Source organism: Micromys minutus (genome assembly GCF_963924665.1).
Source record: "Micromys minutus genome assembly, chromosome: 16".
Classification (NCBI taxonomy): domain Eukaryota; kingdom Metazoa; phylum Chordata; class Mammalia; order Rodentia; family Muridae; genus Micromys; species Micromys minutus.
This window is the reverse complement of record NC_137985.1, coordinates 32,467,086-32,528,417: the sequence shown is the minus strand read 5'-3', so window position 1 is coordinate 32,528,417 and position 61,332 is coordinate 32,467,086. Positions and strand designations below refer to the sequence as shown.

Sequence of the window (61,332 nt, the reverse complement as noted above, 5' to 3'; positions counted from 1 at the left end):
AATAAAAACAGTCTCAATCCAACAGTTAAATCCAAACAAACAAACAAACCAAAAAAAGAAAAAAAAAAAACTCCCACATTATTTGCTAGTTGTTCCTTGTTTATTCTCCAACTTAAATTCTATACAATATTGTAATAAAAGCCAACCAACTCAGGAAAAATTTGGTGTTATAAATGCTAACCAATTTAGGAATAATCAGGTTTCAGGCCCCTTTGGAGTTTAAAATTGTTATCCAATAGCCTTAGTCTTCATCCTGTCAAGAGAAATGATCCTCAGTTTGTTTGTAGGAATTTTCCGAAAAACATTGGAGTAAAAGAAAAAACTACTTTGCTAACATTCATGGACTAAACTTGGTCTTCCTTTCTAGAGCCTCCATGACCACTTGCAGCTGTCTTGTCATGGCTGTCTTCATGCTGCGACAAGGAGAGTCAGTTCCCATCTTTCAGTGTAAATATCTCTGCTTCCTGAAGCTTTGCTGATCTGTACTCTGTATGGGATGTTGCTATCATAAGACATTCATAAACTATGAGATAGGATTATTTCCAAAATCTTCCTTAAAATTCTCTGCAATGAGTGGCTTTCAGTGCCTACCTTCTTTTATTCCTGCTTTAAGACCTGTTATTTTATTATTTTTAATATATAACAGAAAAAAAATATGTATTATTTTCTTAAAAAATGGAACTATTACTGCATAGTTGCAATTCCTCAAGTTAAAAAAAAAAAAAAAACCATGAATTAAGAATACATCTATCTAAAAGCAGTTGATTTGAAATCAGGAAAAAGTAAGAAACATTAGTTTATTTTATTAGAAGTAATCATTGTCTGCTCTGGGCATCTGTATTCAGCATACAACATAAGTGAATGTAAGCACCTAAGATAAGCTGATAAAGTTGTTTCCCAATAAAAGCAGAAAACATGAGGTACAGGTTCAAACATTGATGTATCTGACAGTTCTTAAGATTAGTTTAAGAATTTATTTGCACTACAATGGAGAAGACACAGAAAGAAGGAAATGCATTGTTATGACTTACATTCCCAAAGGCACATTATGTACACAAATGAAAAAGAATCTTATAACCAATGACAGATGATCAGACTTGTATTACTCTACTTGATCAATTGTAAAACCATTCTGCTTTCCCGGAATTAAAAAAAAAAACTAGAATGTCATTATGACAATGGAAAAGAAAACTTTTAAATATTATGAATAATTAAAAGGCAAAAACCATTAATAATCTTGAAAAGGGTAAAAAAAAGAAAAATACTTTAAAACTGTGAGAAATGCATTTTAAAATTATTCAAATTTTATTCCTTGAGCATGAATAAAATAAAGGTTGCATCAATCAATATACAACGCACTTATATTCCAGGGCATTATATGCTAAATTTTAAATTCTAAATTTAAAAACAGAATTATGCCTAGGGAGGAAATTAGAATAAAATATATCCTGAAAAGCATTTTAAGTAAATATAAAGTATCAGTAAGCCTTCTAGCCACAGGCAGATACATGGTGTCTCCATTCAGAATTTCCACCTGCTCAGAGTTTTTCTCAGGGCCATTTTTACGTCTTTGTTTCTTAAACTGTAGATTAAGGGATTCATCATAGGAACTACATTGGTATAAAATACAGAAGAAGTTTTTCCTTGATCCATAGAGGAAGAAGAAGATGGCTTGAGGTACATAAATGCACCTGATCCAAAAAACAGACAAACAGCAATTATATGAGAACTGCAGGTGCTGAAGGCCTTGGACCTGCCTTTGTTGGACTTGATGTGAAAGATGCTGAAGAGAATGAAACCATAAGAAATAAATATGGTGATGCTGGGCACAATGATGTTGATGCCAACAACAATAAAAACTACAAGCTCATTGACATAGGTGCTGGTGCATGAGAGCTGCATCACAGGGAGGATGTCACAGAAGTAGTGGTTGACGGTGTTAGTATCACAGAATGTTAATCTTAGCATGCATCCTGTGTGAGCCATGGCACCAGAAAATGCCATTACATATGTGCCAAGCATAAGGTTCAAACACAGTTTAGGGGACATGGCAACAGTGTACAAGAGTGGATTACAGATGGCGACATAGCGATCATAAGCCATTGAAGTCAACATATAACACTCAGAAATGACGAAAAAACAAAAGAAAAATAGCTGGGTCAAACATCCCATGTAAGAAATTACATTCTTGCTCAATATAAAGTTCATCAACATTTTCGGAGTGAATACAGTAGAATAGGAGAGGTCTATGAAGGACAAGTTAAGGAGAAAAAAGTACATAGGGGTGTGGAGATGTGAATTTAGCACAATAAGAATTATCAAACACAAATTTCCCAATGCAGTAACAACATACATTATTAGAAACACAAAGAACAGGGGTATTTGGAGATCAGGGTGGTTTGTTAAACCTACCAGAATAAATTCAGTCACCAAAGAGACATTTGAAGAGGACATTATCTTCTGCGAGAATCTGCAAACACAGGAAAATGTTCTCAATAGAAAATCATCTCTCTTCATATCATGATTATTTCCCCACCAGTGACGTGTGGGCTGAATATGTGTGAGACCAGTCCCACCTGAGTACAGAAATCAAAGTCTACAGTACATCAGCAAATTATCTTATACAGAGGACAGTGATAAGAATGTAAATCTAATTTCTAGAAAGATGTTAAGTGAAAATAGATAACAGAAACATTTTTCTCTCATTCACTTATTTCTTCAATGGAGTACTCTCCATACATATAAAACTGAATGCTGAGGCCTTGGTCACTTACTGGTGGCCATAGATATCAATTCATCTCTGGTAGAGTTAGAAATATGATTAGGAGATTTTGGCATAAGAAGAAATGTCATGTTGAAGTCTGACTCATATTAAGATGAACCCAGATGTCCTTCAGTAGATGAATAAATACAAAAATTGTGTTATGTTTACACAATGGAGTACTACTCAGCTATCAGAAACAATGACTTTATGAATTTTTTAGAAAATGGATGCATCTAGAGAACATCATCCTCAGTGAGGTAACCCAGTCACAAAAGAAAAGACATAATATGCAGTCAATGATAATTGGATACTAACCCCAGAAAGCTCTGAACACCCCAGAAACAACTCAAAGAGTATATGAAGTTCAAGAAAGAAAAAAAAAAGAAAATGAAAAACCATTATGCTTAATCCTTACACACCAAGAAAACTTTGACTAATTCTGGGTTACATCCTGTTTTACATGTACTTTATGCTCATTGTAACTAGTAAGATCATAATTCACACTATCAAACCTTAAAAAAAAAAGCCAAGCACTGACAAAAAAAAGTATTAATATAGTTTTATGCAAAGATGCTTAAAATTTGCACATTTATCTTTGTTTTTTGTTTTTGAAAATAAAAGTTGTTCAATTAAAAAAAAGATGTTCTTACAAGTGGGATTGAAAAAATCAAAATATCAGCAAAAATTCTGAGATTTCTTACCTTTTCTATTCAGTGTATGTAGAAGAAAATTTTGTGGGCTTTTATAATATTAAGAAAATATACTAAAGACTTAATTTCTGATGTATTCTAATAATACTTCTGAACTACAGGTAGTATTTTGTTATTAGAATTTATGTGTTCTCCAAAAGCCTAGGAAACCAACTTTATTGTGATCTGCATACTGTCACTTGATAAGGCAAAGCTTTGTTGTGAATGAAATGGCTTAATCCACTTGGTTATAAATAGAGAAGTAGACTTACTCTCTTCCCAAGAGGATAGCATGTAAATATAAAACGAAATTGAGGTGGTTGAATTTACACCTTGGATCATGGTATGCCTTTAGTTCCCTTGGGACTTAAAAGTTGTTGCAAGTTTCCCTGTAGGGAAAATCTACCTTCTTGTGGATATGGAAAGGTAAACTCCCAACTTCCCCAATTATTTTGATCTCTGTAGTGGGATCTACTTCTTGGTTAATTGTTTCTTAATTCATTTCCAGATGAGTATACTACAAGTATCCTAATTAATATTTCTGAAAAAAATTAATGAATTGATGAATAGCTTTAAGTGCTGCAGGCCATAGAATGACAGATATAGATAAATATAGATAGATATATAGATAGATGTATTGATAGATAGGTGATAGATAGATGCTGGTGCTGATGCCGATGATAATAAGAGAGGAGGAGATGGAAATTATAGAGATTATTTTTTCTGTTACAGCAGTTGATTCTTTTTCTGTGTTGTGCTTATTTTCTCTCTCTTTTAATTGAACAGCTTTATTTTTTTAAAAAATAAATGTACAGATTTTAAAAGCATTTTTGCATAAAACTGAATTCATTTTTGCATAAATACATTCTTGTCAGTACATGATTTTTTAAAGGTTTGATAGTATGCATTAAAATCTTACTAGTTACAATGAGCATAAAGTACATGTAAAATAAGATGTAACCTGGAAATAGTAAAACATTTCTTGGTGTTTAAAGATTAAGCATAAAGGTTTTTCATTGTTATTTTTTGGCCTTTGTTTTTCTTGAACTTCATATAGTCTGTGAGTTGTTTCTGGGGTGTTCAGCGTTTTCTGGGGTTAGTATCCAATTATTGGTGACTGCATATTATGTCTGTTCTTTTGTGACTTGGTTACCTCACTCAGGATGATATTCTCTAGATGCATTCATTTTCTTAAGAATTTCATAAAGTCATTGTTTCTGATAGGTAAACAGTACTCCATTGTGTAAATATACCACAATTTTTATATCCATTCATCTACTGAAGGACATCTGGGTTCTTTCCAGCTTCTGGCTATTATAAATAGAACTGCTATGAACATTTTGGTGCATGTGTCTTTGTTGTATGTTGGAGAGTCTCTGTGGTATATGCAAAGAAATAGAATAACTGGGTCTTCAGGTAGTACTATGTCCAATTTTCTGAGGAACCACCAGACTAATTTCCAGAGTGGCTGTACCAGTTTACAACCCCACCAGCAGAGGAGAAGTGTTCCTCTTTCTCCAAATTCTAGCCAGCATCTGCTGTCATCTGAATTTTTGATGTTAGCTATTCTGATTGGTGTGAGAAGGAATCTCAGGGTTGTTTGGATTTGCATTTACCTAATGACTAAGGATGTCTAGCACTTACTTAGATGATTCTAAGTCATTCGATATTCTTCAAATGAGAACTTTTTGTTTAACTCTGTACCCCAATTTAATAGGGTTGTTTGATTATCTGGTGTCTAAGTTCTTGAGTTCTTTGTATACCTTGGATGTTAGGCCTCTATCAGATGTGAAATTGGTAAAGATCTTTTCCCAACCTTTTGGATTGTGTTTTGTTTTCTTGACAGTGTCCTTAGCCTTACAGAAACTTTGCAATCTCATTAAGTCCCATTTGTCAATATTTGACCTTAGAGATTGAGCCATTGGTGTTCCATCCAGGAAATTTTCCCCTGTGCCTATGTGTTTTCCCTACTTTCTCTTCTAATAGTTTCAGTGTACCTGGTTTAATGTGGAGATCTTCGATCCACTTGCACGTGACCTTGTATAAGGATATAAGAAAGGGTCTCTTTTCATTCTTATGCATGCTGAGTGCCAGTTGGACTAACACCATTTTTTAAAGAGGCTGTCCTTTATCTATTGAATGTTTATAGCTCCTTTGTCAAAAATCAAGTGAACATATATGTTAGTGCTCATTTCTGGATCTTTTGTTCTATTTCATCGATCCGTTTGCCTATATCTGTACCAGTACCATGCAGGTTTTAGCACAATTGCCTTGTAATATACCTTGAAATAAGGGAAGGTGATTCCCACAGATGTTTTCTTGTTGAGGATGGATTTCACTATTCTAGTCTTTGTTATTCCAGATGAAATTGCACATTGCTCTTTCCAACTCTATAAAGAATTGGGTTGTAATTTTGATGGGGATTGCATTGAATCTGTAGATTACTTTTGGTAAGATGGCCATTTTTACAATGTTGATCCTACCAATCCATGAGCATGGAAGTTCTTACCATTTTCTGAGATTTTCCTCGATTTCATTCTTCAGAGATTTGAAGTTCTTGTCACACAGGTCCTTCACTTGTTTAGATAGAATCACACCAAAGTATTTCTTTTTTTTAAACAACTTTATTAACAAAGCAAAGATAAATGTACAGATTTTAAGCATTTTTTGCATAAAATTATACAATAAATTTTTGTCAGTACTTTTATTTCAGATTTTAACATAATTTTTACATAAAACTGTATGAATATATATATTTAGTCAGTACTTGATTTTTTTAAAGGTTTGATAGTATGCATTGAAAACTTAATAGTTACAATGAGCATAAAGTACATGTAAAACATAATGTAACATGGAAATAGTCAAAGTTTTCTTGTTGTGTAAAGATTTTTTTGTTTTGTTTTGTTTTTTTTTCTTTATTTCTTGGACTTCATACAGTCTGTGAGTTGTTTCTGGGGCAGTGCGAGCCTCTGGCGTTAGCATCCCATTATCAGTAACTGCATATTATGTCTGTTCTTTTGTGACTGGGTTATCTAACTCAGAATGATATTCTCTAGATGCAGCCATTTTCTTAAGAATTTGGTCAAGTCATTGTTTCTGGTGGCTGAGTAGTATTCCATTGTGTAAATGTACCACAATTTTTGTATTCATTCATCTCCTGAAGGACATCTGGGTTCTTTTCAGCTTCTGTCTATTATAAATAGAGTTTCTATGAATATTGTGGTGCATATATCTTTGTTGTGTACTAAGGTGTCTCTGGGGTATATGCCCAGAAGTGGAATAGCTGGGTCTTCAGGTTGCATTATGTCCAATTTTCTGAGGTATTGCCAGACTGATTTCCAGATTGGTTGTATTAGTTTGCAACCCCACCAACAGTGGAGAAGGGTTCCTCTTTCTCCGCAACATCGCCAGCATCTGTTGTCATCTGAGTTTTGGATCTTGGCCAATCTGACTGGTGTGAGGTGAAATCTCAGGGTTGTTTTGATTTGCATTTCCCTAATGGCTAAGGATGTGGAGCACTTCCTCAGGTATTTCTCAGCCATTCGATATTCCTCAACTGAGAACGTTTTGTTTAGTTCTGTACCCCACTGTTTAATAGGGTTATTTGATTCTTTGGTGTCTAGCTTTTTGAGTTCTTTGTATACCTTAGATATTAGGCCTCTATTTGATGTGGAGTTGGTAAAAATCTTTTCCCATTCTGTTGGCTGCCGTTTTGTTTTCTTGACAATGTCCTTAGCCTTACAGAACCTTTGCAATCTCATTAAGTCCCATTTGTTAATCTTTGACCTTAGAGCTTGAGCCATTGGTGTTTTGTTCAGAAAATTTTCTCCTGTGCCTATATGTTCTAAAGTTTTCCCTACTTTCTCATCTAATAGTTTCAGTGTATCTGGTTTAATGTGGAGATCTTTCATCCACTTACACTTGAGCTTTGTAGAAGGAGATAAGAACGGGTCTATTTTTATTCTTTTGCATGTTGAGTGCCAGTTGGACCAGCACCATTTTTTGAATAGGCTGTCCTTTTTCCATTGAATGTTTCCGGCTCCTTTGTCATAAATCAGGTGACCATATATGTGAGGACTCATTTCTGGATCTTCTATTCTATTCCATTGATCTACATGCCTATTTCTGTACCAGTACCATGCAGTTTTCAGCACAATTGCCTTGTAGTATAGCTTGAGGTCAGGGATAGGGATTCCGGCAGATGTTTTCTTGTGGTTGAGGATGGATTTCGCTATTCTAGTTCTTTTGTTGTTCCATATGAAATTGCTTAATGATCTTTCCATTTCCATGAAGGTTTGGGTTGGAATTTTGATGGGGATTGCTTGGATCTGTAGATTGATTTTGGTGGGATGGCCATTTTTTAAATTTTGATCTTTCTAATCCATGAGCATGAGAGATTTTTCCATTTTCTGAGATGCTCCTCAATTTCCTTCTTTAGAGGTTTGAAGTTCTTGTCGTGCAGGTCCTTCACTTGCTTAGTTAGAGTCACACAAAGGTATTTCATAGTTTTTGTGACAATTGTGAAGGGTACCATTTTTCTAATTTTTTTCTCCACATGTTTGTCTTTGAGTATAGGAAGGCTTCTGATTTGTTTGAATTAATTTTGTATCCAGCCACTTTGCTGAACTTGTTTATCAGCTGTAGGAGTTCTCTGGTGGAATTTTTGGGGTCACTTAAGTACACTATCATGTCATCGGCAAAGAGTGGTGTTTTTATCTCTTCCTTTCCAATTTTTATCCCATTGATCTTCTTTTGCTGTCTAATTGCTCCAGCCAGGACTTCCAGTACTATGTTGAATAGGTAGGGGGAGAGTGGGCAGCCTTGTCGAGTCCCTGATTTTAGTTGGATAGCTTCAAGTTTCCCACTGTTAAGTTTGGTGTTGGCTGTTGGTTTTCTGCATATTGCTTTTATTATGTTTAAGTATGGACCTTGGATTCCTGTTCTTTCCAGGACTTTTAACATGAAGGGGTGTTGAATTCTGTTAAATGCTTTCTCAGCATCTAGTGAGATGACCATGTGATTTTGTTCTTTGAGTTTGTTTATATGGTGGATTACGTTGATGGATTTCCCTATATTATACCATCCCTGCATCTCAGGGATGATGCCTACTTGGTCATGATGAAGGATCAATTTGATATATTCTTGGATTCGGTTTGCAAGGATTTTGTTGAGTATTTTTGCATCAATGTTCATAAGTGAGATTGGTTGAAGTTCTCTTTCCTTGTGTGGTCTTTGTGTGGTTTAGGTATGAGGGTTATTGTAGCCTCAAAAAATGAGTTGGGTAGTATTCCATCTGATTCTATCTTTTGGAATAGTTTAGATAGTATTGGAGTTATATCCGAAATAAAAGTCTGATAAAATTCTGCACTGTACCAGTCTGGACCTGGGCTTTTTTTGGTTGGGAGGCTTTTGATGAGTTCTTCTATTTCTTTAGGTGTTATAGGGTTATTTAGATGGTTTACTTGGTCCTGGTTTAACTTTAGGTTCTTGTATCTGTCTAGGAATTCATCCATTTCCTCCAGATTTTCCAATTTTGTGGAGTATAAGTTTTTGTAGTAGGATCTGATGATTTCTTCAATTTCCTCAGTTTCAGTTGTTATGTCTCCACTTTCCTTTCTGATTTTGTTAATTTTTATAGTCTCTCTTTGCCCTCTAGTTAGTCTGGCTAGGGGTTTATCAATCTTGTTGATTTTCTCAAAGAACCAACTCTTGGTTTTGTTGATTTTTTCAATGGTTCCTTTTGTTTCTATTTGGTCTATTTCTGACCTAATTTTGATGATTTCTTTCTGTCTACTGTTCTTGGGCATATCTGCTTCCATTTGTTCTAGGGCTTTTAGCTGTGCTTTCAGGTTGCTGATGTAAGCTCTCTCTAGATTCTTTTGGGAGCAATTATGGCTATGAGTTTTCCTCTCAGTACTGCTTTCATTGTGTCCCATAGTTTTGGGTATGTTGTGTTTTCATTTTTGTTGAATTATAGAAACTCCTTAATTTTTGTTTTTATTTCTTCTTTGAGCCTGCTATCGTTTAACAGAGCATTGTTTAGTTTCTATGTGTATGTAGGCTTTTTGTTGTCTAGTTGTTGTTAAAGACCAGCGGTAGACCATGGTGTTCTGAGAGGATGCATGGGAGTATTTCAATCTTATATCGATTGAGGCTCATTCTTTATTAAAATTGAAAACCATGAGTACCTCTTCACATTCATATTTATATAAAATAAAATAAATGAATATTGGTTTGGAGTTTAGGTAGAATTTCAAACAATTTTTGAACATGACTTAAGAAACTTTGGAAATTTTGTATACTTTAAATATAAAAGGTGATTAATTAACAAAAAATATTTATAAACCTTAAAGTGTTGTTGATGATCCTTTGTTTTGGAATAGAAACCATTATCCATTTACTCAAGGATCAATTCATTATGTGAATATAAATATGCAAGCCTTTGTCATATGTGAGTATATGAATTTGCCAATTTAAAACTAAAAAGAATATTCTTTTTTTTCTGAAAACTCTTTCAGAGGCCAAGAAATTGGTTCAGTGAGTAAAGCCCTTGCTGCTCAAGTTGAAGGACCTGAGTTCTGATCACTTGAATTTACAAAAATCTGGGTATGCTAGCTCAAATCTGTCATCTCAGTGTTCCTAAGGGAGGGGGAGGGGAGAGGAGAGAAGAGAAGTGAGTGGGCCACTGACCTAGGAAACCCATCAGTGAACAATAAACTCTAAACCCAAAACAAGATGGCAAAGGAAGACTGTTTCACAAAATATTCATAAATTTCCATGTGTACTTTGTGGTACAATTGCAACACACACACACACACACACACACACACACACACACACACACACACACACACACTCATGCATACACACTCTTTTCCTATTTCTTTCTCAACCCCCATACTAGTAACACATACATAAAGAAAGCCAAATTATATTAATATAAATTTCTTTAATAACTTCCATTGATATTGTTGTTATTATCAGCTTATATGTCTTATATACCTATATGTCTAGAGTTGTGTAAAAAAAAAACTAAGACAAAGTTTAAGAATCCCTTATTTAGTGCATAGTTTCATGATTAGCATTTATAATTATGTAACTGACATATACTGGCTAGTGTTTGCCAACTTGACACCAACTAATGTCACCTATGAAGATAGAACCTCAACTGAAGGGTTATTTCCATCAGATGAACTTGCAAGCTTGTCTTTGGAGAAAGTTCCTTGGTGCATTATTATGTGGGAGAATCCAATCCACTGTTGGGAGATTGTCCTGTGCAGAAAGGAGCAGACAAAGTCCTTAAATCCAAGCCAGTGAGAAACATCCCTCTATTTTCTCTGCTTCAGTGTTTTTGTGTCTTCACTTCCCTCACTGAAAGACTGAAATATGTAAGCAAAGAAACCATTGACTGTTCCAATTTGTTCTCGGACATTGTTTTATCACAGAAATGAAGCTTTTTTAATTGTTTAAGACCAGGAAACAGTTTCCTTCTGTGATTCTTATTAAGTAATTTCAGCCTCATAATATGATGAAAAAAACAGGCTTCTTTTGTTCTTATATCATGCATACACACTTCAAAATATCAGGCTATATCTCAACATCTGTATGGCAATATTTTCTGCAATTTCTATAAATTGTAAAGATTAAATTAAAAAATAAAAAAAATATTGAATATAGAGTTACCAATTAAATATGTTGACTCAATAAAAGATATATGTAAAACAAAAGGTACAGGAATAAAGACACGTGTATTCAATTAAATCTTCCACCTTGCCAATGTTTTTCTTACAGCAATTTTAACATCTTTATTTTTCAAGCTGTAGATTAATGGATTCATCATAGGAACCACATTGGTATAAAAAACAGAAGAGATTTTTGCCCCATCCATAGACCCACCTGAGGAGGGTTTGAAATACACAAGTGCACCTGAACCAAAGAACAGAGAAACAGCAATGATGTGGGAGCTGCAGGTGCTGAAAGCTTTGGACCTGCCTTTAGAGGAGTTGATGCGGAAGATGCTGAAGAGGATCAAACAATAGGAGATAAAGATGATTGGAGTGGGAACAATGATGTTGATGATCACTATGACATAAGCTACTAGCTTATTAACATAGGTGCTTGTGCAGGAGAGCTGGAGCAAAGGGAGGATGTCACAGAAATAATGGTTTATGTTTGCATTACAGAAGGTCAATCTCAGCATACACACGGTATGAGCTACAGCATCAAAAAATGCCATCAAATATGAACCAATCATTAAGATTAAACACACTTGAGATGACATCACAACGTTATATAAAAGTGGATTACAGATGGCCACATACCGATCATAGGCCATTGAAGTCAGCATATAGCATTCAGAAACAACAAAAAAAACAAAAGAAGTAGAGCTGAGTCATACACTGCATATAGGAAATGACATTCTGTCTTAATATGAAGTTCATCAACATTTTGGGAGTGAACACAGAAGAATAACAAAAATCTATAAAGGACAAGTTAAAGAGGAAAAAGTACATGGGTGTGTGAAGATGTGAATTCAGCAAAACTAGAATCATCAAACCCAAATTTCCCAGTGCAGTGACTAGATACATTGCTAGAAAGAGAAGGAACAGGGGTATTTGGAGATCAGGCTGGTGTATTAATCCTACTAGAATAAATTCAGTCACCAAGGAAACATTCACTAAGGCCATTGTTTTCCTGGGGAAATCTGTAGACTCAGGAAAAGGAGTTGCAGTAAAGGGTGACCCCAGTCAGGGGTCGATCCCACCTGTGATGTGCATCTGGGAATGTTTCTTTTAGCTTCCACGATGTCTACAAAATCAGCTGGTATAGTCACAGCCAAGTTATCTTACATACAACCAGTGGAACCAAATTTCAATATTTCTGAAAAACAAAATACATGCAAAGGGTCAAAAAGAAACAAACAAAAATGATTTAACTTTTTCCACCTATTTTTTTTTTTACTAGAGCCCTGCTACATTAATGAAGTCTGAAGCAAATGTCTTGGCAATGCAAAGTTACCTTCTGCAGCTACAGGTTTTCCTCTGCTATGTTACAAATACAAAACATGTTTAATCTAAAACTATAAGAACAAGAGTGATGTATCTACAGTCCAGTGTCACAGTCATTAATCCTGAAGTCTAGAGATCTGGCCATGCATAAGAACCATAATGAAGACGTTGTGAATCCAGTGGCCACTTATGCCTATTCCCACTCTCTAATTACCTTGATGGCCTTTCTTCTGCCACTGTCTTTTACTCTCCAGTTCTATAAGATGAAAAAGAAACAGCTTTGTTAAAAACCTTCCTTCACTAAATACTACGTTACTATTCCTGATATTCAGAACCTCTGTTCTTCCCTCATCTCTCTCTTTCTCTCTCTCTCTCTCTCTCTCTCTCTCTCTCTCTCTCTCTCTCTCTCTCTCTCTCTCTCTCTCTCTCTCTGTGTGTGTGTGTGTGTGTGTGTGTGTGTGAGTATGTATGTGTGTGTTTATTTCTTTGAAAATAAATCCACTCATCCAACACGTTTTCAGGACTGTTTCCTTCTCTACACTCCTCCTTATTCTTCTGCACCTACCCTCATGTACTATTTTCTCCTCAGAAAAAGAGGACCCCAAGAGACAAGAGCCATTCATGACAAAACAAAATAAATAGGAAAAGTCAGTATCCTCATATAGATGCTAAATGAGGCAACCTAATATGAGGAAAGAAGTCCCAGAAACAGGCAAAAGAATCAGAGAAACACCCACACTCATTGTTAGATGCCCCAGTCCAAACCTCGAAGATGTCTTGAGTTCTTTTTTTCCATGTGTATCTGGTAGACATATTTTAGATTCCAGGGACTCATTTCATACCTTGTCAAGCTAAGATGTAATCAAAACTTAGTGCCTGAATGTTCCTGAAATGATGGCTGAATTTTAGAACGCACTCTGTGATTAATACTTTGAGTCTTTACTTGAAGCAGAAAAAATATGAACTGTAGTGATATCATCTCACTGCCAATAATAAGGTATGGAGGATTTCATGTGGGCTTAACTGCAAAATACATTTGCTTATAAACAGTTTGGAGGTGTGCCTGCTTATTCCCCAGGGAATAGCATTTAAATAGAAGAGTGAACTTGGGGAATTGTGTTACACCCTGGATGATGCTTTGTCTTTAGATCATGAGGGACTTGTGTATTCTCTGTTCATTCTGTGGTAAACAGGTCCTGCAGTGGATGTAGAAAGAGAGAATCCCATTTTCCCAATCATTTTGGGATCTGTAGAAAAGTATGTGTTTTAGATTTTTTCTTTTTTACCTATTCCTTTCTGCACTTAAATGAAAACTCTATAGAGACTATAGTCTGGGTTCACTAACTTACTTGTAAACACTAAAAGATTCCAATTATCCTGTTCATCAAGTGAGATTTATTGTTTCATTTTTCTATAATTCTAAAGTGGGTAATTTTATAGTACTAATTTATCTACTTTCTTTTCATGGATATTTATTTTAATGCCGTCCCATAATCATTGCTTAATAATAGGTCCTAAACATTCCCCTCTAGTTGCCTTATAAAGGTCTTAATGTTTATTGTTCACATTAAATTTATACCACATTTTGTTTCAGTACAATTGGAGATGATTTTCTCACTCTCCCTCTCTCTCTCTCTTTGTCTCTCTCTCTGTGTATGTGTGTGTATATATATATATATATATATATATATATATATATATATATATATATATATATATATATATGTATATATATATGTATATATATATATGTGTGTGTGTATATATATATGTATATATATATATGTGTGTGTGTATATATATATATATATACAGAGAGAGAGAATATGAATTCAATTTATATAGAGAGGAGGGGGTATAAACATATTTATTCACAGAGATACTATTCTCCATAGAAGGCATAAATAAATGAAAATTGCTTTATTGCTTTTAAAGATGGGAGAAATAAATAATGGCTATGTAAAATGCCAATGCTATCATAAGCAACATGACTCTTTCAATGTGGGTTCCACTGGAATACTGGGACTTCTTTATGTAACACATGACACAGATGTTGCCCTAAAAGTAGACTTACATAGTAAATAGTAGGGAATTCAAAGAAACTAAATACAGAAAAGAATACTAATTCAATTTATATAAAGAGAAATGGTAAATAAGTATATATATCAACAGAGATATTGATTTCTATAAAAGGAAAAATGAAATAAAAATTGTTTTAATTGATTTTAAGTATAAAAGGGAGAAATAAATGGCAATTGATATACATGTTTTAAGGATACAGGGATGACTAAATATGCTCAGGTCTTTGATCTCAATGCTTAGGAGAAAATGGTATAGAAAACGTTAGGTTTCTTGTCATTCTGAAGCTGACATCATCTATAAACAAATCTGGGTCAGTTCACCTGACCATCTGGTTGGTTGATATTGTTGTTCTTCCCATGGTGTTGCAAGCTCTTCAGCTCCTTCTGTCTTTTTCCTAACTTCTCCATTTGGGGCCCCATTCTCAAGCCAACGGTTGTCTAGGAGCATCTACCTCTGAATTTGTCCAGCTCTGGAATATCCTCAGGAGACAACTATATCAGGCTCCTGTCAGCATGCACTCCTTGATATCTGCAGTATTGTCTAGGTTTGGTATATGGGATGGATTTCCCAGGTGGGACAGTGTCTGGATGTCCCTTACTAATGAATGGATTTAGCCCCAAAGCTTGTAATACCCAAGATACAATCCACAGACCACATGAAGCTCAATAAGAAGGATGACCAAAGAGTGAATACTTCAGGCTTTCCTAGAAGGGGGAACAAAATACTCACAGGAAAAATTCATCCTTAACCGATCTGTGCACCTTGCACAATCCCTAAAAATATGTTTATAGGACTAAAAATTGATTGTAAGGTTATATATTACAGAATGAAACACCAAAATTTCATTGCAGCACTGAGAAGACTCACCATTGGGATGCTAAAATGACTGGGTATCCAATCTTCCTCTCTGGTTCTGCCTCAACTGATGCTGTTTCATAAGACTTCCTTTAAAAACAACTTCAAAAATGGCTTCATGTCTACTTTTCAGATGATTCCAGTCAGGACATCAATTAAGTCATTTACTTTCTCAACCCGTAAAGATTGGACAACAAATAATGCTAGCAAGCTTTTATTTATGTAATCATTTTTTAATTTCATTTTGGTTTAGGGTATCAGGGATTTTGTTTTTCCAATTCGCCAAGAAGTGACGACTGTCATCCCAATACTTTAAATTAGGATAGATGGTTTTGGTCATTTTATGAATTAAAGATGTGTTGTCATTTTAAGGGATTATTTATAGTTTTGAACATAGAGGAAACTAAATAGAGAACTTACACTCAGGGATTTCTATCTTTTCTTGCCTCTTCTCTCTCCTTTCTTCCTTGGGTAAAGAGATGGGGATTTTAAACAAAACATGGGGTATATAATAATATTATAACAAATTGGGTAAATACAGATGGATTATTAAATCTAGTCTTAAACAAAGGCTTTTTTAGGTATAATCTTACATCTATAGAGATCTTTATATTTTGATAAAAATTTCATTGATATCAAATTTTTGATATTGATAGAAATTTAAGGGTTTCATTGACATAAATCTTTGTATATTAATATAAATTCAAACTTAATTTTCTTACTCTCATATAGACATTGTACCTATCCACTTAATTTAAAATATAAGATTTAATCCCAGTCCTTTTAATAGGGACTATTACAAATTGTTTAAAATAATTAAATAAAGCAGACTAATGGTCAAATAGTGATAATCATGGTCATGTTATATTCCAATTTAGTTAACTGCAATAAGATATTTTCATGTTAACTCAAATAGTAAATAACTAAATATAATTTATGTTTAATAATTCAGTTATGCTATATGTAGATAAATAGTCTTTAACAGTGTCAGAGATTCACAGATTATGGCATTTAAGGTTATTTCATTATTAAAAAATTGTATGACTATGAGACCTGTCTGCTCCTGACAGTACTCCCATTCTACTACAAAGAAGGTGATGAGAATCTAATGCAGTGTAGAAACCACAGGTCAGAATTTATATAATTTTTACAAATAGTTCTATTGATTTGTTGTGACTTTCACAGGATACACTCTGATGCTATTCATCTCTCTGACCTACCTCATTTTTTCTCTGCCCTTGCAACACCCCCAAAATAAAACAACAATGAAATATAAATAAATAAATAAATAAATAAATAAATAAATAAGAAAATAAAGCTATCTTGCAGTGAAAGCTGTATTATAATGTATGACTGGCAAATATTCTTCCAGTCTGTGCATCATTTAAATTTTTCACTAATACAAAGTTCTCACTTTAGTTAATTTTATTTGCTTTCTTTTTTTTCTCAGCATCATGTTTCCTAGAAGAACCCTCTTATCTTATCCAAATATATTTTCTAAAAGTTTTATAATTTAAATATTTTATGTGATTTTGGTTCATGTTTGAGAAGTCAATTGTAGTGAACAGTTTTCTTTGTGAATATTTATGAATCAAAGGAATTGTTTAAAATATTTTTCTCAGTAAAATTAGTATGTTGATTTGTTATAGAGCAATAAGATACCTACACGAAAATCTATTTTTGAAACTTACATTCCATTTTATGAATTTGTGATTTGTGTATTTTTGACAAAAGAAATCTGTTATAATTATACAAATTTTAAAAACTTTTTCTACAAATGCCACTACTCAGTTCTGCTTAGAAATAGAATCCAGGAAATTGTCACAGTTGTACAACATTTTTTTTGCAGTAATTGTCTGTGAAGGATGAAACTCAGGAAGGCAGGGTTAGTAGGGAAAACCTGACATCAAAGAGAAAAATTTATATCTAAAGGAGACATGGAAAAATTATGTAGCAAAAGTTCAGACTGGGGCAATTCTAAAAGTCACTGGAAAGATAACACCAAGTTTCCTATCAAAACTGGCTGACATTGTAAGGAAATTGCCTAGACTGAAATTATCAGTACCAATTTCAACACACAACAATGCATATTGTGCCGCATTGCAATGAACAAAATATTTTCTTGAAGACAGCGGAAAAACTGAAGATCCTTTAAATTTAAAGTTCAGTCTTTTATATTATTTTATTTTTAGTTAAGATATGAATCTACTACAGGTATTAATAAAAACTTTTTCAGTGCTACGTTCATGTCCTTGTTTCTCAAACTGTAGGTCAGAGGGTTGAGTGTGGGAAACACATTGGTGCAGAAAACAGGAGAAGCTCTTCCCAGTCCATAGATTCTGAGTGATTAATGTACATGAATATTCCTAACCTGAAAAGCAGAGAAAATGCTATGATCTGAAAGCAACAGGTCTTGAAGACTTTTGATTCTCTTTGCATGGATTTCATGTTTAAAATGATGGCAAGGATGAAAACAAAGGAAATGAGAAAGATACTGAAAGACCCCCAGACTGGGGAAGCCCCTCACTCAAGTACCAGGATACAGGAACCCAAGAACTCATGGAGAGCCTATCCTGGTGCAATTAGGCAAGAGGTTTATTGAAGGGAAGGGGATAGACCAGAGTTCTGGGGACAACACTTATCTCACGCAGGAGATAGAGGAGTCAACTCTGAACTCAACTGGGGGGTCATATTTATAGGGAAAATTACATAAGCAGTTAGCAATGGGCTCATAGCAATTTCATTGGTTGATTTAAATTGACACACTCTGTCTATTTTGGACATTATTCAACTCTAAGCCACTCTATTTTGGGCACACTGACCTTTATACTTTGTTTCTCTCAGGACTGCAAGGCCAGCCCAGACCATATGGAGTCTAGTTGGTCTGGGTTTGGACATTTCTTTAAACAAGTTATTTTGTTCTTAGCCTTGAAACATACTTGTTCTCAAGGCAGGGTCAGTGGACACAACTTGAAATTTTTAACTCTTTCAATACAGCTACAGGAACTACAACTTCATTAACATAGGTGCTGATACAAGGGGAAGAATTTTATACAAGTAATAGTAACAACTGAGTCTTGCACCCCACATAAGAGATGGCAATCTTCTCAGAGAAAGTTTATCAGTATTTTAGGATGGAAGAAAGAAGAGTAGCAGAGATCAATGAAGGAGAGTTTGAGGAGAAAATAGTACATGGGTTTGATCATGTGGATATTGAGGCCTCCGGGATTATCAAGCCAAAGTTTTCCACAACTGTGACCATGGAGATGTTGGAAAGTGGTAAAACACAGGTCTCAGGAGTCCTGGATGATGTGTCAATTCACCAAGAACAAATGCAGTTAAGAAGGAGTCATTTCTGGCTGGTGTGCTTATTGAAAATCCAAAGAAACAGAATAACCTTTCCTCTTCAGGCATCTTTGTGATCTGTTTTCAAGCTTTCATTACTGATAAAGGAACTGGGATAATTTAAGTTCTCTTTTATTTAGTGGTAGTCATATGTATAGCCACAGCCTATCAATTTTTAAATCAATAAGACTTATCTCCATGTGATTTGTCTTCTCTTACTGGAAGATAGAGAAACTAGTAAAAATAAAAATCTGTTGGTAAACGTGGTGTGGCTACACATTTCAAACTTTCCAGGTCATCTAACCTTTCAGTTCTTGGGTCCTATTTCTCGTTTAATTGTTTACTAAGCAGTTTTATTTTCCAGAGATGAACAGGGAGAACATATTTATCTAGAAGAGCTGAGCTTTTATTCTAATTTCCAAAAAGGAATTTGTACAGGTGTACTGGGCTTCTAGATGATCTGTTCCAAATATTTAAAAAGTCAATCATTGATAATAGGTACAGTGAATGTCTATGTTACCTCAAGTCAAATGTAACCACATACTTTTCTGTTTAGTTTTGAACAAAGTGGGTGCTGAAAAGCAAATGTAATTGTTCAAGACATTATTGAATTAAATTAACCACAGGGATGTGCATGATGATTAACAGTGACTATTGCCTGAACAGAATTTAGAATAATGTAGGCATAGCATGTCCCAGTCTCCTGAGGGAGTTTATAGATTTGTTTGTGTGCTATAGCCAGACTCATCCTGAGGATGGGCAGCAACTTTCAATGTGCCAGACCTGGAAAAAATGAAAATGTCAGAGACCTGAGCCTCAGCATTCATCTCTCTGTTTTTAAGCAGTGACAAACAGAAACAATCAGAGGCAGTTTGAATCTGAGTGCATATTGAAGCTCTCAAGCAAGGGTTTTTATGCATAGAGAAACATATATTCCAACTCTAAAAGATGTGTTCAGTGAAGCAGTCAAATAGAACTATTATCATAATCATTTGGCACAAGAAAATACAAAATCATTCATGTATTACAACTTCAAAAAAGTGTGACCAATGAAGCAATCACAGATGGAACAGGTAACATCATTTTCGTTAGACACAATAAAGCATAAAAATCATTTAAGGCCAATGGCATGCTTCCAAGAGCAGGTTCATAAAATCTTTATGGGCACTTGTTAGTAACATCTAATTTCTAAAAGAGTTAATATCTAACATCTAGCTTCTGTCTTATAAAAATAGATCCTCAAAGTTCAATTTAAAACTGTACTTAAAAAGAATGCTTTCTAGATCAAAATGTCAGAGCCCACCTCAATTACACAGGCATAGCCATACAAGTTCATATATTGTTGGGAGGGTTTTCATCAAAGTACTATTATGTAATTATGTAAATAATTATGAAGTAAATTGCTGGATCTCTAGGAGAAAGGATCATGGCCAATGACCCCATCTCAAGGGGTGGCTTCTTTACAATTTTCTCACTTAAAATTTTGGTCCAGGCTAACAAGAATATCGCGTAAATATAGATAAGGGATAGAAAAAAATAAAGAAAACAAACGATCATGAGAACTACAATTTAATATTCAAAATCAGCTGTAAATAGAATTTTTTAAACTCTTTGAGATTATGAGTTAGATCCTTTCTCCAGTCCCTCCCTAAAACCTCTCCCATATACCTTGTTTTGCCCTCTTTCAAATTCATGATCTCTTTTTAAAAATGGATGTTACATGTTAATTATAATGATAATGTCTGTGCTTAAGTGTGAATTTTCGCATGAGAATAGTATCAGTAGAGCCCAGAAGAGTGCATTAGACTTCTTGGAGTTAGAATTATAGACAGTTTTGAACTGAAGGACAAGGGTTTCCTATACGAACAGTGCACACTCTTAATGGCTGAGCTAGCTTTTTAGGCCAGGGATTCTGCTTGACTAAAGAAGTTTGTTTATATATATATATATTTGGAAATGTGAAAGTAATGCCTTAAAATGTCACAGGACTAACTCACAAAATTAGTCAGTTCACCGACACATGAAAAATGAGAAAATGAGATACTGGTCACCTATATCATTGATGTTTTAAAAGCCTAGTGGTAAGCCTCTGGCTTGTGAGGTGCTTCTTGACAACTGTCACAACTACTTTACTATGAACCCAACCTCTCAGTCCCCACTTTAAGAACCAGTTTTTGAGGAAGCCAATTTTTCATTTTCTCATTGATTGGTTAACTCAAGTACTTTATGCTCATTGTAACTAGTAAGATTTCAATGCATATTATGAAACCTTTAAAAAAATCAAGTACTGACAAAAACATATTTATATAGTTTCATGCAAAATTGTTTTTAAAAATTTATCTCTGTTTTTGAAAATAAAATTGTTTAAAAATTTTTGATTCAAATAAACCTTTTGACCTCACACTAGGTGTGCCTCAACTTGCCTTTTAGAATAAAAACATATATCATATTATCTGTCCATAATAATACTATGTGTTAGTTTATCAAAGGAAAATTTTTCTAAAAAAAGGAAAGAAAATGGAAAAACAATCTACTTACTATGCAGTTCTTACAAAGTTTAATTTTGGGATTCTGTTTTAACTGTCTGGTCTTTCCCAATATTTGTGAATTAAAATATATAAAATTCAGTAGTGATACTAAAAACACCAGGACAGAATACAGCAGACTGAGTGCTCAAAACATCGGTATTGCTTTCCTTACAACTCTGGGACCTAGCAAATCAGGATGTATTTCTGCACAGGATTCTATGATTGAAATCTCTACAGGGATTAGAGATGACTACCCTTTAAATACATCCTCACAATAATCTTATTCCATGCAGGAATGTCCTTGTCTGAATTCATCCTTCCTTTGATTATAAATACACCAATTATATTAGAGTAGAGCTTACCTTATGTATTTCATTTCATTACATTAATGATCCTGTATATAGATGATTCCAGTTCACAACCAAGTGCTATACTAATATTAACCATTATTAATAAAGAAAAACAGAATAACATTTAATTTCTGTGAAACACCGATGACACTATTTGAAGAGATAACAGCCTATTTTGAATCATTAAAAGAAAATAAATATATTTTCTACATTTAATATATGTTTATATATTATATATACAAAGCACATACATATAACACAAACACATATACAGATAGATAGATAGATATAGATATGTTTATATGATATATAGCCCTGACTGTCCTGGATTCACTCAGTGAATAGGCTAGCCTAAAATTCACAGAAATCAGCCTACCTGTCTCCCAAATGCTGGGATTAAAGGCATGTGCCAATATATCTTGATTTATGTTATATGTTTTAATTAAAGCTTTGAAAATTGTAGATCAAGTTCATATCTGTTCAATAATATACATATATTTAAAAGTCTTCAGTGGCATGGAAATTGTTAATTTCAAATATTGCCACCAATTTTTCTGACTCAATTTTGTGACAACTTCAAAAGCTATGCTAATGTTTACAGAATAACAGCTACATCAGAACTTTCAATAAGTCAACAGCAACAAAGATAAATGCTGGATTGTTAGGTTCTTGTTCAAGAATGTTACATGGTAAGAATCTTATCTGAGAAACAGTACAATAAATCTTGCACAAGATGAAACAAGACAGTCCTATTTAACCATATGACATACTATTTAATCTGTCCAGCATCTGTAGTTTAGAAGCTAAGTCCATGATAATACAGAGCATTTATAGTCAAAACTAGTCACGTTTACAATTTTGGTCTTCTTCACATGATGGCCATTTGTACCACATGCGTAAAATGATGAAATCAAAGAAGCTTTCATTTTGATTGCTACTTGATGCAGTTTAGAGCCTATAGCCTGTGTCTGCTCTAGTCTGACATGCAAATATTTGGGAATTGGCCTGCCATGCAGAGAGTGGCAACCTTGTATTGTTAAAGCTAGACTGTAAAATGAATTTTTCTTTCAAATTAGCAACAGGATACTTAACGTATCCTGATAGTGTGTACAAATTAGACAGTGCTTCAAACAGTGAAAAAATGTAGTCCTTTATGTGATTACAGTTATATGAATTTCTATTTTCTTTAAGCAGCACTCTTCCTTTCCTTTTGAATCCTTAGGGTATAAGCATTTTTTCTAAATTATTTTTTATGGATCACACAAATCTCCAAATTTGTGTCAAAGACCTGCACACAGATATACACCGCACATATTTTGGCCAGTAAAATTGCTGTTTTATTTTCTGGGTTAAAAAAAATTGACTTCAGTTTTCCAAAATTTTTTTGATCTTAAAGAAACACTAACAGTGACATTCACTTTTCTCTTCTTTTAGAAAAAGAAATAAATTTCTTCTAACAGAAACTTGTGAAACACTGAGCAGAGGTTTCCTAAGATGGGAAATGAATGGCACTAAGGCCTCCAAATAAATGCATGTCTATCACAGCACTGCAGGATTCTAGATGTACTCTAGTGAAAAACAAGTTCATAATCTTGTCACTCCTGATTTATTAATTCTGAGCTTCTTTTAGTCAAATTCACAAAAGTGGCACATTTCTGCTTATAATATCAGCATTTATGAGAATAGACAAAAGAATAACAAGTTTGAGATAATCCTAAACTTTATAAGAAGACAAAAGAGAAAGTAAAAACTAGAAAATCTAAAATTAAGCTAGAGAATTAACAACTAAGTATTTACAATTCTTAGCTAATTGAATTATTTTAATTTTTGAAGTTTTAATTTTATTTATGTATTTAACATTTTTAAAGCATGAAAGAGCCATCCTCTTCTTCACAGTGCCTTAATCTGTGAACTGTTTTGTACAGTTAATTTTCTATATTATCAAATAGTTGGAATTTTATTGCAACTTCTTAGGATTTTCTATATATCTTGATACATCACATGAAATTAGTATGATCTGCATCTATAACAAAATGGTTTCTATCTAGGTAAGCATGGTTTTTTTCAAAGTCTTCTGCAGTGCAATGTGGACATCCTTGTTTCTCAAACTGTAGATGAAAGGATTCAACATTGGGCCCACAATGGTGTAGAAAACAGTGGATACTTTATCTTCACCCACAGATCCAACAGGAGAAGGCTTAAGATACATGAATGCTGAGGCTCCAAAGAAAATAGAAACAGCTATTATATGGGAGCTACAGGTACTAATAGCCTTGGATCTGCCCTCTGTGGAACGGATATGGGAAATGTTGAAAATGATCAAAGTATAAGAAGTGAAGATGATCAAAGTAGGTCCTATCACATTGACACCCACAACAATGAAAACCACCAGCTCATTGATGGAGGTGTCTGTGCAGGAGAGCTTCAGGAGAGGAGGTATGTCACACATGTAGTGATTGATGATGTTGCCATCACAGAAGGTGAGTTTCAGCATGCAAATTGTGTGTGCTATGGCACCCACAAGCCCCATCGTGTACACACTCACTGTCATCATGAAGCAGACCTGATAGGACATGATAACTTTATAAAGCAATGGCTTACATATGGCCACATATCTGTCATAGGCCATTGCTGTCAAAATACAACATTCATCAATAACAAAGAAGGCAAAGAAAAAGAGCTGAGTCATGCACTCAGCATGAGAGATGATGTTCTGCTTCACAAAACTCACCAGCATTTTGGGGGTTATGACAGAGGAGTAGCAGAAATCAATGAAGGAGAGATTAAAGAGAAAGTAGTACATGGGGGTGTGCAAGTGAGGATTCAAAACAATCAGAACAATCAAGCCCAGGTTCCCCACCGTGGAGACCACATAGATTCCCAAAAAGAGGAAGAAGAGAGGCATCTGGAGCTCTGGCTGTTGTGTCAAGCCCAAAAGGATGAACTCCTTTACTGTGGTGGAGTGATTGCCGGAGGCCATTCCTACTCAGGTCATATCTGGGAGAATAGAAGAAATAAGAACATTAAGATGACATCCAAGCTTTTTCCAGTAACCCTCTATAATATTGAGTCAGAATAGGAAATTAGTCTCAAACCTATGTCTCTTCATTTCATCTTTTCCATTTCCATTTCTATTGGTGTACCCACACAATAATATGGGAATGTATAAAAGTGGATAATAACCCAGAAAGATGGCAGACAGTACTTGTGTCTAAGCCCTGATAGCCTTCGTTTGATCCCCAGGACCCATAACAAGAACGGTGGGCACCAATTCCTGCAAATTTTCCTCTGATCTTCACAATCAAGCTGTGAAATATATACACCCACACACATAAATACATAAATAAATAAGAAGCTATTTTAATGTTTTACATGACTAATATTTAATAAATTAAGATGGGTATATTAAATATAAGTTTGGTGAAGATAAGGAGCAAAGTTCTTCAGCATCTCTCCTTAATTTCTACCTTGATAGCTTAGCTCCTACCTCAGACTTCACTGTGGCCTCAGATGAGGAGATGCAGCGTAGCAAGGCAACCTCCCTTAGCAGTTTCAAAAATCCAAAAGTTCACCTTTTTAGATGGAGTCTTCAGGAAAGAATCTTCTTCACTTTCTTCCCTTCCACTGCAGTAATAGTGAGTTTTCATAGCTCTGATGGATCGATGGGTATTTGATGCAGAAAAGGATATGACAATCTTTTCAATTGGAATAAATTCTGTACTGAGAGATCCAGAACATACCCTTTGCTTCCCAAGGTTCTGAGAAATCATCAGGTACTGGTTATTACTGATGGAGAGATTTTGCCCAGAGCATCCTCACTAGCCTTGGGGAGATAAGTAGCATCTATTTATGCCAAAGAGCCACCTGCCAATATGGCCCAAGAGGATTTTGATATTGCAAATCCTAGGGACCTGATTAAAAAGTATAAGACGTATGCTTCTCCAGGGAAACACTACAGAGAACTGACTGTCCTGTTTTCACATATATGTTCACTACAGTTAAATTGGCTTCATGAAATCACACCATTTTGTATTCATTTTAAATTTCATCAAATGGGAATATCCCAAAGAAGAAATTAAGTAAGACATTGCATATGTCCACAGAGATGTCTTCCTAGCTGCTGTTACTACCTGATATGTATGTGTATACACTACCCATATGTATGTATGTGTATATATATGATATATAAAATATTATATACATATATACCATATACAATATGTAATATATATTTTATATAAACATATATGTATGTATACATGTTTATATATTTTATAAATAATTTTATATACATATATACTCTATACATATATACATTACATATATATACATATATATATATATATATGACTAATGGTACTTTGAATGAAAAATATCTCAAATATACTCATGTATGTCAACACTTGGTTCTACTGGTGGTGCTTTTTAAGAAAGTGGTGAAGTGTTTAATGGTAGGGACTTACTGTAGTAAGTTTGTTATTTAAGGCTGGTTGGAAGATTTATAATCCTTTCACACTTACTCTACTTCCTATCTCTCTCCCTCTCTTCCCTAACTGGGGATGAAAGTGTGATCATTCTGTTTCCTGCTTCTGCCAACATCCTATGTCATGCTTGCTATGATATACTTTATCTCTTTGAAATTGTAAGCTAAATTCAGTTCTTTCTTACATTTCTTTTGATCACAGTCTTTTAATCCAGTAATATACTCACTCCAAACAAATATTGCTACCCATATATGCCTGTGTGTGAGTTATACACCAAGGCACAGGCAATTTATCAATGGCTGCCATCCTAAATTCATCTTTTCACATACTAGCTATTACTACTTTCCTGACTTCCACTGTTTTGCGGTGCTAAACACATAAAACAGGACATTTAGCTGGAAACCTTCATATGACTAATTTTGCTCTACATATAATTTTCCAGTTTCATGCATTTAAAATGAAATTTCACAATTTCATTTTTCCTTAATGGCTGAGTAATATTACATTCATGTTTTCATTACCTTCTTATTGGTGGATGGATGTCTACATTCCATTTGTAGCTCTTGTTATAAGAGTGGATATGAATATGCTTTTAAAAGTACCTCTCTTGTAAGAAATAAAGCCCTTTTCATATGTGTCTCATTTTTTCTTTTGTACATAGCTGCCTCACATGGCAGATCTATTTCTAGTTTTGTAAGTGATGCAGATTTATTTCTACATTGCCTATGCTGGGGTACCCACTATTCATCTTTAATACACAAAATTCAAGATTGGCAGTTGCTCCACCCATCTCCACACTTGGCATTTATATTGCTGATGACTAGCATTGCTAATAGAATGACATGGATCATTAAAGTAGTTTTAATATGCATCCATGTGGTAGCTGAATAATTTTTAAACTATTTGCAGTTTTGCTTGTTGTTGTTGTTCTTGTGGTTTTCAAAGAACTTCCTGTTCAATCCCATAGCCAAAGTATTACTTGGGTTTTTGGTTTACTTGATGTTTAGCTTTCCTTACTTTTGTGTTTTTTAATATTTTTGGTTGATTTTTAGTTCTTCATATATTTTAAGTCTCTTTCCTTTCTTTTATCTAATTGTTTTTTTAAAAAATAATGTAAAATTTTTTCCAGATTTTTCTTTGTGCCACCCCTCTCTTTAACAAAATCCTGAAAAATGAAATAAAAAAAAAAAAACCAATAAGATAAAAAAAATGCCAGGGCAAGGAGGCAGAAGTGGGAGGGTGGGGGAGTACCTTCATAGAAGCAGGAAAGTAGGATAGGATAGGGGGCTTCCACAGGGGAAACTGGGAAAGGCGATAACATATCAAATGTAAATAAATAAAATATCCAATTAAAAAAATAATAAACCAAGGCAACACACATATACACAGCCATAAAGTTTGTGCTGTGCTGGCCAACTACTCCTACTGGAGCCTGATCTGGAATGTTAAGACATTGGAGAAAAGTGGTTTTCAATTTCTCAGCAGATATCAATTGCAAATAACTTCTTAGTTTGGGGTTGGAATTTGTGTTCACTTTCCCTTCTTGGAGCAAAGATTTTTCTCCAATTTGAACATGAACAAGTCTTGTTCCTATGTTTGTCAAGGCAGTCTTTATAACTTCATGTGTGTATCAGTTCTCTTGTATCTGGAAGGCACACTTTCCTTGGAATTGCCTGGTTTTAGATCTTACAATCTTTCTCCACTTCCACATAGCTTCCTGAGCCTCACATGGGTAAGATCTCTGAGCCTTGAAGGGATAATTTGTACTGCCTTGAGGAGACACAAGAAGAAATTTACTTGTTGTCCTCCACAACCTTCAAGTAAGAACCTGTGTATTGCTGAGAATACCATTGGTTTATGCGATTGAATATTAGGAAATTGAACTGATACCCAGATAGATGTGTCACCAACTACTGACTCGTGTTCTGGTGCTTAAAGGTACTTTGGATGTTACTGGGGAAAAATAATCAATTTCCCTCAGCTACACATCCTATGATCTACAATGGATTGGTATCTGTTCATGGGGCTCCAATATCAAGTTTTCAGTACAAGGTAGATTTATTTGCCTCAGACATGGAACAGAAGAGGAATAAAAAACAAAGACAGGAAATAGAGGACAAGGGAGGACAAAAAAGAGAAAGATGGGAGAAAAGAAGAAATATTTGTCCCAGAGGGACAAAAGACTGCCTCTAGATAGAAAAGAGACAGATGTGGCCCATAGGCAAATGCCAGTTCAGAAAAGAAAAGGAAAAACCTTGTGTTAGGATGAGATGGTTAGTTTTGATTGGCATGTTCATTACAGTGGCCAAAAGTGGGAGGGAGGTGCTGGACTTCAGCGTATTCAACAATAAAGGAGAATAAAATTGTGCTATTGACAGGAGATAAATGTACTGTCGAGCACCCGAGCATCACAGCAGACAAAATATGCAAACCTAGAAAGAAAAATAGCACATGTTTTCTCTCATATTTTAGAATGTAGGTCTTATAATACACAGATCTACATAACTTGAAAAAATAAGTAAGCCTATCTCAGAAAAGGTGGAGAAAGGAAAAGGTTAGAGGAAAGCTACATGATGGAATTATGATACATAATACATAAATCTCATCATTATTTCCACTTAATAAATGCCACAAAAATAATAAAACAAAAGATGAGAATCTGAGAAGGAAAATTGATATCAAAATATAGATTTATTGGAGATAAAGAAAAGTAATAGGGGTTCTCAGTTAAAAAGTAAAGCAGTGTGTTTGGGAGATTTATCAATACAGGATAAGGAGCAGTGATTAAAACCAAAGTTGAACTATACTCATTTATCAAAAGGTAGCAAAAAAGCACGTTGTCTTATATGGTAACTTTAAGATATAAAATTACAGAAAGAAAGTAAAACTTGCTCAGATATACATTATAAAAATGTAAAATGTGACAAAAATACACTATGGCATTTTATTCAGTCATAAAACAGAGTTACATTATGTCATGAAAGAAAAAAAATGAAACTGCAAACAGCTGTTTTAAATAATTCAAACCAGAATCAGTAAAACATTATATTTTCACTTATATACAGAATCTTAAATTAAAATATTTAAATAAAAATGATTATATTACATATACTAAAATATGAAATTAAATAAGGAAATAAGGTAGGAGAGATATGTTGCAATACATACTAAAAATGGAAAGGCTTCTCTCTTTTATTCATTTTTATTAGATACTTTGTATTTAAATTTGAGATATTATTCCCTTCCCCCTTGATGCTCCCACCCCCCCCAATCTGCTTTCACAAAGGTACAATCCCTCCAAATCACCCTCTCCATCCCATTACCTTGGCATTCCCCTACATTGGGAGAACATGCTCTCACTGAACCAAAAGCCTCTTCTCACATTGATGCCAGGCACTGGTACCTTCAGCTACCTATGAAACTGGATCAATAGGTCTCTCAATGTGTGCTCAAAGGTTGGAGTTTTAGTCCATGGGAGTTTTGAAGAGTTTGGTTGATTAATAATGTTGTTCTTCCCATGAGGTTTCAACTCCTTTCAACTTCTTCAGTCTTTTCTCTAGCACCTTCAGTGGTATCCCCATGTTTAGTCCGATGCTTAGCTGCAATCATGCTCACCTATACCTATATGACTCTGGCATAGTCCCTGAGGAGGCATCTCAGTCTGGTTCCTGCCAGTAAGTACTTCCTGGCATCAGCTATAGTGCTTGGATTTTGTGGCTGCATATGTGGTGGATACTCCCCGTTAGGCTGCTTTTGAATGATCTTTTCTTCAATCCCTGTTCCTCTATTTGACCTTGCATTTCGTCCATTCTAAGGACTGAGGCATTGCCATTTTGGCCTTTCTTCTTTTTGAGTTTCATAATGTTTGTAAATTGATTCTTGGGTATTCAGAGCTTTCTGGGGCTAGTATCCGCTTATCAGTGCATACCATGTGTGTTCTTTTGTGACTGAGTTACCTTAGGATGATAGCTTCAGAATACATACATTTGCCTATGAATTCCAGGAAATCATTGTTTCTAACAGCTGAGTATTACTCCATTGTGTAGATGTACCACACTTTCTGTATCCATTCCTTTGTTGAAGGATATCTGGGCTATTTTCAGCTTCTGGCTATTATAAATAAGGCTGTTATGAACATGGTGGAGCATGTGTCCTTGTTATATGTTGGAGTATTTTGGGGGTATATGCCCAGGAGTGGAATAGTTGGGTTTTCAGGTACTGTGTCAAATTTTCTGAGGAACCACCAGACTAATTTCCAGAGTAGTTGTACCAGCTTACAACCCCACCAACAGTAGAGAAGTGTTCCTCTTTCTCCGCAACCTCGCCAGCATCTGCTGTTATCTGAGTTTTGGATCTTGGCCAATCTGACTGGTGTGAGGTGGAATCTCAGGGTTGTTTTGATTTGCATTTCCTTGATGACTAGGGATGTTGAACATTTCTTTAGGTGTTTCTCGGCCATTTGATATTCCTCTTTTGAGAATTCTTTGTTTAGCTCTGTACCCCATTTTTCATAGAATTATTTGATTCTCTAGAGTCTAGCTTCTTGAGTTCTTTGTGTATATTGGATACTAGCCCTCCATCAGATATAGGAGTCATAAAGATCCTTTCTCAGTCTGTTGGTTGCTGTTTTGTCTTCTTGACAGTGTCCTTAGCCTTACAGAACCTTTGCAATTTCATGAGGTTCCGTTTGTCGATTCTTGATCTTAGAGCATAAGCCATTGGTGTTCTGTTCTGGAAACTTTTCCTTGTGCATATATGTTCTAAGTTCTTCCCCACTTACTCTTCTAATAGTTTCAGTGTACCTGGTTTTATGTTGAGGTCCTTGATTCACTAGGACTTGTGCTTTGTTTGAGGAGATAAGAAAGGATGGATTTGCATTATTCTGCATGAGGCTTATCTCTTTATTGGCCCCAACGTTTCACACCTTGGATGTTGCTTTTACTATGGAGCATGGGCTATGCTGCTAGGTTCAAGACAACCCCCCCATCTCACTCTGTCCCCAAGAATGCTTCAATTCCAGGTGCAATTACCATCTTGCCCAGCACAAACATAACTCTATGGCCTGATAGCTTTCATACAGGTTTATATATCAAACTCTCCATCCATAATCCACAAACCCTTTACACAATGCGATTACATGACATAGGCAAAGATACAAAATGCCCTTCTTTGTGAGACTTAAGTCCTATAAAATCCTTAAATTTTCATAGCTACCTAACACCAGTTAAGTCCACCTGGATCTAATTCACTCTTCTTGATCTTCATCTTGGTCCTTCCTCTTTTCTTTTCCCTCTCCACTCCCATCACCTCTAATCCCCTCTCTCTTTACCTCCCTTTCCCTGCCCAATTATTGGCTCTTGCCTTTATTTTACTAATTAAAATGGGAAGGTTCTGAGGAAATCAACTGAGTACTAGGCAGCACTTCTTGCAGAAGGGTAATTAACATCAAAATACAAGCTGCAGGACAATCTACAGAGATACGCATTTACAAAGAGAGAGTAGGCAACAACAGAGGGTGATGGGAGAAATAAGGAATAATGACAAAATATTACATAATTTTCCATATGAATAATCAATAATTATAACTATGTACATACCATATATTCACATGTATACCCATATGTGACATTAAAGTTTAAGGGGCTATTTAGTGGATGGGATAAAAGGGACCTGAGAGAGTAAAGAATAGCAGATGAGGAGAGTGGATGAACGTGAATATAAGCAAGTCCCTATGAAGTGAAACTTATTTTGTATGCTTACTAAAATTAATTAAAATAGCTTGTCTGCCACCCCAAAGAATGGCAACCACAGTTGTAACATTCCATTTAACACAGTGTTGAGGGTACTTCTCAAAGTTTTAAGTTCATGTCGCTACAATCTCCGACCAGCAGAAAAGGAGCAACTACACAGCATTCTTCTCAAAGCAGTTTATTCAGGAATCTTACAGCATGCAAGTTAAAATCTTTTGTCTCCCCTTCTCTCTCTCTCTCTCTCTCTCTCTCTCTCTCTCTCTCTCTCTCTCTCTCTCTCTCTCTCTCTCTCTCTCTCTCTTTCTTTCCCCACCCCCAACTGCAGTTCCTTTTATCCTTTCTCAACTCTACCTCCTCAGTCCATGTGGCGTGGCTACAGTTCATAGATCTGCGTCATCTGGCCTGATCTTATGTCATGGGTGCGCCTGCAAAGCTCACACGGTGGGAGTGGCTAATTCCCGGGGCAGAAGGAAGTCAGGTGCTAGTCATAAAACTTGGCCGGAGTCCCAAGCGCCACCTTGGGACTGCTGCCACACCCGCTCTCCACAAGTCCATCCTTAATATGCAATCTTCAGAAACTGACAATGAGGAACATGAGAGCCAGGCACAAGTCTGTAAACCTAGCACTCAGAAAGCTGAGTGCAACACAGTCTGACTACATAGCAAAGATGCCCAAACCGACCAACTACACATACAAAAAACAATAAGCCTAAAGAAAATTCACCAAGTGAATTAAATGTGATGGTCTAGTGGTGAGCCTTAAACACATAAGGAATGTGAAATAAAAACCAAACAAATTCCAAGCCTCGTGGAATAGTATACCTGTATGTATGTTTAAAATCTAGCAGTTGGGAGAAAGATCATGAGTTCAGATAAAAACAGGCAACAGAGAAAGTTTTTGTCAACACTAAGTAAGTAGATAGATTATAGATAAATAGATAGATAGATAGATAGATAGATAGATAGATAGATAGGCAAACATATAAGTAACAAATAAGAATCAAACATAATTCTGAGTAATACATATACTGTAATGATATATTAATATTTTTCATTAATTATCAAAAATCCATATACTAATATACAATGACAGGAGAGAAAATGCATGTTTAACTTATCAGCCTTGCTTCTCCCATCTTGAACATTTTTCTATAACTCTAAATAAATTCTAATACTCAAGCATGATGTGAGAAAATGCACAGTAATCTAAATGAGATTAGTGGTTTAAACACTGAATAAAACCTTAAATAAACTTGAACAATCAACAAAATATTCAAAAGTAAATGCAGAAAAATGATTGGAAAATATTAAAGCTTTGGTGATACAATGGTCATCTTCAGTCAACCTACTGAACACTTATTACTCAGAAAGGATCAAGTAGAAGAGACAAAAAAACTAAAAAGTATAGCTGAAAATACCTGAAGATAAAAGTTAGATGTCTAATTATGAGACCTTGGGCTCTTTATAATGTTTGATAGCAAAGTGACTAGATGAACTTCTTACCCACCACTGTATTTAAAATACTGGTCTTAGATTATTGAGGCATAACCTCCTATAAACACAGCTAAATTTACTAAATAATGTTCTGCAATATTCTTTTATAAGACAAATATAATTATCTTTACATTTTTTATAAATTATTAACTGACCTGATAGCTCATGTTTTATAAGCATTTAAGAATGATATTCTTTGACAAAAAGTCATACAATAGGATATCAATCATATAGTATATTATTAAAATTATTTGTGTTTGGGGTGAATAGATGGTTGTTTGTTAAAGTGCTTTTTACCTGAGCCTGATTACTGATGTTGTATCTTCTAAACCTGTATAAGTTTGTACTGCTAAGATCAAGCATCTGTAATCCTGGTGAACCTGTGAGATGTTTAGACAGGAGAATCCTAGAAGTCACATTCCAGCTAGCTGCACTAAAGGCAACTATGGAAGATTACAGTAATAACTGAAGGTGAACCTTTAGTTTTCAAACAACCTACTAATTGTAAATATTGATAAAATATATCCAAAATTTAATATAACCCAGAACAAAACTTTATTTTATTAAATATTACTTCAAATGAAATATATTTAAAAATAGTAATGAAAAGATGTTATTATTCTGAGGCACAAGTCAACAGGCTTTGGACTTAATCGTTAATGACTGTGTCTACAGTAATTAGAAAGTATGTAGGTACATAATGAGTTTTTCCAATTTTATTTGTAATTGAAAATAAAATCCTGCGTATTTTGTTTATGAATCACAATGCTAGACAATAGATACCCACTGTGTAGTGGGTAAATTGAATAAAGTATAAAAACTCATTAACTGACATAATTGTTACTTCAGATAACACAATATACTTATTCTTTGTAGCATGATCATGTAAATTTTCTTATTTTGTAAATTTAAAATATAAAACTAGCTAACTAGAGTCACTGTGCATTATATTGGACTCAAATGTAATTTTCTTCATTGAAACCACACACGTGATCTGGCTGCTTCTTGCTATCTTCTTCAGAGCTCTGTATACTTTCGATAACTATGATTCTACCACAAAGTAATAAAGCACCAAATCTTTGTCATTTTGGGTTTTAGATTTTTAAGATTTAAATTAACATAAAATTCATTTTTGAAGTGAAAAATAGCCTAGGAAAGAGAGTATGATGTAATAATGAAAATTATCTGTGTATTTATTGCATCATCGATATGGTATCAATCATTTGTATGACCTCTTAGGTATGCTAGATTTACAAAAACAAAATGAAATTATCCATATTTTGTAAATGAAGTTTAGCAAACTACACATTGACATTAAAAAAATATCTTCACTGATATTACCAACAAAAAATCTAGGTCCTCCAATTTCTTACAGGATTATTGATTCTAATTAAAATCTGTCTTTTCTCTGAAAATTAATCAATGATTTTCTTAATGCCACCTTGACATCTTTGTTTCTCAAACTGTAGATCAGAGGGTTGAGCATGGGTCCAACATTAGTGTAGAAAACTGAAGATATTTTTCCTTGTTCCATAGATCCAGAAGAATATTTAAGATACATGAATGCAGCTGATCCAAAGAAAAGAGAAATTGCCATGATGTGAGAGCTACAGGTGCTGAAGGCTTTTGATCTACCTTGAGTGGATTTGATATTGAGAATGTTGGCAAGGATGAAAACATAGGAAATGAGGATGGTACAGCTGGGGACTGTGATGTTAATGCCCACAACAATGAGAACAACAACCTCATTGACATAGGTGCTGGTGCAGGAAAGTTGAAGGAGAGGGAGAATGTCACACAAGTAATGGTTGATGACATTGGCATTGCAGAAGGTCAGTCTGAGCATACAGCCTGTGTGGGCAGAGGCTCCAGCAAACCCCATCCCATAAGCAGCAATAGATATAATAGAACAGACCTGAGGGGACATGGTGACCTTATACAGCAGTGGATTACAAATGGCCACATACCGATCATAGGCCATTGAAGTCAACATGTAGCATTCAGAAATGACAAAAAAGAGAAAAAGAAATAGCTGAGTCATGCACCCCTCATAGGAGATGGAATTCTTCTCAGAGACAAAGTTCATCAGCATTTTGGGACTAAACACGGAAGAGTAGCAGAGATCAATAAAGGAGAGGTTGAAGAGAAAATAGTACATTGGGGTGTGCAGGTGAGGATTGAAGCTGATCAGTGTGATCAAACCAAAATTTCCCACCACTGTGACAATGTAGATTATTAGAAACAAGTAAAAGAGAGGCAACTGGAGCTCTGGACGATCTGTCAAACCAGCAAGAAAAAACTCTGTCACAAAGGAACCATTTCCTGTCAGCATGCTTATTGAAAATCTAGAAGAGAAAAGGTTTAATTAATGCATAGACTAGCTTTGTTCCATGATTTTACCATCAGCTGAATTCAGCACAATGGACAGAAGTTATGCTTTAGCACCTGCATATATTATCACACTCTTCCATTATGGCAAAATGAGTTAACCCATGATTATCTTTATAACCCAAAATGCTACAATAATATTCTTTTATCCTTGCCTCAATTATTGAGATAGTGTGCCTAACTCACACATATCTGTTAATAAATTTAGGTGGTTGGATGTGTGTTACAAAAAACACTCTCTTTGATCTGGTCTTTCCACTCCCATCCCTTAGTTACATTAGACATCCTAGTTCTGGATGTACCTAAACAGTGAATGCTTCTAGCACATCAGCCATAAAGATTCTTGCCTTACAGTGTGTATGGTTTCCATAGCACTTACTACTAGACTCTATGAAGCTAAAATGGATAGCAAGTATAGAAAATATCCACAGCAGTTTAAAATTTATATTTTTAGTAATATAAGATCAAATTATACTCTTCAGAGTTTCTTCACATTTTCGTCCACTCTATCCTAGCTTCACAGGGATGGAGAAAGGTTTTTGCTTTCAAAATTTGACAAAGGCATGGAAGAGAAAATAGCAATTAATGTGGGTGTGAGTTTCATTAATTGTACATATTTTAATGCTCAAATTATATTCTCATTTTATATAGAATCTTTGTGTGCATTGTACTTTAATATTTGTTTAAAATAAGTACCCCTCCCTGCTATGATAGCTCTGCATTTTATGTGTCACCTGGAACTATTATGCTTGTCTGGCTATTTGACCAAAGCAGAAACCAACACAACAAAGAGGAAACATATATATGCAACAGCAAAACCTCAGCTATGTACTACTTACTGATTGTTTGTTTGCTGTTGTTTGTTTTTCAGTGTAAGAAGTACTCTCTTTTTTACACACAAAATTAATTACAGAAATATATAGGAATGGATGAACTCACCCTTTCTTGTTTTTGAATACTCCTTGCAGTATACTTCACTTCCAATATCCAGGACGTTGAATTATCATCAAATATCAATTAAAGGTGGCCAGATGTCATCACAAAAGCCTATGTGGTAAAAGTGTCATAGCACAGGTCTCATGATTTGAGTCTCATTCTGAGATGTGAATAACACTTCTAAATAGTCGTTTTCCCAAAATGGGTGAAGGAAAGTCACATATATCACTCCAGAGCCACAACTTTAATAGTGCACACAGACTGCTTTCAATCTTTTTAACCTGATTAGAAATCCATAAATAGTTCTTCCCTAAGGAACACTTTATGGTGATCAAGTAGGAAGGGAAACAGTAAGGCCTATGTTTAAATCCCACTTGGGCATAGTACACATAATATTTTCACCAGAGATTTTCTAGTCTACTGGATATAGACATAGGAATATTTAACTACAATTAACATCATTAAATATTTCCCTGATTCTGTCTATAATGTAAATTAGTTTTAGCTAAAATCTGTATCTGATTGATGTAAATTTTATTGGTTATGCTCATTTTTGTAAATGTATTATATATTTATTATAGAAGCTAAGAATTGCATCTAGTAAAGTTTAAACTTATTGACCTCATACTGCTCAATGTCACATCTCGCCAATACTTTTTCTTTTCTACAACCCTAATAGTACGCTGTTCACATCCATGTCCTTTTATATTTCTGTATAGATCCCACATACAGCATGAAGATTGTCAGTTCCATCCATTTTTTTCACACAAATATATTACTGTGAATCTACTTATAAATGAATTAATAAACCTACAATGTATATGATATCACATGATCTTTATACATGCATCAATTGATGGGCACCTCAATGTTGAATTACACATATAACAGACACTGAAATTGGTCATTTATCCTTAAGCATTGCTACTTTACAAATATATAAAATTGGAATGGTCCTTTACTTTATGACACTTAAGTTATCTTGCTTTGTTCATTTAAATCTTTATGCATAACAGAATAAAGTTAAATTGGTAAGATACAGTGATATTTATGAACAACCATTTTAAAATTATGACTTCACAATTTCTACATATACAAAGAATATTTAGTAATGAAAAACTATGTACATTATTTTATTTTAACTAAAACTTGATACACTGAATGGATTTAATATAAAAACTTGTGACATAAAATTACATGAAAACACTGTTATCTTTTGTGTTTGAAGGCCATTACTAACATATTCCAGAGGATTCTTTGCTAACTTTAGTACACAGACAAGCACAAATTTAATTTTTCCAAAAACTATATTTTAAGGCAGACCATTAAATATTTACTAAAGTTATTTTTTATTCAATAAGCAATTCATTAATTTTATTTATATTACTAATATTACAATTATATTAATGTATATATTATTACTTAATATGCACAAGTCAGTTTGAGAATATAAAGAAAGTTAAATAAGTAGTTAATACAAAATAATCAGCTCTTATGTGCTATTTGTAATAGGTGAGTTAACTATAGGTAGGTAGAAGCAACAGTGTTCATATACAGAATACTGTAAGCATCCAAAAATCTATTGATGCCCATTTGACCAAGTATGTCTCATAACAGTCCACATAGACATCTGAAGACTGTCAACTTTCAATAAAATGGGAATATTTAAGTAGTTGAAAACATTGTGACTCCCCTAAACACACACACCCATACAACAGGCTAACACATTAAAAAATGAGATGATTTTTTCATTACACTTAATAAAATTTCTAAAAAAAGAAATGAATATTTTTGATGACTGGGTAGACTATGCCCATAGGTATGTGGGATGCCCTGCAACCATGTTTAGAGGGTTCAATGGGAAAGAATAATAGAACCTCTTGGCAAATCTATCCAGGGTGGTTAGGCATTGGAATCCTAATGTCATGGACTGATATGAGATAAGAAAATCAAAACAAGATTCTTAATGTTATTAAATGGTAATTCACAGTTTTTTTTTTCTGATTTTCTTGGATATATTTTATTTACATTTCAAATGTTATCCACCTTTCCCGAATTGCCCTCCATATTCCTGATTCCATCACCACTCCTGCTTCTAGGAGGGTGGTTGCCCACCCACCCGTCCACTCCCTCTTCCCCACCTTGACATTCCCTTACATTGTTCCATCAAGCATTGGCATTTGTTAAGGTGATAGCGCAACAGATAAAGCATGTGCCATGTAAGTATGAGGACTGGAGTTCAAACCTGAGAATCCATATAAATTCAAGATGTGTACCTTGATCTGCCTGTAGTTGCAGTACTCAGAAGGCAGAGACAAGGATATCTTTGGAGCAAGCTGGCTATCTAGACTAGCTGTACTGCTGGATTTAGATGTCAATTGAGAGACTTTAATTCAATGAATACATGGATAATGACGGTGAATGTCTCTTGATATCAATTTTAGGCATCTTAGTGCATTCACAAGTACATGCAGACCTTGTATGTCCACACACGCATATGAACTATACCTATAAATGCATGCAAATGACATAAGTCCATTACTTCACAGAACTGAGCCATGCTGTGTTCTGATTTGTTTTCCAGGAGGACATGTTGTTGACTAGAAAAGAATCCTCAGAAGACATTTCATATCTTGAAGTTAAAATTCAACATTTACATTTTTTAAAAATACATTTTAGGTTTGGTTTTACACTTCTGACCCTGAGTCCTTAAGAAATCTTGCATGTCAACTCAAACCTATTTATGTAAGGAAATTTCAAACTGTTTTTCACAAATATAATTAGCCATGAATCATATTTTTTCTGTCAAAATAAAGCAAAACATTAAAATTTATAGAATAATTTTCAGAAAAAAGCTTTAAGCACATTTGATAATTGTGTAAGTATAATAGATAAAAATGGTTCACTTTAGTACAAATAATTTTATTCAGATTTATTCAAAGACTCAACTGGTATAATGATTTATCAGTATATATTTTCAAGCAAATATCTTTTCAAATATCATGGTCTATATAAATAATAAAATCACATTTTGAAGATTTAACTTTATATAAATACACATACCACTATTTTTTATACTATTGCCTCAGAACTAAAATAGTCTTTCCTAGTAGAATAGGTAAGGCTACTGATATTAAGCCAGCTTACAATATAAGCAGTTAGCTGTCTTAAGAATATGTTACTAGTAAATGGTCTTGTTGTAGTAAATATTTTTAAAAAAATATAAAAAGTTTATCCCTTCATTGGCCCTGAGGTCTCACTCCTCAGGCCAAACCCTGATACCTAGCCATGTGCATCTGGTCCAAGCTGCCACCTGGATCTCATTCCTTGCTCACAACTCTCTTCCCTTGAGGGTTTTCTACTGTCTATACTCTGCCTCTGTCCCAGGGTATTTCCCTACTGCAAAATCCCACATAAATACAATGCTACAGCTTGGCAGCATTTCATACAGGCTTATATATCCAACTATCTATCCACAAACCATCTATAGAACAAAATTACATCAAATAGACAAAGATACAAACTGCCCTTCTGTATGAGATATTGGACCTACAAAATTCTTGATGTTCATAGCTATTTAATGCCAATCAATTCCACCTGGGATCAGCTGGTTCTTAGGAACCTCGATTTTGCCAAGACCTTCCCCTTCCATCCCCTGACCTCTTAGGCTTCCCTTCTTTCCACCACCCTCGCCCTTCCTGCCCAGTCACTGGCTGTCCTTTTTTTTACTAATTAAAATGGGAAGGTTAAGATGAAGTCACCTCTTGAGTACTGTGACTCCACAGCCCTTCTTGGGGAAGTAAAATTAACATTAAAATACAAAGAGCTTCAGGACAATTTTCATGGTTCTTGAAGGAAGAAGGCTTTGTGTAAAGCTAACTGATTGTCAGTGATAGAGATTCAGGGAAACCATTGTCCATCACAGGATGGGATTATCAGTAAAGCAGGAACACTTGAGTCTCCCATATTTCTGTCAGTATCACATCATCTAGAATTCTGTGAGCAACATACCCACCCACCCCCTAAAATTTATTGTTTTCTGCTTCACATGTGTTCACTTGCTTCTTTGATCTGTCATTTGTACCCTATGTAGAATAACTGAAAGTTTATCCTTATATCCTCAGAAAAAGTCTTATGATGTACATGAAGAACTACATGTTCTGACCTGATTCCAGTCCTGAGAAGATACACAAAAAATATGCTAGGCAGTACCGTTAACTAATTTGTTATATGTCAGGCTAAGTTATTTTCCTCTTCATATAAATATGCCACATGAAATAAGTTCTTTGAATATACATTTAAATAAGATAACATGACTCCCTGCAAGAATTTGTTCAATCTCCTTGGTCTCACCATCCTAGAAAAGTGATATGTACTCATAAAAAAGATGAAATCATTACTCTGTCTCTAATGCCTATGCCACTTTAGTATGTACACTGTAAGAACATGTGTGTTTAAAAACCTGAATCCTAAATCTTTGCATTATCTCTATAATAGGCATCATTGCTGGCTCTAATTTTTGACAGAATCCCAACATTTGAAATCATTATGAAACAATTCTATAGAAGGTCTGTCTGTATTTTGACAATCATCTGTCTTTATATTTCTTTACAAAATATACAATTGTTGTGATACTAGTCTCTGTTTCATAAGAATTGTGACCTTAAAAAGTTGCATAGTTATTTCCTTATCCAGATACCAGATACATATTAAAAGAACAATATAGATATAGAGGTTACAGTTGGCCCTGAGAATCAAACTCAAAGAAAAGCATGTATGTACTTTATCTCTAAAACTTCAACATATCTGTAGTTTGGTTTTTAGAGGAAGCAAATAGATTGTTTTCTCAAACTGCGTCCTTCATATATAAACAATACAGGAAATAAATGTCCTTGTGTTCTGAAGACAAAAATATAAGTATGTCATTTTGGAAATGATCTTAGACTAATCCACATATCAGAAAAAGACAATGACAATTTCAGTTCGATTCAACAAGATAATCAGATTGTCTGTGCATTATCAAATTTGTGGTGGTAGACAAGGCTGAAGGCATCCTCAGAGTCTTGTAAGAATCAAATATTACTTAAATAAAGTACAGAGTTTTGTGATACATGTGAAACTAAAAGTCTACTGTATGGAAAACTCTCTAAAGGACCCAAAATAATCTTTAAATAATGACAACTATATAAAATCTACATAGTTGTAACCATTCATATCATCTAAGTAATTTAGTTAATGAAACTCCCAATTTTCTAAGGTAACAAACAAAGAAAATCAAAATTGTCTCAAAATGCAAAAATGAGGAAGGGCAAAAAGAACACAGTTTATGAATTTCCTTGCATAGAAAAGGCACACAGAAAAAACCATAGATATTGTCATTTTAAAATAATAAAAAAAAAAAAAAAAACTAGGACTGGGTCTTAATTTGATATTGGGAGTGATCAACATCTTGGAGTCATATGAAGATGAAAGCAACTGATGAAAAAATTAGAAGGAAGAGTGACATAGCAAGAAAAAAAAAAAGAGACTACAGTAGAAATCTATTCCAGGCCCTAGAGTGACTGAAGAAACTAAGACAGGTGAATGAAAAACACATAGAGGGGACAACGAAATGCAGTGGGGCAGGTCGATGAAACCACAATGGAACATTCAGCCTGTGAGTCTTTTCATTGTTCTTTTCACAGCAAGCTTGACATCCTTGTTCCTGAGACTGTAGATGAGAGGATTCAGCATGGGTACCACAAGAGTGTAAAATATTGATAAAAATTTTCCCTGGCCCACAGTGTCTGCAGATGTTGGTTTGACATATGCAAGCAGTCCAGATCCATAGAAGAGACTAACAGTTATGATGTGAGACCCACAAGTGCCCAAGGCTTTCGACCAACCCTTACTTGATGACATGCGAAGGATATTAGAAAGGATCATGGCATATGAGATTAAGATAATGATGCTAGATAAAATGATAATTGCTCCAACCACAGCAGAACTCACAAGCTCATTGACATAGGTGCTGGTACAAGACAATGGAAGGAGAGGGAAGATGTCACACATGTAGTGGTTGATGATGTTAGCATCACAAAAACTGAGCCTGATCATAAACCCTGTGTGAGTCATGGCCCCAGCAAAACCCATAAAGTAAGATCCAAACACCAGAAAACAACAGATCTTAGGGGACATGACAGTTGTGTACTGGAGGGGGTGACAGATAGCCACATAGCGATCATAGGCCATGGCTGTCAGCACATAACATTCAGAGTTGACAAAAAAGCAAAAGAAAAACTGCTGAGTCATGCATCCATCATAGGAGATAGTGCTCTGCTCTGAAACAAAACTCATCAGCATTGTGGGGTTACAAACGAATGAATAACAAAAATCAATGCAGGAGAGATTGAAGATGAAAAAATACATGGGAGTGTGAAGATGTGAATTTAGGCAAATGAGATTCATTAAGGTCAAGTTTCCCACCACAGCAGCTGTGTAGTTTAACAAGAAGAGGACAAACAGGGGCACCTGGAGCTCTGGTTGAACTGTTAACCCCATAAGAATGAACTCAGTCACTGAAGAGTTACTTTCTGCAACCATTTTCTTCATGACTTGCATCTGTAAAAATAGAAGATAAAATTTTATTAATCAATATCCCATCACTGATCCCAGAGTGAGAACTGGAGTTCCTGCTTACTAAGTTTAGTGCTTAGTGAACATAAGCAGGGCATACAAATAGCACTGTTGCTCATATTTTTTTTATTATTTTTTATTTCCCCTTTCCAGACACCCATTTTTTCTCCATGCATCCAGAAAAAAGTGCAGACAATTCTCCAATATCTCTAAACATTACTAACTTTGGTTTTCCTAGACTTCACTAGGAATTAGTGCAAAAGAGTCATGTGTAACTAACACAAAGAAGTTTGGAGAGAAATTGTTAACATAAGGATTATTAAATGCTCACCTTAGCATTCTGGAGCTTTCTCTGCTGTCAAAACACATGATGTATTTTCCTCCACTGTCCTGAGAGGGTTGATGTTAAAAACAATGATGCAGGTTATAATCATTAGCTAAGATATGCCTGTAGCATGCTAGGGGTAGCATAACAGGGAGCAAGATGAATCTGAATTTGAGAACATGGCTGGAAGCTTATTTACACAAAAACGAAAGAAAAATATTGTCTTCTATGACTCTCTAAAACATCACTTGAGTTAAATGAGAATTTGTATTACAAGACTAGGTTTTGTAAGAAAATTCATTAGTAGTCTTTGAAATTATTCTTTGTTATGGGACTTCTTCCCATGCTGGGTGAGCCCTCAAGGGTAGACATCACTGAGCTTATGTTTGCATCCAGTGTGATAACTAGTGTTGGATGTTTAGAGATGTTATAATTTCCCAGTAGAAGGACCTGAGCCTAAGCGTAGAGCTGTGACTAGTCTCCTTTTCTTATTCTTCTCATTATACTTTTAATTATTCTGCAATAAATGTCCAGGGAATGCCCTCTTGCCATTTATAATTTTCTCATGATTATAGTAATAAACATAGACCAATGAGTAACATTGTACAAAAATTTAATACAAAAATATTTGCAAGTCTATATAAATTTAAATCCACATTTCCAATTTTATGACTACAAAACTGCAGACTTCTTTGATTCTTTTATTGTATTGTTGTAAAACATCCTTACCAAAATGATTTGACTTTAAATCAGTGTAGAATTCTTCCCTAGAGTATATAAATTCATGGTTCAATTTTTGCACTGCAAAAAGTGATTATATTGTTAAATAAAACAGCTATCTTGCTATGGAATTCAATGAAACTAATAGCAAGTATATTAGAACTCTCCTACATGTGTGAAAAATAGATGATATGTTTTAGCCATCCTATATTACACATTCTTATTCAGAATAATTGTTTCTAAGCTTTGGCACTGTTGGCTTTTTGTATATGTTGTGGCTCTTTGCTATGAAGAACAGAAACAATATCCATGAACTACATCCCCTGCATGTTAATATCAACTCCCCTCATCACATACACACATTGACAAGAAAAAATTTATTTCTTTAATTATTTTAAGATATTCTGTGACTACTACTGTGGTTGAGAAAATTAGATGCAAAAGCAAAGTGATCCATTAGGGTGGTGAGTACTTTAAAGTTAAGACCCTCTAAAAGATAATACATTTAAATAAAATTCAAAGAAAAATTACCAAGCTGTTCTTTCCTAGATAAACTTAAAATTGTCATTTTAAAACAGTATGTATTAAAAATCAAAGGATTAACCCTTTGTATATAGATAATTTGCATGGTGACTGGGCTATTCATCTATCAGTGGAAAAACTTATCATGAACCACTTTTGCTGTAGATATGATAAAGTTTCTACTTAACCTTAATTCATAACTAAGAGATGATATTTTATATTATATAAGTGATACTATTAAATAAATTATTTGTCTCATATGAATGTTTTATATTCATATAAAACAATCTTACTACTTTCTTATGAATATTAAATGTACTTTTTATTTGGGTTCTAGGGATGAAACCTGTCAAACTGAACTTTGTCCCTGACTCTGATTTACTTATTAATTTTAATTTTTGTAGATGTTAATGTATTAAATCAATATCATTTTAAATATAATAGATTACTCTCTCACTTCCCTCTACTCCATCCAGTTCCTCCGTACAGCCCCACATATCAAGATCCACTTGCTTTCTCTCTTTTACTAGAGACAAATATGCTTCTAAGAAATAACCAGCAAACATAAAATGATAACAAGACCCGACAAAAACCCATCACATCAAAGCTGGACAAGGAAAACTCTCAGAAAACTAAAAGCCGCAAGAGAAATCAGAGATCCACTCAGTTACATATTCAGGGGCCCCATAAAAATACTGCACTGAATGCTAGAATGTATATGCATGGAGCATGAGGCAGACCAGTGTTGTCTATGTGCTTGTGGCTTCACTCTGTGATTTCTGTGAGCTTTGCTCAAAGTAGTCATTGTACCTTGTTCTCCTGTTGTCCTCCATACTCTCAGTTCTTACACCATTTTTGGCTCTTTGGCCCAGAGGTTTCCTGATACCTAAGACATCAATAGAGATATCCCATTTATAACTATGTATCCTAAGGTATGAGTAACGAATGACAGTGTCTTTAATTTGTTCCCATCTGCTATTGCAGGAAGCCTCTTTGACAATTACTGAATATCATTAATAACATTATGACTCATTTTCTTATCGATTTTAGACTAGTAGTATTTGCTTTTATCTGAGTTTTACGAGATATCTAATTCCTGGTTCTTGGTAACAGAAACAGTATTAGTTATGAATTCTATCCTATGGGATAGACTTTAATCAAACCAGATATTGATTGGCCACTCTCACAATCTTTGTGTATATTGCATAGAATATATTTTAGTTATGACAAATTATAGATCAAAGGGTTTGTAACTCGGTTGGTGATTGCATTTTCTTTTGATAGTCTTCAAAAAATGCATATCCATACCAAAGATATTAGAGAGTAAGGATGAAGGTTCCATGTGGGACAAGCTCTTCCTCTTCATGTTCAATGAGTTGTATGAGTATTTCCTCAAAAAAAGTAGACTTTGCTGTCAGTCTATAGAGAGTAAGCTATTGTCTTGGCAATAGTTGGTTTATTTATGGAATCTATGGAAATACTTTGGCCAACATCTCAGTTGTATGTGACTCAGTCTCATCAATTGACACTTGGTGACTAAAGATGACCAGTTGGGATTCCATCTACCTCAATATTTGGAGACTTCATTATTTGTGGAGAGCTTTTGGGGTTGCTGGCAAGAGTTTGACATTGGGTCAGAACAAAAAAAGTAGAGTTACCACAGGAAGAAAATTGATATTAGGCTAGGACAGGGAAGTAAACTCAGAGAGGAATCTGATTTTAGGCTAGAACAAAGAAGTAGGCTGTAGGCACAAGTGTGACTTTGCCTAGGACAAGGAAGTAGGCTCAGATAATCCTGTCATCTTTACAAGCCCTTAGCAACAGTGATCATGGGATTTTGTTTATGACCTTGCTAGTTTCCTGTTTATTTGTGTTCATTGTAGATGAACCTTAACCTAGAACTGACCTTATTATTATTTACATTTAATTAAAATGGTATAAAAGAAGACTGAAAAAAATTAAACCTGCCTTTCATCCTCAGAACTGGCTGGGGATCATGTTGCAGTTTTGTCTAATTGTCTCTTTCCTTTTTAGTCCTCACTCCTGCCCTGGGGAACCTGTTGTTTTAATGAGCCAGTCTTGGTCAGTTTTTATTACCTTCATATATTTTAGGAAGTTTCTACTGTACCATACCACTTGTCAAATGTCCCTCAATTCTCTCCTTATAGTCTCTATTTCAAAACCACTTTCCCTCATCTTCCCATTCCCAATTATCCACTAATAAATTCTATCTCATTACTCCCTCCCAGGCTCTTCCTCTGTACCTAACTTCTCTGGGTTTATTAATTGTAGCTTTCATATCAGTTTCTTATCTTATCTTTTGTTTAACAGTAGGTATCTACAAATAAGTGAATTAATATCATCATTATCTGTTTGTGACTGGTTTAATCTCAGTCAGTATAATTTTTTCTATTCCTAAAAACTTGCCTTCAAATGTTATTGTGTCATTTTAAACAACTGAGTAATACTTCATTGTGTAAAGCACGTGGTATTTTCTTCATCGAATCTTCTGTTGAGGAACATCTAGTTTCTTTTCAGTTGCTGGCTATTGTGAAGAGAATGGCAATAAATATGGCCAAGCAAGTGTTGCTATGGCAGGATGAAACATCCTTTGGGTATGTCAGGGAGAGTGATACAGATGCATGCAAATATACTGAGATTTGTAATTTTGTGAGGAACAGCCACATTAATTTTTATTGTGGCTTTACAAGTTTGCACTCCTACCAGGAACAGCTTATTCCACAACATCCAGGGCATGTGACATCAGTTGTGTTACTGAACTTATCCATTCTGACTGTTATAAGATGGAATCTCAAAGCAGTTTTGATTTGCATGTGTCTGATATCTAAGAATGTAGAATATTTAGAATTTCATGGCCATTTGAGGTTGCTCTATTGAAAAACCTTCATTTAGATTTGTACCACATTTTTAATTGAAGAAATTATTTTGGTATCTAGTCTATTGAGTTTTTAATACTTTGGAAACCAACATCCTAATGGGGAGTTGGAAATATCTTCTTTCATTCTATAGGCTGCCACTTTATCTAATGACTGTATCCTTAGCCTTATAGAAGCTCTTTTCAGCTTCATTTATTTATTGTTGATCAGAGTGTCTACACTATTAATGTTCTGTTCAGAAAATCTCTTCTGTGCCAAATACTTTCTCTTCTATAAGGTACAATTTATCAGACTTTATGTTGAGTTCTTTAATCTTTTAGAAGCTGAGTTATATAAAGGGTGGTAAGTATTTATCTATTTGCATTGTTCTACATGCAGATAACTAGTTTTAACAACAATCCCAGCACATGATTGGCTAGAGGTCACTTTCCATTGTCAGTCAGTTTGATCCTGTTTTCTGCGATATCAAACATTTGGTATTTCTAGAAATCCTTCAAGGAAGGAGGCTGGTTCTTTCACTTTTTTCCCCTTCCTTCCTACAACCTCCCTACTTGCTCCATGCTTCTTTGTACTTTTTTTTTTACCGCTTTATTTTTTAAAAAAACAGGGACACATATACAGATATTTAAAGGCATTTTGGCATAACATTATATTAATATTTTTGTCAGTACTTAATTCTTTTAAAGGTTTGATAGCGTGCATTGAAATCTCACTAGTTACCATAAGCATGAAGTACATGTAGGACAGAACCTAACATGGAAACAGATTTCTTGTTGGATATAGATTAAGCATAATGATCTGTGAATACCAAAAGTTGCCACAAGGCTATTATCTTAGCTCTTGAATTATTAATGATTTGAGGTCCAGGTGTACCACACTCTGAGAGAGTGCTAGTCATATAATAAGGAAAATGTGTAATACTCTCTTCAATAGAAAGGAACTTTTAAAAAATATCCACATATATAATCAACAGGTGAATCTAACAATAATTCTATTTACATCTAGACAAATAGTCAAAACAGCAATATCAGGAGGTTTGAAAAAGACATGGGCAAAAAGTTAATCTAAATCCATCTTCAAATATCTAGAAAAGATAAACATGATTCCAAAAACATATAGTATGATTGAAGGCATATAGCTTAAAACCCCAAATATGAAATATTTTTACAAAACTCTGAAAAATTCTCAAAGGATTGATGACTCTATACTATAAAACTTTTATGATCTACTTTCACTTTTAATATTATTGTAAGTAATTAATACCCCCAAACGGGAAATGTAGCTGCAGAATAGCTGCAGAAATCTTTCAGAAAATCAAAACAGAGATAGACTTATTTAGAGAACAGTCACTACCTTAAATTTCTTGGATAAATATTATATATTACAAAAAGAAAAATTGGTATTATTTGTTTAAATATGAAATATCATTTCCAGCTCATTTCTTCCAATTTGGAAGACTACAATGTCTGAAGTAATAGGGGTTTGCAATCATATTCTGAGAGGCAGCTAAAGGCAACAGGAATACCATGAATTAATAGGGAGTTTTTTTTTTAAACTCTATTGAACAACAACTAAAACAAGGCTTTCCAAACCTGGACTTGAAGAGGAGACTAGCTCTCAGAGTATCTAAAGGTTTGCTGTATGCCACAAGTGAGAAAACAATCAATACTCTTACATAGATGCAAAGACTATAAATAAGAATGACCATATTGCTATGGGTGCAATGTTGGCACCTACTAACAGCTGTATAGTTGTCTTAAGTCCTATGTAACATGAGGGAATTGATGCCTAATACTTAAAATCTAGCCAAATAACTAACCATGGCCAGTAAAACTATGGATTCTAGAAGACACCCTAGTACTGTCACTTTCCCAAACCAGTATAATTCATTAATATATTCAATAAACATCCTTATACAAACAGATACCATCATTAAAGACTCTTCTTTTTTGCAGTAAAAATTTACACTATAGAAATTCAAAGCTGAGAATATGGAAAGAAAATCTGAATATGGTTTTCCATACCCAGTGAATCACTAGAGCTACTATACCAAAGGCTCACAGGATATCAAAGATGACAGCTGAGAAGATTCCAAGAGACAAGTTCAAATGCTTGAACTTGAGATAGTATCTTCTTTATTTGAAGGGAGTTGTATTCAGGAAATCTCAAAAATATAGCTGCCTAAACAAGACCCACACAACTAAAACAGTTGCAGCATTTGACATGCCAAAGTGGATATTTGAAATTTCACAAGTCTCCACCCCTAGATGCAGAGCTAGAGGCAATGAATAGCTGCTGGTTATAGAAAAACTCTGACTTTTCCTGAGATGAGTTCTCTCAAAGGATACTTGACCCCAAACAGTCAGCTCTAAAAGCTCCTATGTAAATATAAAATGTAAAAGAAAAAAGCTAGTTCTATTTATGTATATATATGCAAATGTATTTTGTTATATTTTTATATATGTTAAATAAAATATAAGTCATGAATTTGAGAGTGATAGGAAAGGGAACACAGGAAGAGCTGGAGGAAAATAATTAGATACAAATTTATACACATATATATTAGTCATGAAATTCTCTATATGAGTAAATAAGTAATTGAAAAGTATGTTGAAAACGATCCCTACAAGGTCTTTATATGATTCTGGTGCAGTAGTAAATTAGAGCCACATTCACACAAAAGCTTTGAAGAGAAGGGGAAAAAATAAAACTGCATTTTATAGAGAAAGAGAAGAAGAAATTAGAGTGGACATATTCTGATCCTACTCTGGACATATTTGGGAAGTAAAAGTAAAGAGAAAGAAGCTGCACCATAGAAGTGGACAGGGAAGAAAAGTGAAGAGAAGCCAAATTAGAGACATGGATTATGGCTACAACTCAATCACTTCTCTTAGATTGTGACTCTCTTTAGTGTTCTCTTCACAGCAAATTTGACATCCTTGTTCCTAAGGCTATAAATGAGGGGATTCAACAAAGGCAACACAAAAGTGTAAACTATTGAAAAATATTTCCCCTGAACTACAGACCCTGCAGATGAGGGTTTGAGATGAGCAAGCAGACCAAATCCATAGAACAGGGCAACAGTTATTATATGAGAGCTACATGTGCTCACAGCTTTGGACCAAACCTTAGATGAGGACAAATGAATAACATTGACAAGAATCAAAGCGTATGAGGAAACAATGATGAGGCTAGATATAACAACAACCACAGCCACAGAGACAGAACTCACCAGCTCATTGACATGGCTGCTACCACAGGAGAGCTCAAGAAGGGGGAATGTGTCACACATGTAGTGGTTGATGACTTTTGAACCACAAAACCTGAGCTGAATTATACACCCTGTGTGGACAATAGCAGAAGAGGCACCCATCAAGTGTGTAGCAAGCATTAGCAGGAAACAAGCCCTGGGAGACATGACCACTGTGTACAGCAAAGGCCTACAGATGGCCACATATCTGTCATAGGCCATGGCTGTCAGCACATAGCACTCAGAGTTAACAAAAAGACAGAAAAAGAACAGCTGAGTCATGCATCCTGTGAAGGAGATGGTGTTGTGTTCTGAGACAAATCCCATCAGCATTTTGGGGGTAAAAACAAATGAATAACAAAAGTCAATGAAGGACAAGTTGAAAATAAAAAAGTACATTGGCGTGTGAAGATGGGAATTCAAACAGATCAGAGTCATTAAGCTCAGGTTTCCCATCACAGTGGCTGTATAATTCACCAAGAACAGGACAAATAAGGGCCACCTGAGCTCAGGCTGGTACATCAGTCCCAAAAGAATGAATTCAGACACTGAAGAGTCATTTTCCATCTTTATCTGTGGCATCTGTAGAAACATAAATCAGAACCAGGTGACTTTAGCAAGGAAATCTGCACCTTAACCCCAAAGAACTGGATTTCAATGGTTCCTGTCTCTCCGTTGTCTAAAGAAAAACAGCAAGTCCTTTAAAGAACATGACTACCACTTATTCTCAAGTCCCCCACCTGCAATGTGTGACTCTGTCTTAAGGTAATGCTTAGGGGAATGTTGCTGGACATTTCCCCACTAGTCATCCTTCATTAATGAATAGGACAAAAAGAATTCACCCAGAGGCTTGCTACAGATCCCATGATTTATACTTCTTTATGTACGAAGTGAAAATTATCAAGCCATGGATCATTCAGGGTTTACCTTTTTTCTGGCTGCTTTACTACTATGGATTCAAAAAAGGCACTTCCTTCCCAGTCTCCTAAAGATTCTGATGTCTGATGATAAATATATTAACATCCATCAAAACCGATCCATCACTGGCCTTCAGTGGGGAAGTGACATGATTTCTATTTGAGAGTTTATCTCTATTTTTCTTCTCACCTATTCAATGTCATAAAAAAAGAACCTGCAAGAAGTTAAAAACATCTCATTCAGATTACTGTCTCTCTGTTGGACCAGCACAGAAAATTATTCTTATTTTTAGAATTTTCTGCCAGAATGCAGGAACCTAATGATGACAGAAACTTCTGAGCCTATTTACCATAGATGCTCTAAACCTAACATTGAATCTTAAGGGATTTCAAGTTCTACTCCATCTTTAATTTCCCTCCAGAAGTAGCTATTTCCCAGGGCAGAGTTGCATGCTCTCCTTTGGGAATTGTTCCACTATGTACGAACAATTTTAATAGAGAAAAATCCAAGGATATAATCACACGGTATTTCTGAGGATTTTCCACAATCTTCTGGGATTTTAGCAAGACATTTGAAGTTCTTTAACTTTCAAAAAACATTTTGTAAAGAATAGATTATATAAAAAGAAAGAAACTCTAAGTTCTTTTGAGTTTAAATCTCTGCTGTAACTATTCTTACTATGAACCTGCCAAAAAGGTATCATAAGATGCCTGAAATTTATTTATAGTTATAGTTCCATATTCCTATGTGCACATATGAAGTAAGGTTTGTCAAAGTAGACTGGCATACATATCAGAGGTCCTCTGTGTTTCAACACAATGGATCAAATTTTATGCTAATGAAAATACATCCTTTTCAATAAATGCTATTGGGAAAACTCCTTATGTACATACAGAAGATGGAACCTTGATTCCCATTGTTTATTCCAATATGCCTCAGTATCAGATATCCCGTTTTGGATAACACTTCAATTGCAGAAAATAATAGAATTAATAAGTGGAATTCAAGGAAACTCAAAAGATTCTTATAAGAAAAATAATGAGTAAAGTGACAGCAATCAGAATGAAAGAAAACTATTGGACAGCTATCCATCTCATGTTGTATAAATACCCAAATGCAAAGACTTAAATGACTAAGAACGATAATTGAGGGAGCAAATGGTCTGGTAAAAGCTGGAAAGGAAGCACACTGAAAGAATGCTTGCGGAGCAGGCACAGAACCCTTATTGTGATATCCGCTGTTGCAAATAATAAACAAACAAAATAATTAAATGAGCAAATTAATTGAAATTAAGCCCTCAAAAACTATAATAGCTAATAAATATGTGAAATAATATTTATCACCCTTTACCATCTGGAAAATTGCAAATCAAAACTACATGAAATAGTACTTGGAGTCTCAAGCCTGTAATTCTTGAGTGTGGAATGTGGGAATGTGGATTTTTAGAAATTTTATGACAGCCCTGATTACAGAATAAGTCTTTGTGGGGACAGCAGGAAGATAAAAGAAAGGCAATACCAACTACAAACACCACCATCAGCACAACAAAATAAGCATTCAAACACACACACACACACATTGGGATTCTAACCTCCTCCATTCTTAATGCCTGTCAGCAAGGGAAAAAAATAATAACTGGCTAGAATGATAACAGAAAGTAACCCTTACAAAAATAATTAAAATGTTAAGTAATTTAGACAGTGTGGCAATGATTGTGGAGGTTTATCCTAAAGAGGTTGAATAAGATCCACCATGTGATTCTGTTTTGTCATTCCTGGCATTCAATAGCTATACCTATATATTTACCTTTCTTGGTAATTCTTCATTGTACCTTAAGTTACAGAACCAGTATAGAAGCATAGAACTAAATTAGTGAATAAAAAAATATATTATGAATTTATGATAAAATAAGTTCTGTAAATTGAAGAAAACAGCATGGAAGTTCAAAGAAATCAGGAAAAGAGGTGTGTTCAGAGAGATACCATGTTTTCTGTCCTGAGCAGAAGCAAGATTGAAGAGAGAGCACAAAGATGATAAAAGTACATTACTTACACCATTTAAATTTTATACCAGAAGCTATTAGTTTATACAGTCAATATATTATAGATTGAATTTATATATAAATGCAATTAGTAAATTAATACATGACATATTTCTTTATTGTAACTAGTTCCTAATAATGATACAAAAAAAAACCAAAATAAAACAAAACAAATAAATTCTATTTTAAAGTTTCACCTCAATATATGGGAAGTCTACTGATTTATATTAAATTTCCTCTATCTCTCTCCTTTCTTTGGTTGGCAAAAGTCCAATGAGAAAAAAAGTTTAAATTAAATAATTAAGAAATAATAATTTACTGTACCATAAACAGGACATATTCAATATTTTTTAGACAGAGCCTCAAAAATGTAGCATTTATTCTTGGAATATGCTCACAATTCTCTGGATGCTTGCAAAAACCATGCAATTGACAGTGTAGTGCTCCAAGAACATAGTAGCACTAAACAGTTTCTGAAAGGAAGCAAGAGCTGGTTACAATTTAGACAGAAAGCCTCAGTGTGGGAGCTTTAGTGAAATCTGCTTCTGTGGCTCCTCAATGGGTACCTGCCTTTGAATCCCACACTTCTCCCATTAACTTCTTGTGCAGTCCTAAGTAAATAACCCCAAACACCTGTTGTTTCACAGACCCATGCATGTATCATATTATAATTTTTTGGTTATTGCTAAATAGAATTTATTACTGTTTTTCTTGGAGAAGCCACAACATTTACCAAGAAGCATTTGCACTTGTTTCATTCACAGTTGAGATGAGCACTAATGATGTATCCCCTGCCCAGCAGACACAAGGAAATAGCATGTTAAAATACAAATATCTATATATGTCTTTTATAAATTAATCATATCTTGTTGAGAGAAAGAAATAACACCTGGCAGATTTCTAAAAGTGCCTGTGTAGTTTCGAATATAGTGATATGTTTCACCAAATTAGGCTTAACTAAATTCTTAAGTCCCACCATTCCAAATAAGTAAATAAATAAATAAAAATAAATACATAAATAGATCACTAGTGGAAAAGAACAACATGAAATGTTACTTTGACATTTATCATAGTTGCAACACTTTAATATGAGGCACTTGTGATAATGTATATATTTTTTAAATTTGTACTTTAAATTTCTATAAATAAGCTCTCTACAGTAATGATCTATATTCTTATACAGCCCCAATCTCTGTAGTAGAACATATTCTTACAAAACACTCCATCTCCATGATAGCTTATATTTTCTTACAATCTCTTGTTTTATAATCATTGGAAAAATTTCTTCTGAAATCCACTCTATTTCTTCAGAAGTTTGTTTCTCTCCTGTGTATCTCTTTATTTATCTTTTAAGTTTTTAAAAGAATAGTTTATAGAGGAAAGAATCACATACACATAAAGCCTATCTCTGACATAAAATTATGTAGATAGAGTTTCAGAAGGGCTAGGATTTTATTCTTGCTAATAGAGCAGGCAATTAATAACAGCTATGCTGAAAAAAAAATACTAGGCATGACACAGAAAATGCACTAAAACCAATTCTGCTGTAAGGTACTACGTAATTTATGATAGTGTTGTTATATAATATATACGCATGAATTTTCAGTTTGTTGGGATTGATGCTGGGAGTAAGAGAGTCATGGTGCAAGAAGGAGAATGAGCAGTAGAGGGACAGATATATTATTTTTATACTTCTACAAAAATGATTCCAGTTCTTTAATAGTTTCATCAGTGCAATCAGGACAATTGCTACCAAGACTGATCATCTCTTCAAAGCCCTAGAAAGTACTTTACACTGGCAATTATATTCCATAGTGGTTTTAAGGGAAAGGATTTAAACTATGGTAAAGCTGATGCTATTTGCTCTTACAATCAAAGAACATTTGAATATTAAAACATTTAAAAGCTGTTATCACGCAATAGAACCAAAAATGAAAACTACAGGAATACATCAGAAAGATATGTGCATCACAGTTGCTTTTTTCTATTCAAAATGTTCATTAAACCAATTTACAGTTTATTTTCTTATACATCTACTTTTCATTTGTATGTGTACAAGTGTGTGTGTGTGTGTGTGTGTGTGTGTGTATGCTAAATTTCAACAACAGGTTTATTTTCTTGGAAACCATACACGTGTAATTTCTGAGACTTTATATCTCTGACCATGAACTTGATGATTAAACTAAGACTGCAAACCTATCTATAACTGTCCAGTGTGGTCATTAAAAATGCCTTCCTGTCATCACATTTTGGCTTTTGGTTGAAGAAGGGTGAGGGTCAGGAATGTTAATCGGGATCACAGTCTTGAGTGTAACCTTTTATTTACTCTGTTACCCTCCCAGTATCATCTTTAACTTGAACTGATTGACCAACTGGACAATGCTTTTTTCAGTGAATGAAGAACATGAGTTTGGAAAATTTAAATATGCAGAAATATTTAGAAGAGCAAAGGTGAAGGAAATTGTTAACATCTTAAAATTCACTGGGAAAGTTCTATTGGCCTTCCATCATGGCTTTATGTGTGTGGAACAATTTAAAGATTTATGTTTAAACGTTCATTGTTATTAGAAAATTGTGAGTCCTGCCCTTTCAGTGATTTTCATTTAAAAGTTTTTTTCCTGTGTCATTAAAGCTTTTGTTTGAAGGGAATAATATTCTTGGCTCACATAGATTACAACATGATAAACCACTAAAGATGATATTCATAGAGCAAATATGTTATGAGTTCTACTTCCAATGACCTTGAGGAGGCATCAAAACCATCTTTAATAACACATAGATGGAAAGTCTCTGTTTCTAGTGTTGCCAAGTTATAGTGATGCTCCTGAGATGGGAACGTAGTTTGGAAAGCCCTTACTTATATCCCTCAGAGGCACACTGCATAGTGGGAATAGATTAGTGTGATCAATATGCTTCCAAGTTCTGTCATGTATAAGGCTAAGTGGATCCTTATAGAATGAATTTTTAGGAGTATTTCAGCTGGCACTGTAAAATTCATATCACATTCAAAATATCTTCATTTAGTTTCATTATCAAAACTGTGTCACAAAAGAACAAACATAATATGCAGTCACTGATAATTGGATACTAGCACCAGAAGGCTCTGAATACCCTAGAAACAACTCCCAAGCCATATGAAGCTTAAAAATAACAAAGGCCACAATTGTATTTGTATACATTTATGCAAAAATGCTTAAATTTTTTTCTTTTATCTTTGTTTTTTTTAAATAAAGTTTAAAAAAAAGAATAACAAAGGCCAAATAGTGAAAGCCTCAGTCCTTCTCAGGAAAAAATATTAATGTATAGCACCCTCTCGGAGTATGGAACACCTGGACCTTAAATCATTAATACTCCAAGAGCTAAGAATATATCCTTGTGGCAATTTTTGTTATTCAAAGATCATTATGTTTAATCTATACACACCAAGAAAACTCTGATTGTTTCATTGTTACATTCTGTTCTACATGTACTTTATGATTATGGTAACTAGTGGGATTTCAATGCATGCTATTAAACCTCTAAAAGAATTGCCAACATGATTTTAAAAATCTGTACATGTATCTCTCTTCTTTAAATAAAGCTGTAAAAAAAAAAAGAAATAAAGAAATACCTGTGTCATAACCCATTGGGTGGGACATATTATAAAGCTGAACAATAAAAATGAATGTGAAAGATCTTACAAAAATTGAAGTCATTGCTTATGGGCACGTGTAGTTATGCAGCCATGTTATAAACAGCCTGATAGTACAACAAATGAGTTACTGAATGCACTGGGAGCACTGTTAAATCAAATGATATATGGTCACCAAAGAAAGTACATCAGGAAAAGAGACACTATTTAACTCACAACTTAATAAGAAGACAAATAATAGCAGTACTGTCCAATGACATGATTTTATTTAGTATTTATGTAATCCTTATATGGACTTGCTCTAACAATTAATTCCTTTGACAATGTGGTACAAAGATAATGAAAGCAAACGATTATTTACTTATTGATATTTTCAAATTGCTGAAATAGTGAAGGGTGAAAAGCTTTCCAATGGGAGGGGTCAAAGAAAATGTTCTTCCCCCCGCAATACAGTGAAGAATTCAGAAAATATATTAACCATTACACAATAACTCTTGTATATTATAACTATACATGGGAAAAGAGATACCAAATTCTGTTTAAACCTTTCTTTTGCTTAAGGTTTTTTTCAGAGCAATTTTAACATCGTTGTTCCTAAAGCTATAGATTAATGGATTCATCATGGGGACCACAATGTTATAAAAGACAGAAGATATTTTTCCTTGGTCCAATGACCCAGATGAGGAGGGGTTTAGATACATGAATGTACCTGATCCAAAGAATAGAGAAACAGCTATTATGTGGGAAGTACATGTACTGAAGGCTTTGGACCTGCCTGCTGTAGAGCTTATTTTGAGGATGCTTGAGAGGATGAAGCCATATGAAGTAAAGATGACTAAAGTGGGTGCAATGATGTTTTTTCCTGCTACAATTAACACCTCTATCTCGTTGACATAGGTGCTGGTGCAGGAGAGCTGCAGCAAAGGGAGGAGGTCACAGAAATAATGGTTGATGATGTTTCCATCACAGAAGGTCAGTCTCAGGACACACCCTGTGTGGATCATGCCATCAGAAAACCCCACCAAATATGAACCAAGCATAAGATAAGAACACACCTTTGGAGACATGACAAGGTTGTACAAGAGAGGATTGCGAATGGCCACATAGCGATCATAGGCCATTGCTGTCAGCACATAACACTCAGAAATGATAAAAAAACAAAAGAAGTAGAACTGTGCTATGCATCCCTCATATGAAATCACATTCTTCTTTACTACAAAGTTCATCAACATTTTGGGTGTACCAACTGAGCAATAACAAAAGTCTATGCAGGACAAGTTAAGGAGGAAAAAGTACATGGGAGTGTGAAGTTGAGAATTCAGAACAATCAGCATGATCAAAGCCAAATTCCCCAATGTAGTTATCATGTACATCACCAGAAAGAGTAGAAAAAGGGGTGTTTGTAGGTCAGGCTGGTTTGTTAATCCCATCAGGATGAATTCAGTGACCAAGGAAGCATTTTCCAGAGCCATTCACTCTAAAAGTATCTGTAAATATTTTAAAAAAAGATGAAATTAGGTAACATAAGCTAACACACCATCAAAATTTCTTATATATAAGTGAGGTATATATTAGAAATGTCTGAAATTTATTAATTGGAAAAAACAGCCACATTTTATGATATCATCTTAATCAATAATATAGTCTATCCCTTTAAACATGAACTATATTCAAGAGCAGCAGCAGCAATGTATATAAGCTGAGGAGAATACTGACATACTCAGTACAACTATTAAAAAAAATAAGGGAGAAGGGTGAAGGAGGTTGTGTCAAGTCAAATTGCCCTTGGTCTCTTTACTATTGTTTCTTTGACTTATCTTCTTCATTGGGCTAGAAGATGCTAAACTTCATTCCAATTTAACCCTTGCATAACATAAGCAAAATAACTTAATTCTATGATTAAGTTGTGTGGGTTGTATCTACTCTAGTAGTTTAAAAGGGACTGTCTCCTTAGAGGCTCTGCCAGAGCCTAGCAAATACAGAGGCTGATGTTTGCAGCCAGCCATTGGACTGAGCATGCAGTTGCCAATGGAGGAGTTAAAGAAAGGACTGAGGAGCTGAAGAAATTTGCAACTCCATAGGAAGAACCACAACCACCCAGGCATTCTTTACCCCATTCATATCTCCCAGGAAACAAACCACCAACCAAAGAGTACACATGCAGGGACCCATGGCTCTAGCCTCATAGAAGCAGAGGGAAGGAGAATGGGATAGGGAGTTTGCAAAGAAAAAAACAGGAAAAGGAATATAGTTTGAAATTATATCTATTAAATTTATCTGCTACATCTATAGTGAGTTGAAAGGATCACTTTTAATAGTGCTTATGAGGTTTAACTGAGCCTGTCTCACTTGCTGTTTCTGTTTATCTTGATCAGTACTTTGTGGCGCTCTCTTTCTCTCTCTCTCTCTCTCTCTCTCTCTCTCTCTCTCTCTCTCTCTCTCTCTCTCTCTCTCTCTCCTCTCTCTCTCTCTTTCTGTATGTGTGTATAATGTATGTGTGAATATGTGTGTGTACACATGTGTACAAGCTCATGAATGCATTTTCCCAACAAGATGATGTATTAATAACGAAATATGAATTCATAACAAAAGTAATCCATAACAAAATAGACAAATTGAATAAAAACACTGTAGTATGCAGTTATCGTCAACCACCTTACAAATAAGAATCCCTAGTTGGAAGATTTTTGTCAAGCAAATAGAAGTCATCCTAATAAGGGCCATCTAAATAAGAAACCTCAGTGGTTTCAGGATAGGTCTTATTGCTAAAATATTCAGGTCTGTGAAGTCAGCTGCTGATTTTTTTTTCATAACTCTTAGAATTTTTCTTTTCTTTCATTGGGTATTTTTTACTTACATTTCAAATGTTATTTCCTTTACAGGTTTCCCCTTTGTAATCCCTCTGTCCCACCACCTTTGCCATGCCTGTATAAGAGTGTTCCCCCACTCATCCACACCCACCCTCTTCCCAGCACTGGCATTTCCTTACACTAGCTTATTGAGCCTTCACAGGACAAAGGACCTCTCCTATCTTGATGATAAGGCTACTTATTTTTCTGGATACATGAGTCCCCCCATGTGTATTTTTTGGTAGGTGATTTAATTTCTGGGAGCTCTACAGGATTGAATGATTGATATTGTTGTTCTTCCTGTGGGGTTGTAAACCCTTTTAGTTCTTTCAGTCCTTTTTCTAACTCCTCCATTAGGGACACCATTCTCAGTCCAATGGTTTGTTGAGAGAATCTGACTCTATATTTCTCAGGATTTAGTAGAGACTCTCAGGAGACAGTTACATCAGGCTCCTGTCAGCATGCACTTCTTGACATCTGCAATATTGTCTGGGTTTGATGACTGTATATAGGATGGATCCCTACAGTCTCTGGATGGCCTAACTTTCAGTCTCTGCTCTAAATATTGTTTCTGTAATTCCTCCAGTGGATATTTTGTTTCCCCTTTTAAGAGGTACTTAAACATCATTTTGGTCTTCCAGCATTTTAAGCTTCATGTGATCTGCGCATTATATCTTGGGTAATCTGAGCTTTTGAGCTAATATCCACTTATCAGTGAGTGCATACCTTCTGTGTAGTGTGTGTGTATGTGTGTGTGTGTGTGTGTGTGTGTGTGTGTGATTGGTTTACCTCACTCATGATTATATTTTCTAGTTTTATTTATTTTCTTAAGAATTTCATAAAGTCATTGCTTTTAATATCTGAGTAGTACTCCATTGTGCAAAAGTACCA

The 61,332-nt window shown here is 34.6% G+C and overlaps 3 protein-coding genes across 11 annotated transcripts; all 3 read right to left on the bottom strand.

Moving 5' to 3' along the window:
* Window positions 1–1,521: 1,521 nt before the first annotated feature.
* LOC308431103 (olfactory receptor 8B3-like) lies at window positions 1,522–59,064 on the bottom strand (the record flags this gene model as incomplete). 9 transcript variants are annotated; one of them, XM_080930466.1, is made up of 2 exons in its annotated part: window positions 1,522–2,307; window positions 58,918–59,064. In XM_080930466.1, 2 exons carry the CDS (start codon window positions 59,062–59,064, stop codon window positions 1,522–1,524), a joined length of 933 nt encoding a protein of 310 aa, XP_080786592.1. The 9 variants fall into 9 exon arrangements, with proteins under 9 accessions (XP_080786592.1, XP_080786585.1, XP_080786591.1 ...); XM_080930459.1 differs by lacking the exon at window positions 58,918–59,064 and adding an exon at window positions 35,506–35,681 and having other exon boundaries at window positions 1,522–2,305; XM_080930465.1 differs by lacking the exon at window positions 58,918–59,064 and adding an exon at window positions 35,565–35,681 and having other exon boundaries at window positions 1,522–2,337.
* On the bottom strand, window positions 42,323–43,273 carry LOC308430830 (olfactory receptor 8C8-like; the record flags this gene model as incomplete). The annotated part of the gene is made up of 1 exon (XM_080930127.1): window positions 42,323–43,273. One exon carries the CDS (start codon window positions 43,271–43,273, stop codon window positions 42,323–42,325), a length of 951 nt encoding a protein of 316 aa, XP_080786253.1.
* Window positions 50,643–51,584, bottom strand: LOC308431098 (olfactory receptor 8C8-like; the record flags this gene model as incomplete). The annotated part of the gene is made up of 1 exon (XM_080930449.1): window positions 50,643–51,584. One exon carries the CDS (start codon window positions 51,582–51,584, stop codon window positions 50,643–50,645), a length of 942 nt encoding a protein of 313 aa, XP_080786575.1.
* Window positions 59,065–61,332: the final 2,268 nt, after the last annotated feature.